The 72,089-nt window shown below is 37.6% G+C and overlaps 3 protein-coding genes across 5 annotated transcripts; 1 reads left to right on the forward strand and 2 right to left on the reverse strand.

The window, feature by feature from the left end:
• Positions 1–31,024: 31,024 nt before the first annotated feature.
• LOC141676896 (4-hydroxy-3-methylbut-2-en-1-yl diphosphate synthase (ferredoxin), chloroplastic-like) lies at positions 31,025–39,210 on the reverse strand. The gene is made up of 20 exons (XM_074482619.1): positions 39,080–39,210; positions 38,438–38,682; positions 37,889–38,046; positions 37,115–37,221; positions 36,933–37,033; positions 36,778–36,854; positions 36,094–36,213; positions 35,765–35,995; positions 35,449–35,565; positions 35,293–35,367; positions 35,129–35,206; positions 34,937–34,996; positions 34,785–34,847; positions 34,487–34,631; positions 34,261–34,399; positions 33,712–33,789; positions 33,483–33,642; positions 33,300–33,398; positions 33,091–33,195; positions 31,025–31,412 (listed from the first exon to the last, which is right to left on the reverse strand). Exons 2-20 carry the CDS (start codon positions 38,646–38,648, stop codon positions 31,311–31,313), a joined length of 2,226 nt encoding a protein of 741 aa, XP_074338720.1. The 5' UTR covers positions 38,649–38,682; positions 39,080–39,210; the 3' UTR covers positions 31,025–31,310.
• A 3,693-nt stretch (positions 39,211–42,903) lies between these two features.
• On the forward strand, positions 42,904–44,163 carry LOC141679474 (uncharacterized). The gene has a single exon (XM_074485969.1). The coding sequence runs from the start codon at positions 42,904–42,906 to the stop codon at positions 44,161–44,163; it is 1,260 nt and encodes a 419-aa protein (XP_074342070.1).
• Positions 44,164–69,627: 25,464 nt separating this feature from the next.
• On the reverse strand, positions 69,628–71,739 carry LOC141678894 (F-box/kelch-repeat protein At5g60570-like). 3 transcript variants are annotated; one of them, XR_012557949.1, is made up of 2 exons: positions 69,963–71,739; positions 69,628–69,839 (listed from the first exon to the last, which is right to left on the reverse strand). XR_012557949.1 is itself a non-coding variant. In XM_074485318.1 (2 exons), the coding sequence occupies exon 2, from the start codon at positions 71,194–71,196 to the stop codon at positions 70,051–70,053; it is 1,146 nt and encodes a 381-aa protein (XP_074341419.1). In that variant the 5' UTR covers positions 71,197–71,356; positions 71,579–71,739; the 3' UTR covers positions 69,629–70,050. The 3 variants fall into 3 exon arrangements, 2 of the variants coding, with proteins under 2 accessions (XP_074341419.1, XP_074341418.1); XM_074485318.1 differs by having other exon boundaries at positions 69,629–71,356; positions 71,579–71,739; XM_074485317.1 differs by having other exon boundaries at positions 69,629–71,461; positions 71,579–71,739.
• Between the last annotated feature and the right edge of the window lie 350 nt (positions 71,740–72,089).

Below are 72,089 nucleotides of genomic sequence, written 5' to 3' on the forward strand. Positions count from 1 at the left end.
TCTAATCTGATTTATTTAGTTTCAGAACTTAATATCAGAACTTAACTAGAAATCAGAACTTACTAAAGACAGGAAGTTATCAAACTTAAGCCATCAGGACTTATATCAGAACTTAAGTGCGGATACACTTCAGGGATGAAAAGCGGCTGATTTATAGGAGAGGATCTGGATTAAACAAGTAAAGATATGCATGAAGAATTGGACAGCTATAGGATTGTAGTAGATAATCTCTGATTGATGTATTCTATGAAACAGAATCATTATCATATCAATTAGTAGTTATCTTGTAACTGTGTATTATAAAAACACAGATTAGGGTTTACACTATATGTGTTATCATTCACGAGAATGTTATTCATTGTAACCCTAGCAGCTCTTAGTGATATCATACATCACTGAGAGAGTAGATTAAACCTACTGTAACAGAGTTTGATATATTGAATAAACTTGTTCTCTGTTACATACTTCTGTTTTTAATTGAATTTATTATAGATATTATATTCAACCCCCTTCTATAGTATCATTGAGGCCTAACACTCAATGTCCACTTGCAAAACATTAAATACCTCGAACTTTTATTAAAACAATTTCCAAATATCGTATTCCCTCAACTACATTTAATTACTCGAATAATGGATATTATTTCATTTATTCATTTAATATAGGAGAATTATTTTCCAACGATTATTTATTTCAAACTCGATTAATTATTAAAGATTACTTTAAATTACTTAAACATAAATTAGTTGAGGAATATTATTTCAAATATTCTTTTAAAGTATAATTATTCGAGGTTTAATTATTTAATGATTATTATTTAATTACTAATTATTTATTAAATGATTAAATATATTTTAAAAATCATAAAACCTGATTTAAAATACTTTCTGAATTTCAGAAAATTATTCGAATAATTTCAGATCGTCAAAGAATATTATCTCGACTTATTTTAAATATTTTGAATATAGTTTCAAAAGAAACTCCGCCTCATCTATTTATCTGTTGACGACGGCCAACTCACATTATTCTAGTACTTCCTCCGAAAATTCTCGGAAGTATATAAATATATATATATATATGCTAGCAATATGAGTTATGCCTATCAATAAGCTAAATGCTTTGGGAACTCAAGGAGTACGAGTTCTTGGGATATGATAGGATTTACTAAAGGACAAAGGCGGGGTAGAGATCCAGTACTCCGTGTATTGGGTAGACTTCCAGTACCGTAGGAGACGGTACTATATGTACCTAAGGACCTGCGAAGTGTGTGTATACCCGAAATGGGACACATAGCCCGTATGCGGAAAGGGTGATAATCAGGATACGAAGGAGTCATCCTTCTACTAGTAGAAAAGGTAACTGATTGTCTGTAGTACGACTGATCATCGTATGCGGTAGCTCCAGTGAATGTCCTATTCTTCCAATTCGAATTGAGATACAATACTGTAACCCAAGCCTAGGTGTTGGGTTTACCATTAAGGTATTTTGTCACACCCCAACTTAAACAACAGATTAAATATAGCTATTACAACATTTTAAAAGAAATAACATAACCAAATCCAAGATCTTACAGTTTAGGGTTTGGAACAACCCAACACTACCAACTATTACATCTGATTTTAAATACCGAGTCCTCACACAAACTACTATCACTTATTCTACCTGAGCTCGAACATAAGCATCAGCATCACAGGTCTTACGGGCAGTCTGCTTGAATCTAACCATAGCTGCTAGCTGTAATATCAGAGTAAAGCAAGGAGTGAGCCAAATGCTCAACAAGTGCTAAACAATATGATACAAAACATAAATCGAGATATACATTAAAGAATGACAATGGAAAGACATAACCACTGATAATGAGGGATAAAACTTTGGGTGATGGCATCATTTTGTTTGTATCAAAACAATTTCAAAATCATACCATTTCATCAAAATCATTTTATGACGCTACGGATTATAGCCGGTGATCAGCCGCAAAATAATCCCGAACCTCGCTGGGTTCTAGAACATTAATGGGATCCCTAGGCAACTTTTAAGCCTACAATATAAGTGTGGAAAGGACTCGCGTCTCAGTCCAGATCCACTATTCAAAGAAAACATTTATCCCCCCTTTGGGACTGAAAATCCACATTTTAATCATTTCAAAAACTGATGCCGATTTATAACAAAATCTCTTTAAACAGTAAACATCTTTATCAAGGGATTATAGATCAACTCGAAACACGGGGAAATGGTACTAACTCTCAGAGCCATGAATCACAAAACTATACTCTATTAGGGTAACTGAATGGTTTTCATATTTCAAAGTTTGGACAAGGGAATTTAGTGAGGCTATTGGATATCATGAAGGGAAATGCCAAATAGGGCTTAAAGCAATGGTTTCTCATCAAGGTTCAAGTGCTGGATCATCAAGGAGGTAAGCTTCATGAATACTAAGGGTGTTAAGGTATGAAGAAATGATTTTTAGCTCAGGATATATCAGAATTGTCAAGCTTTAGGATAAGAAAGAGGGGTATCAATCAATGAGGAATCACTTTGATAAGTATTTGACTTTCAGGGTTCAAGGTAAGGTTCTATAGGGGTTCAAGTATCAGGATGAGATATCAATACTTAGGAATCATCAGCATGTTAATCAAGAGAATCAACCAAGAGTTATAACTGCCCTTTTCTTTTATCATGGCATTCGAATTACTTTAATATACTATCATGATAAGACTAATTTGCAATACGTACTCGAGGGTTCATTGCATCTCTATATAATTCAAAGATAAACATAAGATACGCTTGATTTAATATATCAAATGACACAGGATAGTTGCAGCAATGTATGAACTATTAGCAGTAAATACGAAGGATAAGTTGAATCACTTGCCTTGAGAAAGGCTGGTCTGGTCTGACTGGTAGGAGCAACTGGAGCTTCACTCGACCTTTATGGAAAGTTTTCCCTCATCTCGAGATCCTACATAAATAATAATAATCTTCATTATAATATACTCTCACCAACTAAACCTATTTACAACCCGAAATTAAACACGGATGGCACTTAGGCCTATATGCACTTAATTTTATATTCACCTTTAAATTATAATTGTACACACATAGCCACATAATCACATATCATATATTAATACCAAATAACACCATATACACCATAATGAAACACTAGGCTTGGATGATCTCGACTCACAACTTAAGTCACTTGGTCGCTAAACTAGACAAAGTCTTCAAATTTTGGCTTCCTAACTCGATGTGCCTTTACTAAACTATCCAAAACCTATTGACCCTCACTTGTGCCTTTTGCTCTACTGACCTTATAATATCTTACAACTATGGTGGTAAACCTAAATCTCACTCCTAAGTATTCTAAAACTATGTGATAAGTGAAAGTGCTCACTGGTGCAAATTTCAGAATGACAACTATGGTTTCTTGAGTGCATTAGACACTCTTAAACTACAAGTTTTCCTTCAAAACTTTTACACAAGACTCTCCTGACCTAAGGGCATCTCAAAAACTTGATGTGGCTCAAGGGCCTGGCTTGGGCCTTCTTGGGCCTAAGCTAAAAGTCCAAGGTTCCCCTGTTTTTCTGGGCAGAAAACGCCCTGACTTGAATTAACTTGTGACACATGGTTCTAACTCATATCCTATGAACTATGGTTGGAAAAACTTCTCTGACACTCCCTCTAACTAAGGCCCAACAGGGCCTAATGAGGGCATACCCATGACATAGTCAAATCTCCCTATTTCTAAGTTACAACAAAACTGTCCCCTGCTGGACAGATTTTGTTATTCTACTTGTGCACCTAACCAAATGACATGAAAACCTCCAACCAACATCTAAAACCTTTTATATACTCCCAATACTAACTTCTGGTGGCTTGGGCCTCAAATTGCACATCAATGACATGGTCAAAACTCACTCTAAACCTCAGGGTACTAAACTGATTTTCTGCAGAAACTATAACTCTCCTTTCTCCAAGGTTTTGACTTGACAAACTCAACTACCAAAAACCCAATACCCAAACCAAGACTTAAACATGGTGATCTACTGAACTAACTCCCTTATTCTCAAAATAACTTTGGTGGAGATCATCCTTTACCTATGGTACAATTATGGCAAAACAAAAGAAACTACACTTCCCAACTCACAAATCATCAAGTTTTTGAAACAACAAGATATGCATTTTTATAAAAGATAACCACGAATTATTACCATGCATCAAGGAGCATTAATCAATATTAACACCTTAATCCTACTGAAATTAAAACTTACTAACAAAATCTTTCCAAATGATCAAAATCTTATAACATTCTAAGAGAAATTCACATGCGTGCATGTCCTCAAGTTTTGCAAGCCAAACAACATGTTTTCTAAATATGTTTTACCAAGAAATTTACATGCAAGCCTAGCATGAGCTATATCTAGATGATCACTTAGCATGCAAGGAGTTTCATCAAATTTTCACCATAAAATTTAAGCCATTATCATATAAACATGCAAAAATTGAACAAAGCAACAAGAATAGTCTTAAGGATCATTCATTCGGCTCCCCTATGGTCATGGCCGAATGAAATGGAAGGGAATGGCCATTTAATCATCAAGAGTTTCCTTCTCAAGGCTTGGTACTTCTCCATTCCTTGTAGTCCTCTCAAAAACAACCCTAAACTCACAAGAATCAAGGTTGTACTTTGAGTTTCAACTAAAACCTTTACATGCAACCTTAAAACTTAAACTTTCTACTCAAAACTCTTTGAAATATGAGTGATCATGGTATGGGAAGTAACATTTACTTGTATAGAGGTTGGAAGCTTGGTTGAGGAATGAAGAAAAATGGGGAGGGGGTGGTTTCGGCTAAAAGCCGAGAGTGAAGGAGGGAGTAGCCGAGAGTGAGAGAGAGGAGGGAGAGAAGAATGAGTGTGGTGGTGAGTGATGTGTGAAATGATCATGTCTTTACTTGTTTTATGGTTTTTGTGTTGATAAATGTGAGTGGAAATAGGAATTGACATGATTACCCTTCCACTTGTACTTGGTTCAATTTGCATGCAAGGGTAAAGAAGGTATTTGGCTAGAAAATAAGAGTTAGTGGAGTGGTTATTGACTCTTTAGCCCTTTTGGATTGAATAGAAAGGATTTGCATGCAAGGATAACTATGTAATTTTCTAATTATGACAATTAATACTTATAAAGATTTAATTTTATAAAATAAAACACAAGTTCAAAAATTATAAAATTTATACTATAAAATAGCTTGGATTTTTGGAAATTTTATAAAACAACTTTTAAAATTTGTGAGCAAAATAACTTTTAAAAAGAAATTTATTCAAGGTTTAAAATATTCCTTATAAATCAAAAATGAAAGAAATAAATAAACTTTTGATTTGAAAAATCATATACCACATATCGAAAATTTAAGACGCAGAAATTCTCATTCACACAAGCATACAATAGTTGAATATATTGGCATTCGGCTTTATAATTACACCAAATTTATAATTAATATTACACAGAAATGTCGGGTGTAACATATTTGCAAACTAATAAGTCAATCAAAGAATTATTTTGAAAAGAGTTGTGTATCACCAAGAAAACTACTTTGAATAAATACATATTCTTATACGGATTGATATAAATTTCTTTAACAGTCATTTTATACTGTTGATTATTATGGTTGAGCATTATTATCCACTCTTGTTTCCTTTCAAATATCACAACACAACAGGTTACTAGTATACCAGTGTGGTACTTAGTCAGTTGAAAACGTGGGGAGAATCCCTTACAGCTTTGTCTCAGGTGGACTAGAGTATCCAAATAAGTATAAGATGTTAGTAGTAATTATTGTAACTTCATGTAGAGGTTACGAATAATTGTTTAAGATCCTGTAAATTACATTTGAGTGTAATAAAAGAAGATTACATTTTGTACATCATTTCTAAGGCTATAACTAGTGTGGGGGGGAGATTGGGGTCTGTTGGATTATTGAATCAATACAGGTTACACTTGAGTGAAGGATGGCGTGACGATCCGGATTTGGGGGCGTTACAACTACTTAGGATACACATGGGTAGAATTTATGCTCTCCAAAGATGAGACTCCACACATCATAATTGAGCACATCAAGAAGATTGAGAAGCAGGGTGAAGATCAAAATTGTGTGAAAAGATTGAGGAATGATAATGGAACAGAAATCAGAAATGCAACCTTAACTGAATTCTGCAAAGACAAGGGCATTGTTCAAGAATTTTTAGCTGCTATAACTCCTCAGCAAAATGGGGTAGTTGAGAGAAAGAACAGAACACTAGTAGAGGCTGCTTGAATAATGCTGCAAGATTCAAAGTTTCCAACAAATTTTTGGGAAGAAGCTGTGAACACTGCATGTTACACTCAAAACAGATATCTCATTAACAAGAAATTTGGCAAGTCACCCTACTCAATCATGTCTAAAATATAGCCTATTGTGAAGCATCTTCATGTGTTTGGAAGTAACTGCTATATTTTGAAGGAAAACTCTGAATATTTGGGAAAATTTAACTCTAAAGTTTTTGAGGCAATTTTCTGGGATATTTATTGGAGAAAACTGCATACAAAGTCTATGTGATTGAAAATAAGAAGATTATGGAAAGCACAAATCTTACTTTTGATTATGACAAATGTCCAGGCTTGGAATGCCTTAGTGAAAATGAAGTTGAAGCCCTAAAGTTTGAAAATCTCAACATTGATAGTGATTCTGATGATAAAGCTGAAGCCAACTCAAACCACAGAATTGATGAAGAGTGTACTGATCAAGTGAATCATGAGAATGGAAACTCATCTCAAACACCAGAATTTGATAGCACAAACTCAGGGGGAGAAAGAGAAGAGAACTCTGGAAGTCATACCAATAATGAAGAAGAAGAAAAAGAAGAAGAAGAAGAAAACTCAAGTCAACAAACTCACAGAAGGAAATGTGATAGAAGTCACAATGCAAATACAATTATTGGTGATCTCAATGCTGGAGTGATAACTAGAAGTGCAACTGCAAATGAATGCCTTCATGCATGTTTTCATTCACAAGTTGAGCCAAAGAAAACTGAAGAAGCTCTACTTAATCCTGATTGGATATCTGCTATGCAAGAAGAGCTAAATTAGTTTTAAAGGAACAAAGTTTGGAAATTGGTTCGTGCACCAAAGAACAGAAGTATAATTAGAACAAAGTAGGTGTTCATGAACAAAATGGATGAAAATAGAATTATCACCAGAAACAAAGCAAGTTTGGTTGCAAAAGGCTACTCACAAGAGGAAGGAATTGACTATGATGAGACCTTTTCTCCTGTTGCAAGACTTGAATCAATAAGGATCTTTCTTGCATTTGTTGCATATTCTAATTTTAAGGTATATCAAATGGATGTGAAGAGTGCTTTCCTTGATGGTTAGTTGGAAGAAGAAGTTTGTGTGTAACAGCCACCTGGCTTTGAAGATCCAGAATTTCCAAATTTTGTATACAAGTTACTCAAGGCCCTCTATGGACTAAAACAAGCACCTAGAGCTTGGTATGACACACTGTCATAATTTTTAATCAAACATGGATTTACTAGAGAAACAATAGACAAGACTCTCTTCTACAAGAAGTATGGTGATGATATGATCTTAGTTTAGATTTATATGGATGATATTATCTTTGGTTCTACAAATGAAAAGCCGTGTGAAAGATTTTCCAAGATTATGCAGAGTGAATATGAAATGAGTATTATGGGGGAATTGAGTTAGTTTCTTGGACGTCAAGTCAGTCAAAGAAGTGATGGAATCTTCATTAGCAAACTAAGTATGTCAAATATCTATTAAAAAAGTTTGGCATGATTGATTGTTCACCTGCATCTACACATATGTATACAGCTACAAAGTTGGATGAAGACAAAAAGGGCAAAAATGTAGATATTTTAAGTTCTAGAGGAATGATTGGATCTTTGTTGTTTACTGCAAGTAGACCAGACATCATGTTTATTACTTGTATGTATGCAAGATTTCAAGCAAATCCAAAGGAATCACATTTGATGGTTGTGAAGAAGATTTTTAGATACTTAAAGAGGACTCCAAACTTGGAACTATGGTATCCTAAGGGAACTGGTCTTGAAGCTGTTGGATACACAAATGCAGATTTTGTTGGATGCAGGATTGATAGAAAGAGCACTATTGCAAGCTGTCAGTTTCTTGGGCAAAGATTTATATCCTGGAACAGTAAGAAACAACAATATGTGTCTACTTCCATAACTCAGGCTGAATACATACCTGCTGGAAGTTGTTGTGCTCAAGTGCTTTGGATTAGAAATCAGCTAATGGATTATGACCTCGTATTAAATAAAATTCCAATTATGTGTGATAATACTAATGCTATGTCTATTGTAGCTAATCCAGTTAACCATTCTAGGACAAAGCACATTGATATAAGGTACCACTTTATTAGAGAACATGTTGCAAATGGTACCATTGAGCTATTCTCTATTCCAACAGAAAAACAGTTAGCTGACATTTTTACTAAACCTTTGGATGAAGCAACTTTCACTAGAATTGTTGGTGAAATAGGCATGTTAAATTTTTCATCCAAAGGCAAGAACTCAACTAAATTTTTTGCAGCAGATTAATTTCTAATAAATCAAAATTAATTTGATTTAATTGGAAATTAACTGGAATATGATTATAAATATTTCAGAAATCTCTGCATATTTTTTTTAAAATTCATAATTAGCTTGGAATTTTTCAATTCTAAGAAAACTGTCTAAATGTTAATTTTAATTTTTATTGTGTGAAATTAACATAAGGCAGAATCAAACTCAACAAAAGTATATTGAACTGAGTTCTCGATAAGTCAAATTGACTTCTCGACAAGTCATTTTGATACTTCTCGAGTGAGTTCTCGATAAGTCATTTTCCTGACTTCTCGAAGGACATCTCGACAAGCTTAATTATGACTTATCGATAAGTCATTGTAGAGTTCTCTATAAGTGTTAACTTATAGAGTTCTCTATAAGTACAATTTTAGACTTATAAATAACTCAAAACTGAGATAATTTAATTTAATAAATTATTTTAGTAAAATACTTTTCACAAAATCATTCTGATTTTATTTTGATTTATTCAAATAAAAATTGGAAACAATTCAGTCCATTTTGGACAAACTGGGTATTTATTTGACATCTCGATAAGTCTTTTTCTAATTCTCGATAAGACTCAGAAATATGACATATCGATATGGATTTATTTTCTCTAATATGACTTCTCGATAAACAAATTAAAAGCGTTTATTTTGAGTTCTCGACAAGTCATTTACCTTTTATTATAAATACCCAGACATCTCGACATACACTTCCTTACGCCTTCGAGATCTCTAAGTGACCTAATTTTTAAATCCAACCCGATTTCTCTCTCATTTTGAACTCTTTCTCTCTAATTTCTTTTACCCATTAAACTTCATACTCTTATCAATGGCCTCAAACACTGTTGTACCCTTTATCCCAAAAGAAACCAACTTTCTTACATTTCTAGATGCAAATCAAGCTCCTGAAGCTTTCAAAAGCTTTGTGAAGTTTCTTTCTGAAACTTACTTTGTAGGGTCTCTTACTGTAAATCATGTGCTTTACTTGGATGTTCTAAGGGATTTTTGGAATACAGTTGTGACAAGGATAGTTGTAAATGATATCAACATGGCTTTGGGCATTCCTACTGACAAGCTGGTGGAGGTTCCTACTCAGGAGGAGCTTAATGAATTCATGGAATTCATTAATTATTCTAAAAGGATTAATCTGGCAAGCATGAATAAAAAGAACCTGAGGAGGGAATGGTCCTTTCTATTTGACTCAATAGTGAGGGCATTCACATGCAGGAAGTTTGGATTTGATAACATTTCAAGTGATGTCCAGAAGCTGGTCTACTCAATGCTCACAACAAACAGATCAATGTAGGAAACTACATCTTGGAGGAATTGAGCACCAGGCTAACAATGCCATTGACATCTAGAGGTAAAGAAATTTTTCTTCCCAAATTTCTTATGTCTGCTTTAAACTATAAAGTAAATGACATACATATGCTAGATGGTGTAGATAAGTCACTAATAGGCAACCTTAAACAAGTATCCAAAATTCTATTTAGATCATTTATTACTAAGAATAAGGTCCCGGTAGGCCTTAAATTAACTCCATTCATGTTGGAGAGATTTAAGACCTATCCTTACCCCATGCCTGACATGAGGACAAATATTCAACAACCTAGTACAGCAATAGTCCTTGAACCTGTGGAAGTACAAATAAAGGAACACCAACAGGGACCTTTCAATGCTGAGACCACTTCTTCTATACATGTAGCTGTTAGGAAGCCAACACTTCATCCTCTCAAAAGGATGAAGTGAGTAAAAAGAAGAGAAAGCATGCACCTCTTCCAAGTAAAAATGAGAATGGTGAGGATGATACGCCAAAAGAGTCACCCTTGGTCAGAACGCCAAAGAAGGTAAAGCAAACTGAGTTGACCACTCTAGCCACCTCTACATCCTCTCAAAAGGATGTAGTTGTAAATAAGGGACAAAAACAGATTCTAGAGGCACCCTCTCAACAGGATGTCTCTATTGAAAAGAGCATTAGGCCAAATGCACCTTGTACAGAGTCTGCACCTATAATTGAACATATTCAAGTGCATGAAAGGAGAAATAAGGATGGCACACATAAAGAGAGCACATCATTTGAAGCTCCCTCACTTATTCAGGGGGAGCTGCCAACACTCACTTCTGATCAACAAATTCTTATCTCTAAAATTTCTTCTTCCTACACAGCACTTGACATTAATTTTCAAGTGCAATCTCACTTAAGTGACTTGGTTCAAGAAACTTTACTCACCACCCAGACACCAAATTTAGATGGTGAGAGGCTACTAGCTCGGGTAGATCTTGATGACACCATCACAAACATGGGGGATTCATCATTTTTCAGTGAAGAACCCATGGTGGTTACTAATGCCCCTTCATGTGCAAATCAGCCTTCACAGGCTGCTAGGTTTAAGGGTAGTATTTCTGAGGGGGAGCTATCTAAATCCCCTCCAATTACATTGGAGGTTCCTGTTACAGGAACAACTCCCCTCAAAAGCCTAGTTGAAATTGCACTAATAATTGATGCAAGGAGTTCAATTTCCAATGACCCTGCTATTGGAGAGGCAAGAACATCACATTTATGTGTCAGTGCTCTGCAAGAAGCACAAGGATTTGAGGCTGGTGAACATGACTGTAACCCAGCCAAATCCTCTCCAATTCAACTGGAGGTTCCCACCACAAGTGGAGAATAGCACCCTGTCATAACCACAGTATAAACTGTGAGTCAAACTGTGACTCCTATCACAGGTGGTTTTGTTACCCTATCACTTTCACACCCAACCAATCAGCGTTCCACCTCTCAACCACAAGAACCTCATCTCATTTCCCAATGGTTACAATAAATAGTAGCTCAACCCTTCACTATTAATGATCTAGTGGTTGATCAACTTGATGGCTTTGCACAAATATCACAGCAGCTTCTCACATCCAACATGTCAAACCACGACTACCAGGCCATCATGCTTTCCTACCAGACAGATGTTGAAGCTCAACAAGCCAAGATTGTTAATGAAGCTGGTCAAGATGCAAATTGTGATGCATGTATGGACAAGGAATTTTTAATTGAAATGGATGTTGTATTAGCTCAGTTCAGAGAGGAATACCTAACTATCTTGGGGAGCAATGCCAGATCCTTATCTCCTCAAGAAGTTTATGATGCAGTCAATGAAGTATATAAATCTCAAATCAAAGATCTCCACAACTTTGGAAAAGCACTTCAAATTCTCATCAAGATGGTTAGAGAAAAAATGGACCAAATCATCCCTTCACAAACAGAGATCAAAAATAAATTCAAAACCTTTGTTGATCAAATGGCAAGATATGATCTAAGAGGAGTGGACTCAAGTGTCAAGAATCTTAGAACCTCATTTGTAGCTCTGCACAACCAAGTCCATGACCATATCACTCACTTCAATGACACAAGACTGAAGCTGGATCATATGCACTCTAGCAGATACACTCCTTCAGCCTTGCTCATGGAAGAAATTAAAAAGGCCGTACAGGATACTTTTGGGGTCTCTAGTTCCGCCACATCTCAATTCTCATCTAACCTGCAAATTCAAGAACTTCAACAATAGGTGTCTTCTCTCCAAACTTCCAATGACTCACTTAGTGCACAAGTACATGCTCTCACATCCTTGGTGCAAAGTTAACAAACAGATATCAAAACCCTGGTGGACTCTCAAAAGAATCTCCAAATGCACAATACTGTGGCTTTGGGAGCCATCATGGGGAAGCTCAATATACCATTGCCCTCATTGCTTGAAGATGTAAGGCCATAAAATACCAACTCCCCTAATCATGTCTGTCAACAAGCCTAAGGGGGAGATAGAATCTAGGAATCAACAATCCAAGGATGCTGGTAAATCTAAGGAGCCTTTCACATCAACTCAGCATGGCCAAAGTTCTTTACAAGCTCAACCATTCATAGATATGGGAAAAGACAGTCTCAACAAGGCTGCAGAAGGACCAAATCAAGATCAAGAATTCAGTGAACTTCTTGCAGTCCTGAGGATGTCTCTTCAAAACCACAACATCACCTACAAAAGAGCATTGGCCAAGAACATCAACTTCATTAGGGCAGTGGTTGTGAAAGTCGATAATTATTTGGAGAAAAGGATTGTTGTAAATATCAATGATGGTGGTGTGGACAGATTTCTCCAGGTGTCTCTTTTAAATCTCAAAACCTTAAGAGCATCTAAGCTGGATATAATGATTGACAAAGTAAATACAGTTATTTCAGAGGACATCCAGTTGCTGAAAGAGCTCAAAAATGCACAGATAGCAGCTTTTCCTGAAGCCTATCTATATCCAAACAAAGAGATGGCCTACATCTGTCCAAAAACCAAATAATACAAACAGCTCATTGTTCCCAGAAACTGTGTCAAATAAAACATGAGGTTGATCATGACTCTTCAGTCTGATCTAAATTACAAAAGGAACAAGAAGGTAGAGGAGATGATAAGGATTCTGGAAAGGTATCTACAGAATGCTGATATCATGTTGCCAAATCTAAAAATCAACAACTCAAAAGATGACAAGGATGATGATGAGCAGAAGCATGAGGAAGAAAAACCTTGGCTCAAATCCAAGTCAATCTTCAAGAGCAACTGGCAGCAATGACAGGAAGCAAGATGAGAAGAAAGGTGATGACAAGAAAATAGGAGAAGAAAGGAGAAGAAAGAAAAGGCAAGATGGCTCAGAATTACAGAAACAACCCCTACAAATCCAAATCAGTCAGACTCAACCCACTAAACCTTTTAGCTCAAACACTCAACCATCTTTCACTTAAAAGCCAAAAAAATTATACAAGCCAACTGCAAACTCTCTTCTCAAAATCCCAATCACTACCAACCAAACTAGCCTAAAGAAAACTCAAACCTACCTTTATTTAAACCACCAACCAAGATTCGCTTCAAATTTGTTGGGAGAAAAATAAAGAAACTGCAAATTACTGAGAGATCTATCTGGAATTGTTACGATCAATCTGACTTTCTGCCACTAAATTGGTGCCTAACAGATGAAAAGTACTTTCAACAGCTAGCTGAAGAAATATTAGTTTGGGTTTGTTGTGGATATGTTGTGAACTTGATGATTTCATTAACAGAACACCTTGGTAGATTTTACTTAGTGAAAAATGTAGCATTTGACGGATAAGGATTATAGTCCCGACGAATGACTCAATATAGTCCTGACGGATGATGATTTATTATCCATCGAGTGAGTAGCTTGTGTAACAATAAGTCTGTAGCACATTTCTGCATACACATTATTTAGATTCTGTAGTAGTACTCAAGTCATGTTAACTTTAATTAGATATGTAGAATAGGTTGATTAATTGTACATAGATGATGTCTTGTAATTCTGTGTAAATGAAATGAAGTCAAGTGCCAGATTGCTACCCGATGGATAAACAACAATGCCACTCGACGGATGATCAACTAGGCAACCCGGCGGATGATCATGAACCCGACGGATAAAGAATTCAAACATCTGTTGACAGTGACAACACAGTCAGTCACATGCGTCGAGTGTATGCAAATGGAATGTGGAAGCCTATTCAACTGGGTTTTAGAGAACAAAGAATCATTGCCATTTCCATGCTATTATGAAGATATTCAAAGATGCTAGAATAGAGTAATGAAGCAGCATAGTATTAGACTTGATAGGTTTTGTTTTATTATCGTGTCTTATTACTTTGTAATCTTGGTCATATATAAACCAAGAAGTAGCAAATATAGCAACTAGAACACTAAGCAAGAATTTCTCAGAGAAACATCTGTAAGCTGTATTCTTATCATTTCTCTACAAACTTAGTTGTTCATATTTGTAAGCAGTTGTGAGCAAATCTTGCTATACAGAGTTCTCTTGATATAATATATATCTCTGGTGGATACTTTCAAATCCACCAGAAAGTTTTTAAAGACTTGTGTTTTTAATTACTTGTGTTTTGATTCATTCTAAGTTATTATTCCGTACTTTGCAAATCAATTCACTCAGATATATATATTTTAAGTTAGAACACTTTTTAAACCAAGAAAAAGTTTTAAGAATTCCATTCAACCCCCCTTCTGTAATTCTTGTTGCATTATTAGGGACTAACAATTGGTATCAGAGCAAGTTCTTGATATATAAAGAGTTTAAAGATCACAACAAAACAGCAAGATGAACAAGAAGGATGTTGGAATCAAGATTCCTTTTCTGGATAAAGATAATTATCATCATTGAAAGGTAAAAATGCATCTCCATTTACTTTCTCAAGATGAGGCCTATATAGATTGCATAGAGAGAGGCCCTCATGTACTAATGAGAGCTGCAACTGGAAATGAGCCATCAGTCCCCAAGCCAAGGAATGAATGGTCTGATCCTGATATTGAACAAGTCAGGAAAGATAAGAAGGCCATGAATATCATGTTCAATGGAGTTGATGGTGACATGTTTGACGACATCATCAATTGCAAAACTGCCAAGGAAGTTTGGGATACTATACAGATTATCTGTGATGGCACTGAGCAAGTAAGGGAAAATAAGATGCAGCTACTCATTCAGCAATATAAGCATTTTTATAGTGAAGAAAATGAGTCTCTCACTAACATCTTTAGTAGGTTTCAAAAACTACTAAATGCTCTAAAGTTGTATGGAAGGGTCTATCAGACAAAAGACTCAAATCTTAAGTTCCTTAGATCTCTTCCAAAGGAATGGAAACCTATGACAGTCTCATTGAGAAACTCTTAAGATTACAAATAGTTTACTTTGGAGAGACTATATGGCATCCTGAAAACTTATGAGCTTGAAATAGAGCAAGATGAGAGGATGGAGAGAGGAAAGAAGAAAGGAGGATCCATTGCGCTAGTTGCTGAGTTGGAGAAAGAGAAGGAGATGAAGATGGAAGCTGTTGAATCAACTTCAAAGGTCTGTGAAAACAAGGGCAAGGGGCTGGTAGCAAAAAATGAAGATTCTTTGAGCCAAGATGACATGGAAGATATTGACGAACATATAGCATTTCTTTCCAGAAGATTTGCCAAGCTCAAGTTCAAGAAGAACTTTAGAGCAACCAAGTCAAATAGAAACATGGTAGATAAATCTAAATTCAAATGTTTCAAATATGGCTTGGCAGGGCACTTTGCCAGTGAGTGTAGAAAGTCAGATTCCAACAAAAAGAAGTTTGAGCCTGTGGATTATAAACAGAAATACTTTGAGTTGCTCAAACAAAAGGAAAGGCTTTCATTACACAAGAGAATGACTGGGCAGTAGATGGTCTGGATGAGGATGAGGATGTCAGCTATGTCAATCTAGCCTTAATGGCCAAGTTTGATGAAACAGAGACAAGTTCTTCAAGCAATCAGGTAATCACCACTAACCTTGCATATTTATCTAAAGCTGAGTGTAATGATGCAATAAATGACATGTCTACAGAACTATATCATTTGTGTGTTACACTTAAGTCTCTTACTAAGGAAAATGCTAAAATCAAAGAAAACAATTTGTTTTTAAGTGAGAGGAATAATGTGCTAGAGTCTCAGTTCATTGAATATGAAAAATTAAGAATTGAGTGTAAAATTGCTAAGGATGAATTAACTGAGTCCTTGAAGAAAGAAGAGATCTTGAAGAAGCAGCTTGAACGAGAACAGGAGGTGATTAAGGTATGGAAAACATCTAGAGATGTTCATGCTCAAATCACCAAAGTTCAAGGTATTGAGTCCTTCTGTAATGCAGCCTGGAAGAAGAATAAGGAGAAGCTGGAATCCAATTTGGTTGAAGGATTGCTAACAGATGTAGACTCGACGGATGATGAGGGTCATCCGTCGGATAACAAAAAGGGTTATCCGTCGAGTGATATAAATCCTCATCCATCGACTGTGAGCAAGCCTGTGAGTAAAGCCAAACTTGTCAAGTTAAATGAGAAATATGGGTCAGTTTCTAAGAATTTTGTTCCAGGAGAATCCAGTCAAGTGAAGAAGGAGAAAAAGGCTAATGTTGGTCATATTACTGTCAAGCAATTGAGTGACAGAATGAAAAAGATTGAGGTTAAAACAGAGGCTAAAAAGAAAAACAATAGAAATGGTAAAGTAGGAATTAACAAGCACAACAACTACACACCTGATAAATATGCTCCTAGAAAAATCTGTGTAAAGTGTGGTAGTGTAAATCATTTGTCTGTTAATTGCAAAACTGTCATGCCTACTTCCACATATGTGCCACCTTTTTTCCCAACATGAATGTCATGCCTTCTATGCCTATGAATGCTATGTCTACACAGAATATGAATGCACGGATTGCTAATTTTCCATTTGCACCTAATCCTTATTATGCTGTATTTAGTATGCCACAAATGCCATTTAGCATGCCTTACTGGAATAACATGTTTACTAATAGCATGCCATTCCCTGTTAATCAAAATATGCATCATAATTCTGCTGTAATGAATGGTTTCAAAGGTCCAACTCAAGTGACTAAGGATGAATCTGATATCCCCAAGTCAGATGAGATCAAACCTAAGAAACAGAAAAAGAAAGCTAACAAGGCAGGACCCAAGGAAACTTGGGTACCAAAAACAACTTGATGTGATTTTGATGTGTGCGGGGAAATAGAAAGAATCTATGGTACTTGGATAGTGCTTGTTCAAGACACATGACTGGTGATTCTACCCTGCTCACAGAGTTCAAGGAGAGAGCTGGCCCAAGTATTACTTTTGGAGATGACAGCAAGGGTTATACTGTGGGATATGGCTTGATTTCAAAAGACAATGTCATCATTGAGGAGGTTGCCTTAATGGATGGTCTCAAGCATAATATGTTGAGTATCAGCCAGTTTTGTGATAAAGGCAATTCAGTAACCTTCAACTCAGAAGCCTGTGTTGTGACTAACAAGAGGAGCAATAAAGTGGTTCTCACTGGTGTGAGAAAAGGAAATGTGTACCTAGCTGACTTCAACTCATCAAATATAGAATCCGTTACTTGTCTTCTCAGCAAAGCAAGTCAGGTTGAAAGTTGGTTATGGCACAAGAAGCTATCCCATCTAAACTTCAAGACCATGAATGAACTAGTAAAGAAAGAACTGGTTATAGGCATTCCTCAAGTGGAGTTTACTAAGGATGGATTGTGTGATGCCTACCAAAAAGAAAAGCAGATCAAAGCATCATTCAGGAAGAAGCTTGATTCAATAATTGAAGAACCTTTATAACTGGTACACATGGATCTGTTTGGACCAGTCAATGGGTTGTCCATCTCAAGGAAAAGATTTTTCCTAGTAATTGTAGATGATTTCTCAAAGTTCTCTTAGACATATTTCCTAAAATCTAAAGATGAGGCTAGTGAAATCATCATCAATCACATAAGGCAAGTCAATAATCATCCTGATTTCAAAGTTAGAAGAATCAAGAGTGACAATGGAACTGAGTTTAAGAAATCTGTCATGAGAGCATTTTGTGAAAAAAATGGGATTTTGCATGAGTTTTCAGCAGCAAGAACTCCACAACAAAATGGAGTAGTAGAAAGGAAGAACAGATCACTTATTAAAGCTGCAAGGACAATGCTTGAAGAGTCTAAGTTACCAACATATTTCTGGGCTGAAGTTGTAAATACTGCATGCTACACTCAGAATATTTCTCTGATTAATTAAGCAAAATGCATGACTCCCTATCAATTGTTCAAGAACAAGAAGCCAACTCTAAATTTTCTTCATGTTTTTGGCTGCAAATGTTATATCTTGAGAAATCAAACTGATCAGAATGGGAAGTTTCATGCTAAAGAAGATGAAGGAATTTTTGTTAGATATGCTGTTGGTAAAGCATATAGAGTCTATAATCTAAGAACCAACATTGTTTGGAATCAATACATGTTGTGTTTAATGATAAAAAGATTGAAGGACTGCAAGATGGAGATTGCCATGAGAGGCTCAAATTTGACAATGTGGAGATGGTTAGTGATGACAGTTATGATGAAAGTGATTAAGAAATAGTATCAAAGGATAATGCAGAAAAATTTACTACCAATGAAGCACAAAATTCAACATCTATCGAGTTGCATAATGCTTCATCCGTCGGGAGACAATCTGCCTTATCCGTCGGGAGACAACCAGGTTCATCCGTCGGTGCTCAAAACTTACCATCCGTCGGGTCATCAAAAGAAGCTGGAAGTCAGGATAGATCACTCACAGAAAGTTCCCCTTTCTCAAATCAAAGATCCATTAACTCAGGGGGAGTTTCTAATAATCAAAACTCAATCACACATCAAGACAACAATGAGGCCTCTTCATCTAGAGTTAATCTACCTCAACAAAGGAAATGGACAAAAGATCACCCATTTGAGCTCATCATTGGTGATGTATCTTCTAGAGTTCAAACAAGGAGAGCAACTCAAGAAGAATGTCTATACAGCAACTTTCTTTCTAAGGAAGAACCAAAGAAGGTAGAAGAAGCTTTGTTGGATCATGATTGGATTTTAGCCATGCAGGAGGAGCTAAACCAATTTGAGAAGAATAAGGTATGAAAGCTGGTACCCAAGCCTAAAGAAAAGAATCCAATAGACACCAAATGGGTATTCAGAAACAAGATGGATAAAAATGGCATAGTAGTCAGGAACAAAGCTAGATGGGTTGCTAAGGGCTATTGTCAACAAGAAGGAATAGATTTTGATGAAATATTTGCTCCTGTTGCAAGACTTGAAGTCATCAGAATCTTCTTAGCTTATGCAGCCCATGCCAATTTCAAAGTCTATCAAATGGATGTCAAAAGTGTCTTTCGGGATGGAGATTTGGAGGAGGAAGTCTATGTTAGTCAGCCTCCTGGTTTTGAAGATCCAAACTTTCCATAATATGTTTACTATCTTTTGAAAGCACTTTATGGACTGAAGCAAGCACCTAGAGCCTGGTATGACACTTTGTCAAAGTTCCTTTTAGAGAATCATTTCACTAGAGGTACTGTAGACAAAACTCTTTTCTTTAGAAATGTTAATGGCTCTAGTATACTTGTTCAAATTTATGTAGATGACATTATTTTTGGCTCTACAGATGAAAAACTTTGCAAAAAGTATGCCAAATTGATGTAAAGTAAGTATGAAATGAGTATGATGGGAGAACTAACTTACTTTCTTGGTTTGCAAGTTAAACAAGTTAGTGATGGAATATTCATTAGTCAGACTAAATACATTTATGATCTTTTAAAGAAGTTTGATCTAATGGATTGCACATCTGCAAAAACTCACATGGCCACTACAACTAAGCTTGAATTAAACACTATTGAAAAGTCTGTGGATATTTCAAGTTATAGGGGCATGGTTGGCTCACTTCTGTACTTAACAGCTAGTAGGCCAGATATAATGTTTTCTACATGTTTGTGTGCTAGATTTCAGGCTGATCCTAGAGAGAATCTCACTTAGTAGTTATTAAGAGAATTTTCAGATATCTCAAGGGAACACCAAAACTTGGCATTTGGTACCCTAGAGATTCTGGTTTTGATCTAACTGGTTATTCAGATGCAGATTATGCAGGTAGTAGAATTGATATAAAAAGTACAACAGGAACCTGTCAATTTCTAGGAAACAAGCTTGTGTCCTGGTTCAGTAAAAAGCAAAATTCAGTTTCTACTTCTACAGCTGAAGCTGAATATATTGTTGCTGGCAGTTGCTGTGCACAGATTTTATGGATGAAGAACCAATTGCTAGACTATGATCTGCAAGTGGAAAGAATTCCCATTTTCTGTGATAACACAAGTGCAATTGCCATCACTGAAAATCCAGTACAGTGGAACTACATTTTGTTCCAAGTGAAAAGCAGCTTGCAGATATATTTACCAAGCCACTGGATGAATCCACCTTTTCAAGGTTGGTAAGTGAGTTAGGTATGCTAAATTACTCTTAAAACTTTTCAGATAATTTGCAAGTTGTAATGAAGCCATAAATTTAATTGGTTTTACAGTCTTGGATAAAATTTTGGTTAAGTTAAAATTTACATCTCGACGGATAATCACTATCGATCGAGTTTTATCATCCGTCGGTATACATTTTATTAATAAAATCAATTACTTTTCTGGAATATTTTATGACTCGACGGATAACTGATTTATCCTCATTCGTTGAATTGTCTGAATCTTGGCCGTTAATTCTCTGAACATTATCCATCGAGTATACTTACAGTTTATAAGTATAACACGACGGATAATTTAAGGAATTTTTACAGTTTATTTTTAAACGGCTATTTTGGGTAATTTTTATTGGTTACTTTATTTTACTTTATTATTTTTGACAGTTATATTTGAGATAGTATAAAAGCTTAATTTATTTCCATTACTTTTCTTTTATCATTCTCAAATCATCTGCTCTAAATTCTCTCTTTCTCAAAAGCAACTATCATCTCAATCTCTGCAATTTCCACTCTCTAACAATGGCACCAGTAGTCAAGATCATGTCACAAACTGGATACATCTATGAGAAGAACAACTTCACGGCTCTGGTAAACAAGGGGATTCAACATTCAAGTGACTACCACAAAATGATGGATTTCGTAAAGAGCTGCAAACTCAGCTATGCAATGCTAGAATCACCCACCATCTTCTGTGAGGTTGTTGAAGAGATGTGGACTATTGCTTCATACAACTCGACAGATAAGACCATCACACTCACCATTAAAGGTAAGGAATTATGTATTAATAGTGATGTTATCAAAGCATGTTTCAAGATTCCCGAAAATACTGTGACTTCACCACACACTGACACTGATATAGTTAATATACTTAATTTCATGAACTATGCACTCTCTACTTCTAAGTTAAGTGACATTAGGAGACTGGGTCTGAGGAAGGAATGGAGTTTCATGTGTGATGTAGTGATCAAGGTCTTTTCTGGTAAAATCAGTAATTTTGATTCCGTCAATATTTCCATGCTTTACATGCTTTACATGCTAGTCACAGATTAGTTCTTTAATTTTAGTGATCTTGTTTTGTTTGAGTTGGGGTTTAAATTAGGGGAGTTAAATAAGAGGGGTAAAAATATTTATTATGCTAGATTTTTCATGATGTTAGCTAACCACCTCTCTGAGGAAATTGTGCTTGAGAACCCAAACAACAAATTAGCTTGTTGGGTTCAAGAGAGAAGAATTATTGTAGATTTGAACATGGCAAATCATCACAAGGAGAGGCCACTCTTCTATTTCCCTGTAATGGAAGCACCTCAGGTAAGTGAGGTAAGTTCATCTATCCCTACTCTTCCAACCTCACAGATTTCTTTGAATTCTAGTGTAGTTATGGAAACTATGTCAATGACCCAACAGTTGCCTACCCAAGCTACTAAACCATCAAAAGTTTTAAAATCCAAATCAAAGAAAGCCCCCTCTGGTATCTCTCAAAAGATGCCAGTTGTAAAATCCACCAAAACCAAATAGGGGAGTGTGAAGGTGGGAAAGGTAGGTGAGGGACAGGGTGAACATAAAAGAAACCCTACGGATAAGGATGGAGAGTTGAGTGGTTCCCAGCCTAGCCACACTGCAGTTTCCCAACAAACTGCAGTGATTAATAAGGATAAAAGCTCATTTCTAGTTGCATCCTCCCAAAAGGATGTGGCTATTGAACAAAGCTCTCATCCAAGAGCACAGGCCAAAAGGGTAAGGGACACTAGCTCACCCCAAACTTATGTCAGAAAGAAGAAATCAAAAACCCTTGGGGATGCACAGGGTTCACACACTGTGCAAACTGGTGCTAAAGACACAGTCTTTGCACCTTCACAAATTCAGCTTGATGTGGCTCCAATAAATGTGGAGTCACAGCCAAAATCATTAGTTATAGAAGCACCTCAAACACCAAATTCTCCCACAAATTCTCTGAATGTGGATATGATAACACATCAATTCCTGATTCCCCTTCTTTAACTTTGTTGGGGAAGCCAAAATCTAGTGCAAGTGAGCATCATCTTTTGGATGATTTGTTGGCTCACTTTCCAATTCTTTCAGGAACTGTTGAAACATCTGTGCCCAAATCTCATCAATCAGCATAGAGTCCACAATAGTTTCAATTCCAAGTTCATTCATTTCTACTCTCTCGATGGATATTGCTCATCTGTCGAGTAGTGATTGTATCCCGACGGATAAGCTTAACAGCGTTTATCCGTCGGATAGTCAAACTGCTAACCCGATGGATATTCCTCATTCATCGGGTGTCTCTGCACAATTTCAAATTTCATCTATTATCTCTAGAGTAGAAGACTTAGTGGTTGTACAGTCACTCTTAGGATTGAGGGAAGAGAGTGTTATGAGTGAGAGTCTGGGTTGCTCCCAGGAAAAAGGAGAGGAAAAGAGTGAAAATATGCAATCCATTTCTTCAGGATTGAAAAAAGAAAGTGAGAGGAGTCCCATCTTAGATGGTGAAGGTGAGGGTGTGAGGGTGGGGAGCCAGGGTGAGACCCTGATGTAACAAAAGAGAGAACATGATAGATATGCAGGTACAGGAGCTATAAGGATGGATGTCATTGCTAATGAGTTAATGAATATCCAGGATGCAGACAGGGAGGGACTATCTCAGTAACCACAAGTTGTTATAGATTCCACCTCCCTTGATGCTGAGGCATTTACTCACCTTGTTCCAGCTTATCAACTTCTAGCTGAACAGGGCAATGACAATGTAGAAAGGATGCTCAATTTGATGCATACCACTCAGTTAATGCTAAGAGCTAAGGATGCCATCACAGCTTTGCCTTCTACAGCTGGTGATGTTGATTATGAGACTGGTGGTTCAGCAGATTTCTTTGGAGATGAAGGTGGAGATAGTGAAGAAGAGCCATTGGACATAGGGGGAGAAGTAGGTTCCAGTTCAAGATCAGGCATACCATCATGGGCATTTTCAAAACATTATGATGAACACTACTTCAAGAAAACCCTAATCCAACTCATAAATCAGACAAATTCTGCTCTTCAAACCACTACAAATGCCAATACCAAGAAGCTCCTTCAAGCACATCTTGCTTCTCTGCAACTACAACAGATTCAAGGATTTCAACATGCTAGAGATGTCAACCCCATCAAGGGTGATATTGATGAGATGAAAAAGGCTATTTCTGACAAGATGGACTCTAAGCTTCCAGAAGCTACAATGCTTGACATCAAGAGACAACTCGGGAAAAATTCTGATCTTGCCACAAAGATAGATGCCTTAGATACAAGAATGTCAGTTATGGAAGCATCTCTAACAGCTATTCATCTGCATCAAGCTCAACAGACAGACTTGCTTCAGACACTGGTGGCTGCACAAACCTCCTCTTTTACTCAACTTGATGATAATAAAAAGGGGGGAAAGGAGCAAGTGAGGGGGAGAAGCTTCATATTCAAATTGGTAAAGTAATTGTGCCTACAATTGCTTTCACCAAGCCCAAGTAACAGATAGTATTGATCTGGTCAATAAAGCGGCAGCCAACATAAGAGCACCTGAAAAGAAGAAGTTGAGTCCAATCAACTGGGAGAAAATTGATGAGGACATACAAAAGAAGTTTGGGCTAATAAAGGAGCCAGAAAAGTCAGCCATTCATCACTCTCAAGTCAAGCAGATCTCTGTGAATGAAATGAGCATGAACTATCTGGAAAGAGGACAGCCATCCTGCATCAAATCTTCAAAGGCTGAAATAATTCTGAAGCCAAGGGAGAACTATCCAAAATCATCATTAAAGAAACCTTTGGATACAGTGTATGAGACACCTAAGCCTGATGAGAAGAAGCTTCTATCAAGATCAATTGCCTTCTACAACGATCCAGCTGATTCAACTTTAAAAAGGAGAATTGCTAAAGTTTTCAGAAATGGTAAAGAAATTTGTGTGGTGGCTAGACATCCTCAATTTGCTCAAGCAAAGAGAGAAGAAAAGGCAAAACTAAAGCAAGAAAAGAAGCAAGCTGCTCTAGATGCCAAAAAGGCTAAGCAAAAGAAAGAGCAAGCTGCTATCTTGGCCAAGCTACAAGTTGTGAAACCAACACAACATATTCCTGCTCAGCCATCTGAAATCACTGAATCTCAAGATCAAAAGAAGCAAGTTGAACCATAAAAAGAAGAAACCTCAAAGATACAAGAAATTGGCCAAAAGAACCAAAAGGAAATTGGACTTTGTTGATAAGGAATTGGAGGATCAGTTTTCCAAGAAATCCACTCCAACTACAACTCAAGCATCAAAACCCTCTGTGGTATTTGAAGACATTAAAGTGGTGGATCCTTACGGGAACATTCATGGTGAACCTATTGTGCCTAAGGATGAACCAATAGACTGGGAGAATCTACCAATTTCTGACTTCAATTTGCCAATCCTTAACAAGCCAAAGAGAACAAAGTCAAGAGCAGTCAAGAAAGTGAAGTTGTCACCTCTCAAATCCAAATCTCTAGTCAAAGCTCAATCCAAAGTCAACAAGGGAGATTACATGTACTTGTGTGACATCAAGAAATTCTCTGATCTAAATCTCTATCTAGATGAACTAGAAGAAGTGAGAGGGATTGATGCCTACGGGAATCTACCTGAAAGGTTAGTTTTCAAGTACAAGGAGGAAAGGAGATTCAATGGCCACTTCACAGGATCCTTCAAGAAAGCCAAGTTGTACTGATAAAAGTTTATTCATCTTTCAAGAAGAACTTTGGTTTCAATGTAACTGCAAGGAGACTGGTTCTAAAGAAGATTGAAGAACTGAGGAGTGTTAGAGCTAAAGATGCACTCCCAAAGACTCTAACTATTCCTTACACGGGAAGTAGAGTGCATCTAAGGCCCTACTGGCTGATGGAGTTCATGGATGACAAAGGAGTTGGAAGATTTTTCAGATTAAAAGACCAATTGAGCATCTCTAGCAATGAGACTCTTTTGGAGATGCAAGAAAAGCTAAATCTCTCAGAATCTGATGAACTGGAATTCCACAGACAGCTCCAAAATCAGATAGAAGAAAACAACAGAAGGCTTGGAAAGATATCCAGACCTTCAAGGAATTAGTTTAATCTGCTCAGGCTAAAGGAGCACCTTGAAAATGACTGTGAGAAAATCTTTGTACATTTTGTTAATTGAAGCACTTTATAGTTTTATCTACTTACTTTCAAAGTTGTATTTTTAGGGTGTTTTGTTATCATCAAGCTTCTCTTAATTTATGGCTACAATTCCAGTAGACATAAATTGGGGGAGATTGTTGTGGATATGTTGTGAACTTGATGATTTCATTAACAAAACACCTTGGTAGATTTTACATAGTGAAAAATGTAGCATTCGACGGATAAGGATTATAGTCCCGACGGATGACTCAATATAGTCCCGACGGATGATGATTTATTATCCATTGAGTGAGTAGCTTGTGTAATAATAAGTCTGTAGCACATTTCTGCATACACATTGTTTAGATTCTGTAGTAGTACTCAAGTCATGTTGACTTTAATTAGATATGCAGAATAGGTTGATTAATTGTACATAGATGATGTCCTGTAATTCTGTGTAAATGAAATGAAGTCAAGTGTCAGATTGCTACCCGACGGATAAACAACAATGCCACCCGACGGATGATCAACTATGAAACCCGACGGATGATCATGAACCCGACGGATAAAGAATTCAAACATCTGTTGACAGTGACAACACAGTCACATGTGTCGAGTGTATGCAAATGGAATGTGGAAGCCTATTCAACTGGGTTTTAGAGAACAAAGAAGCATTGCCATTTCCATGCTATTATGAAGATATTCAAAGATGCTGGAATAGAGTAATGAAGCAGCATAGTATTAGACTTGATAGGTTTTGTTTTATTATCTTGTCTTATTACTTTGTAATCTTTATAATATGAACAACTAGAACACTAAGCAAGAATTTCTTAGAGAAACATCTATAAGCTGTATTCTTATCATTTCTCTGCAAACTTAGTTGTTCATATTTGTAAGCAGCTGTGAGCAAATCTTGCTACATAGAGTTCTCTTGATATAATATATATCTCTGGTGGATACTTTCAAATCCACCAGAAAGTTTTTAAATACTTGTGGTTTTAATTACTTGTATTTTGATTCATTCCAAGTTATTATTCCGCACTTTACAAATCAATTCACTCAGATATATATTTTAAGTTAGAACACTTTTTAAACCAAGAAAAAGTTTCAAGAATTCCATTCAACCCCCCTTCTGCAATTCTTGTTGCATTGTTAGGGACTAACAGGGTTGTATCCTATACAGAAATCAGAATATAATATGATGATGGTTTTTTCACTTTACTTGGCAGTAACCTAATGGACAGAGCCTTTTCAGGCATTAACTCTCCTTTTTACAAACCCAACAGCTCCATCATTAGCAGTGGCATTATCAACAGTCACCGTGAACACCTTTTCCACTCCCCAATCAAGCAAACAAGCTTCAATAACCTTTCCAATTGTCTCAGCCTTATGATTTGTAACTTGACAGAAATTTATTATTCGCTTTTACAACTTCCAATCAGAATTGATGTAATGTGTAGTGAGTCACATGTATGATATCTGAGTACCGGCCGTCCAACAATCAGTAGTTAAACAGATCTGTTGGCCTAGTTTAGTCAACTCTTTCTTTAACTTGGTCCTCTCATTGCAAAATAAATGATATGTGTCTCTTGTAAGAGTATTTCTTCCTGGAACAACAAACTTTGGGTGCAACTCTTGCATTAATTCCCTAAACTCAACTCCTTCTACAACATTGAAAGCCTGCTCATCCTTCACCACAAACCTCGCCAAAGCATTCCTACATCTGACCTTGTTGAACGTAACAGCAAGTAGATTCCTTGTTTTGTCTCCACCAGGTTAAAAACTAAGCACTTTCTGTTTTTTATCAGTTACTCTATTCGAATTCTTCTTACACTTGTCCAAATGCGCCCACAAACTGCTTGTGCCTACTCGTCTACTGTGACAAGCGTAATCTACCCCGCAATAATTGCACGTGCACCTCGGCTGTAGAGGATTTCCTTTCGAGATCTTGGTAAAATGATCCCAAACATCAGAAGTCTTGTAGGTTTTCTATTTTCTGTGTTTAGCTCATCATCCCCTTCTTGTTTAGGTGATTTGAGTTCAATAGGTGTAGTGTTTGGGTCAGGATTTGTGGCGATAATTGGAACTGGCTCAGGGGTGTTGTTTGGATTAGGAATCGGGGTGATAATCGGAACTGAATTAGGGGTGGTGTTTGGGGTTAAGCTCTCCATTAATACTGAAAAATATAATAGAAACATAAAGATTACTTAACATCTTAACTCTTAACCAGTTTACCAAACATTATTCACTAAACCATTTTACCAAACAGTTTGGAAGCATATTTTACAGTATACATATCATTAACAACAAAGTTAAACATAGCTAAACCATATTATTCACTAAAAAAATTTACCGAACAGTTTAGAAGCATATTATACATATCTTTTACAACAAAGTTAAATGTAGCTAAGAGATGAACAAATTAATTATAATCATCCTAATAGATAAACAAATAGGTAAAACTAAGAGATAAACAAAAACTTGGAACGAAAGTTATATGTAGTTAACAGATGAACAAATTAAGTATAATCCTAATTCCTAATTGACACAAATTAAGTGATGAACAAGCATAATTAAAAGAATAATTAGGAACGAGCAGAATTTTTTTACCTAAACTATGAGACGTACAAGTGATGCGCCGATGTGTGCTCTCGAACTCGTGTGAGTTGCCTTTTTGCTAGGGTTTTAGAAAATGGTCCCAGATCACATTCCGTGAATCGAAAGGAGAAGCCTACTCATCCAAGTAGAAAAAAATAAGATTCAATCAATAATAAGTAACTAGAATAAAAAAGGGGAGTATTCCTCGGTTATTACTTATTAGTATAGTTTAAACGAAAACAAACCGATTGAAGGAACTCCCATAATATTTCTAGGATCAAGCAATACCTCTATCTAAACTTTTTTCAGCTATGTAGTGCCAATGCAACACAAGCCCTTTTTTTAATAGTATTTATTGAAAAAAAAATGTAATTTTTTTCCATTGTATTATTTTCTCAACATTTATATTGACAACAGTGTATCGAACAAATATAATTCATCGTGATAAGTAGATAAATTTTTTTCTGTCCGAGAGGTTTAATTTTTACCTTATATTATTCAAATGATGGGATTCCCTATGTAATGAAAAAGGGGGTGGAGGGGATCGACACTACTTCCAACACTAAGATTTGGCTTAGACTAAAGCTACAATCAACATTCGAAACTAGAAAACTACTATGACTCGCACGCGTACTACTACTGCTCATGTCTTACCTCCTCCTCCGGTCTAAGAACAAGAGAGCTAACACGTACTACCAATAAGATAATTCGACTTTCGCTAGGGCGCCGTCCTCCTCTACCAGCTGCAGACTCTGTCTTAGTGCTTCCCTTCGGCTAAGGAAAAGGAAGAAGGGTGATTTACTCTACTGACAAGATGGGTGGATTCCCAACATTAGCCAGCCGCCCGTGTTCCTCGGCTAAGGACTTCTGCAAAACCTCTTCGGATTGCGTGAAGTGATCCTTGTAATGCCAGGATAGGGACTCTCTCTTTTCTGAATCTCTCCTCTTCTCCGGACTCTGGTAAGGTAGGACGCTATTCGATGAAGAAAACATACTTTAGTCAAGTGGTAAGGTAGTTCAGCTGGTTAGAGCAAAGGACTGAAAATATCCTTGAAGAAAACAGACTTTAGGAAGGTGGTTCAGGTAGCTCAGCCGGTTAGAGCAAAGGACTGAAAATCCATGCGCCACGAGCCTTCTTCGGCACCAAGACCCTTTAGAGAGAGGGGCGAGGCACAAGAGGATGTACTGGGCCAACCATGACCCTTTTCGAGCAGCTCTTTGCCGCCGAATCTCCTCATTGGCCAATGTCGACGTCCTGTAACACCGTTGTTGGGTAAGACTGCTCCCTGTGTGAGTTCAATCGAGTGTGCTCCAAGCTGATACAGGCTTTAAATAAAAAAAGAAGCTACAGCTAAATGAAACCAAAGCTTGAAAGCTCAATTCCTAGCTGCTAGAGCTAAATCAAAGGCTACTACCTTAGCTGTTCTAGTAGCTCCTTTGATTTAGCGTAGGGAGGGTGGAAGCTCTATAGGACAACAGCTTTGGGCTATTTGGAAGCTATGCTATATAGGAAGAGATAGCAGCGGCTGGCTACTAGCTTTGCTTTTGCTATTAGCTCGTGCTAGTACTTTAGGAGAGGAGCAACTATCTTGCTTAGGGAGGTATTTAATGGGTAGACCTGGAAATGTTTTGTGTCGTGTATAAACGTTCCGTGTACTTTCGTATTTTCGTGTACCAAACCTTAAACTCGAACCCGACCTGGATTTGTATTCGTGTACCAATTTGGTGACACTAACCCGGAACTAATATATTCGTGTTTACCCGCTTTAGTACATTAAAATACACGGATTATATACAAAAAAATGTTAATTGTTAAAAATGCAATAGATAATTAAATGGTGAAGTGCTCACTCACGTAGTTAAGGAATAATAAAATATATTTTAGTATTTACAATTATATATATGTTATTTAGCATAGGTAAAATTCACAATTGGTATTTAATATATATATATATATGAATATATTATATTTTTAAAATTTTATTTATTTATTTATTTATTTCGTGTACTTTCGTTCTGTGTCATGTATCTATATTGAAAACCCAAACTCAACACTAATTATATTCATGTTTTTCGTGTTCGTGTACTTTCGTGTTCGTGTACCAAATTTTCGAATCCAAATACTAATTATTTGTGTCATTTTGTACCGTGCTCACATGTCGTGTACCAGTATTGTCAGGTCTAATTTCGTGTTGGTCTAATTTCGTGTTGGGTTGAGTTAGAAATCAAATTTACAAAACCTAACCCCAGCCCATTAACTTCGGCTTTTTTAATTTATAACCCATTTATAGTTCGGTTTTATTTTAACGGTTTGGATTTGCCGGAAATAGGATCGGATAGGGTCGGGTTGGTCGGGCTAACCCTACCCATAGGCAACCCTAGCTGGCTGTAATCATTTTTTTTCTTTTTAATTAATTACCCCACACACGTCGAACTCTTTTTGACTTGCCGAAAGGGAATAACGTCTCAATCACCCGCGGTTTACAAAAGTTTTGATGCTTTAAGACGAGTTCGTCTTGCCAACCAAACGCATCAGTCCCCAGGATGAATGACACGCAATTCCATATTTTAACGAACCAAAACACTGTAAATAATGCACCTTTGAGTAACCTGGTGATTTCGATCCTGATTCAGGGGCCTAAAGGCTAAAGGATGAACTCAGGCTGCATGCTTATTGGTCAAATATAATACAAGGGCGAGCCTTTTGCACAAGAAAAGCATATATTCATCATAATCTGAGATCAACTGTTTTTACACAAAACTACCTGTACATTTTCTGTTGCTTACGATTAAAGACTCGGCTTAGACATTCAACTTCTAGTACATATATAATTTTAGAAGAAAGGGAAGTAGAAGCATAAAAGAAACCATTCTAGGATATTATGATACATTGTTTTACACACTGTAAACACTACATTTTGGTTGAGTTATTCATTTTTTTTTCTTATGAGAGATTCAAATAACCAAGAGCCTCTTTGCCTGCTAGTGTACACAGAAACTAAGAAGCTCCATCAATGATGACACTGCATTAATTTATATATTTGTTCAAGCATACTGACGGTACCCTGTTAATGTACACTATCATCTCCAGCTGGAAGCAGTTTTATAGTTGATGTGTCGAGTCAAACTGCATGTCTTACTCTTCTGCAGGGGGGTCAACCCAGCGGCCATGATCTTTTATGAGCTGGATTAAGGCATCTGTTGCTTGTTCCATGGCAATAGCTCGTTTTACTACAGTCTGAAATTTAAATCAAGACAATCAACCTTACACAATCTTCTTATATAAAAGACATCATAAACATAAAAAATTCATTTAATGATGAATCAGAATAAGATTGAACTACTCAACAGTTCGAAGTAGTACACTAAGTTTAGACCATTTAATATATCAAGAACAATAATGTGCAATATGTTCATATTATGTTTTAAATGTAACCAGCACTTCCAAACCATAAAGGTTTCAGTTTTCTGCCAAATCGTATTACTAATGGCAATAAACAAGGTATAATTACATCACCATGCTTTTGCTTAAGTTTATATACAGGACTATCGAAAAGAGTTTATTGGTTCAGGCATGTATTAGTTGAAGAAATACATTTGGCAGATCAGCAGATTCACTGGGGAATAAATAGTCTATGAAGTTGATCTTCCTGATCTATTTTTTCCCCAATTGGACGAAATGTTGGTGCTGGGAGCCTGGAACTTCTTTCATGCATCTATGTTTGTTTTAGTTTTATTGTTGGGTTTATGGCCAATATATAACTGACAGGGACTGAGACGCTTACAAGCCTTCTATTGCATGGAACATTCAACAGAACCCTTGAATCTAGAACTTTTAAGCTAAAAGTGCTCTTGTGGTTTATGTTCAAACTCAGACATAAGATATGGATACAATCATAAAACAGAAATCTTCCCCATAAATCCCAGAAGTCAAAAACAAATGTTAATTCTAGGATCAGGACAACAAAATTTAAGGATAGTGCAATAAATTTCTAAAACCATGCATGATTTACAATGTGAACATTGTGATTTTTTCCAACACCATTTTTGTCCAAAATATAAATGACTGGATAAATATTTCGTAACGAGTTTTTTTACCATTAATATTCATAGCCTGTTCCGTTTCCTATTTATTTTGCTTTCCATGTTTTAAAACAATTGAAGATATTTTCTAAGTTCTGGTAGTTATTTTTGCAGATAGGGGCCTATACATATCATTATATCGTGTAAGTTATCTAAGCTCTGTAGTACTTTAGGTCTTTACTGGGAAGCTTTACTCAGTCAGAAGTCAAAAGATACCAGGGAAGACTTTCTACATTTAGGAATGTATGCATTTCCTTGTTCTTTAATAAGATGCAGTTGAGAAGTAATTATGATGACATGTATATGGTGTTACAGAGTGGAACAAGAACTACAAGATATTAAATAAATCCATCAGTAAGACCTATCAATTTCAGGACTTTTTTATGTATAAAATTTTTTCATAAATTTGCTATGGTTTAGTTCAACTTTATGTGTTTGTGAAATCTTGTTTTTCCGTAGGACTTTTTTCAGTATTATTTTTTTAGATGGCCAGTGATATCGAAAATAATCTTATCAATATTAGGTGACGTATTTAATTCTTTAGCTCAACAAGCTAATGGCATAACCAGGTGAAGTTACAATTACAACAACCTAGAACCTAATTCAATAAAGGGAGCCCATCTGAAGTCTAGATATGTTTAGTGCATGTAAACCTGATCTAACATTATACAAGTGCATCTTGAGGGTGATTTTATTTTTAATCAAGCAAAAACTCAAGCTATATAAAATGTGGGTGTGCATGTAGCAAACTCACAGTAAGAAATTGTAACATTGACGAGAGACCCAGCACTAAACCACATCTCGAGTCAAATTAGAGAAGCAAAAAAACGTACCTTTCCAACATAGAGATCAATTTTTCCTGGAGCACCACCAACATAACCAAAATCTGCGTCAGCCATTTCCCCTGGTCCATTTACGATGCAACCCATAATCGCGATCTGACACATCAAAGATGAAGAAAGAAATGACAAAATTTAATCAAAGTAGAACTTGTGTTGATTTAAGTTGTATTTAACTAAGGACAGTGAGTTTTGATTGTTACCGAAACACCAGGCAGGTGTGATGTCTTCTCTCTTATTTCTGCACTTATTTCTTGAAGGTCAAATAGAGTCCTTCCGCAAGAAGGGCAAGAGACATATTCCTGCATTGAGAGTGAGTAATTCACAACTTAGTCAAAAATCCTTTCTGGTCAGTTCAAATAATTATATCCCAAATTAATACCTACCGTCTTTGTATTCCTCATTCTGCAACCCTGAAGCAAATTAAAAGATGTATTTCTAAGAAAATCAAAGTCCTGATCTGGGGCTTCCAAGAGGATTCCATCTCCAAGGCCGTCAACTAAAAGGGCCCCGGCATTGGTACCAGCACCAATGACTAGATCATCCCTGAAAGTAATCAATGGTGATGTAAAATATCTCCACAGGTCCCAAAAGAAGTTTACTGTTTATGGTTACCTGTGAATTCCTTTGGGGAAATGTATGTGATGAATCACAGGGAAATCTAGGCTATGTTCAGAAAGATATTCAAATAATCTGCCACAGTTAACATTAAAAAATGTAAGGACCTGCTCCAACTGTTACAATACGAAAGTAATATGCAAATTTGATAGAAAGTAAATAAATTGAACCAAAGACACAAGCCATAATATTAAAAAAATAACAAATTTTCCGTGCCATCAAGCATAAGCAACTGAAAGCTCTTCCAGTGTAATCCCAGATTCCCAGGTGTTTCAGCACCAAGGCTAAGGACAAGGGTTATTGACATGCTCAACTACTTGCGTGTGTCACATATATACATCCCTGTGACCATCAATAGTGTTTGCACATAAATGTTGCTATCTATTTGTGCCTGCAATTCTTGATGCAGATGTTCGTATAATATACATATAACACAGACATAAATAGCTTCATGTGTACCCCCTCCTTTCAAAAATAATTATGATATACATATACCCAAACTTCTTTGATAAGGACAAATTATGCATGTCACATTCATGCTTATACCTCCTGGCAGCCTGCACTCTTCCAACTTTCTCTTCATTATATGGTAAGTCATGGAAAATCATGGTGGCATCACTGCTCTTTAGGTATTGCAGCTGTTCTTGTGGTTCATCACCACGTACTGACACAACCAAACGCGTGCCTGCAAACAATTTTATGGTGCATTACCAGAAATGCTACGTGCATTGTAGTCTCTATAGAGCACACACGATCGTTGTAAAAGGCACACCTTCAGGCAAAAGCTTGTCAGCACCAGTGGATAACTCTTGAAGAGTCGTCAGAACAATTGCATTTGGAAAAGGCTTAGTTAGTTGCTCTGAAAGCGGAGTTATCACTCCCATACTTACATCTACCAACCTTTTAAGAGCTAGTCGCTGATAATGAGAGAAATAAATTATAACAAGTCATTCCACAGCTCAATCAAATTATAGATAGATAGTACAGAATGGAATGGAATGACTGAGAAAACTGAAAAGGAATAAAACGCTTAACAGAATAGAGAATCTTGCAATAGATGAAGTCCTTACTGCATTTTTGTCATCTAGTGATGGAAGCTCTCTCAGTAAGATCGAGTCCACAGTTGCCAAGTCCTGATTTAATAGGAAATAATTAAAATGGTTGTGCATACACAATAAGTTTCTTAACTAAGTTCTTATGTACAACAAAAAGCAAGAGAAACCTTAAATGGCATGCCAACAATAAGTTTAGCTGCTAGTGATCTGTAGAGGAGCTCAGGTTTCTGGATAAAAGGAAAAGGGAAGTTTAAGATTCAAGCTCTGACAGCAAATTGTAGAACAATTGCATTGTAGAACAACTGCATTGTAAAGAAGATAATTAAGAAGTGTAAGAAAACAATAATGAGAAGTAGAACCTTCAATTGATCCAAGGAAACTGACATGAAAACAGATCCATCTCTGTGGAGGGCACCTCTGTAATCCACTTCCTCACCCTGCCAATAAACATAGGAAATTTTAATTGCCATACGCGAACTGCGGCACTTAGCTGTGAAAGAAATACTATCCCCTTGCTCTGTACCTCCTTCTGCACTGGAAGTTGACCAGTTCTCCTTTGAAAATCAAAGTAATGTCTGTGCTTTTCTTCAAATGGTTCCTGAATGACAATAACCCGACTACTAGATGAAGCTGTACTCAGAAGAATAGAAGGATTGTTAACAAAGGCCGGAAAGCTTACCACCCCTTGCTGCAAACTAGCTGCTCTCATACCAAGATTGGCAAGCCTTCTGCACGGGTCTATTTCTTCAACTGGGGGTTCTGTAAGGGATACCCTGATTGTATCACCCAAACCGTCCTGTTGACAGAAACATTAATATCAGACGATAATTCTACATCTATTTAAACATAATAAGGTTAAAAAGAATATATATTAAGTAACAAAATTTAGATATATACCACAAAAATTGATCTGAAATCTATTAGACTGATAGAACAAATGTAACATCTTGAAGATCTATGTAATCAATATTATCTTTAGTTAGATAGAACAAGACCTGAAGCAGTGTTCCAATGCCAATAGCAGATTTCATCCGCCCATCTTCTCCCTCACCAGCTTCAGTAACTCCCAAGTGCAATGGATAATCCCAACCCTGGACATACATTTCAGCTACAAGTAGACGGTATGCTTGGACCATGACAACTGGGTTGCTTGCTTTCATTGAAAACATAAAATTATGGTAGTCATGCTTCCTACATATTCTTGCAAACTCGAAGGCGGATTCAACCTGTTTCACAGTAAGACGACTACAATGTTATAAATTTAATAGAACGTTAGAAAATACATAAAAGTAAGCTTACAGACAATGAACAGAATTCTTCTTACCATTCCCCTAGGAGAATCTCCATAGTAACTCATGATACGATCAGAAAGGCTGCCATGGTTTGTCCCAATACGCATTGCCCTTCCATATTTCTTACATTTCTCAACTAATGGAGTAAAAACCTGTTATACAAAGATATTACTATCATATATAGATTAAGCTACATGATTATACCCTAGCAGACCTAATATTTATATCATGTTACATTACATATATTATTTGTTAAAATGAGGAAATGCAGAAATAAGTGGTCACGACGATTTAAATAATTAAATCTACTGATAAATTGTGAAGTAATGTAGTTTACTTAAAAAAAATTGCAGACCAAAAGTATAAACTAGATTATAATAAGATAAGTTGTTGGGGAATAACACGGGACCTGATTAAATGCGTAGATGGTTTATCAGCTTTTAATGTTTTTGTTTTATATAGTGTGTGATTTCATGGTCCAGTCGCCCTTCCTTTAATAGTAGAAAGTTTATAAAATTTAAGGTTAACAACTTTTCTATAACACCAAAATTCAGACTAGGTCTGTACCAGAACATATAATCAGGTGACAACAAAGACCCAATAAGTTATATTCTAATCTATTTGGAAATGTTTATAGCCATATCCTTCAATTTTTACTGGATATTTGGCTCTGAATTATTTTCATGTGTGGCTACATCATAACAACTTTATCTGACCTCTTCAATATGTTCAAGTTCTTTCTGATAGTCATCTTCTGTGTACTCCAGTGTCTCAAACTGAGCCCGTCTATCAGCTGCAATGAATACTTGTATTAGAGCCATAATAGTTGACAATGAAATCTATGGATAGGATAAATTAGTGGAGATATTACCATAATTTCCTGGGTTGACACGGATTTTGTCAAAGCATTCAGCAACTCGCATTGCAATAGGAGGAGCAAAATGAATGTCTGCCACCAATGGTATGTTATAGCTGCATAAGTTATGAGCAATTGAGGTTATATATTTATTAACTAATTATAATTAGCCAAAGCTTGATAAACTAAGTACCTACTTTTTTTGAACAAGGGAGTTTTTAATCTCGAAGCATGCATCTGCCTCCTTTTTCCCTTGCACAGTTAAGCGAACAATATCAGCTCCTTTGTCAGCTATTTGCATCACCTACGCAGACAAAATTACCAGATAATCAGTCAACTACAGAAATATCATAGAATTTCATCCCCGTTTAGACATGTGCACAAGTGGAAAAGATGATGTGGTCATAACACTGGAACTATTATGCATATGTGTTTGTGTAGATAAATAATCTTCCCTTTAAATTTTAGAACCTATGAAGAGCATATTAGTGAAGTTGGTATATAAAGAAAGACAAAGAGTAGTAGTAAAAAGGAAGAGGAGATTTATAGCTGTACAGAGACTGCAAACTGCATGTTGTCAGTGTCCTGGTTGCATGAAGAGACAAAATTGTGTGTGCAGGGTCAGGTTTAGGTAAGATCTACTACTAAAATTTATCAAAATTCAACATTCAGCATGTCGAGACTCGAGACTCAGATTTAACAGTATGCAAGAAGTAGAATCTTTGAATAGATGAGATGAATTGTACCTTAGGTTGGTAAGAGTAAACTCTGAGGAGAAATGTAACATCAAGGAAGTAAAAATGACTTTCAAAGAAGGATTATACTGAAATTAAGTGGAAAAGAAAATTTATATAATCTAGATATTCCGAGAGATGGCACCTTACTAAAGTATGTTGCGTTGGAGGAAACTCTTATCACCATACAGATATATTAGATAGTTTATTACAAAAAAATAAAAAATATATAGGAACCTGCTCTACTGTTCCTGCAATATCCTTGGTATCAGTTGTCGTCATTGTTTGAATTCTTATAGGATGTTCGCTGCCGATAGCCACATTGCCTACCATCACTGTGTTGGTTTTTCTCCTTATGGTCTTGTGTGTGGATTCACAATATTTTTGCCTTGGAACTACATTAAAAAGATAATCGATCATCTTCATACATATATTTGTGCTTTCTAACTCGAACAGATAGTGGATTACAAACAAAATTATTATGATAAAACTGCAACTTAGATCTCATCAATTTAGTTTTAACTATGAGAAGCCACTGGAATGATAAAGATCGTTCACGAGTAAATACATTCAAACTAAAAACCTACATATAGTTCAGTTTAGTCAGACTTGGATTATTTTTTAAGAGATAAATATCTAATAACGAGCTAGTATATTGTATCAGAACTCAAAGTTTTGGCCTGAATAAACTCCTCAAGTTTAATAGCAAAAGGTCAAAGTTAACTTCAAAAAGTATAACAAGACACAAAAATACATAGCTTAGCTTCAATAGAAATAAACTTGTACCTAAGAGAGGACTCCCTTCTGATGCAGGCTGCAGTTGAACAGTTTCTGACCCAGAGCTAGAATTCCTAATCACAGAAACCTTGGTCCGACGAAACTTAACTCTATCCAATTCCGAAACCTTTATAAATTCCATATTTCTGGTAAATCCTAGGCCATGGTCCTTGCTTTTTAGACTAGTAAAAGCAGTTGGAACAGCTCCAGTCGCGGCCATCTAAACAACCTTATAAATTCAATATTTCACAATCCTGTAACGCAAAATACAATTAATCAAAAATGTTCAACTAAAAATCAATATCTTATCAAACAGTGCATATTCTTTGCCATTACACTCATAAACTCATCTGATAACAACATATAACTATATTTAAAGACAGCCCAACAATTAATACAGTTTCAACTTATTAGTTTGATCTTTTGTTATTCACATACAACATTGTTATTACTTCTACAAAGCCAAGAAGTTATTGTGATACACATATATATATGATATAAAGAAACAAAGAGATTCTTGATAAGTTTTTACAGAGTAATGGAAAGAATAGCAAGTAATTGATCATTGAGCAGATTAAAGAGGTATGTACATAGATATAAATACATAGATACATAAATTGTATGTAAAGTACATGAAATGAAGCTACTTACAGTTTGGATGTTCCGCCAGTTTGGACGAGAGGAGATTCCTGTCCTGGGAGATAATATTTGTGGTGCAAGAAGATTAAATTTTTTGCCAGCATAATGGATTATATTACACATATATTGATAAACGTATTCTGAAAATACCCGATTTAATTCATTAATCCCCTTTAAAGTATCCAAACAATTCAATTTTTGAAATCTCATTAATTGTTAAGAATATTCCTTTATTTGAAGTATATATGGTTATTTATTAAAACTAAAATAATATATAATTTTAAATATAAATAATTATAGAAATTATGTTATAATAAATATATATTTATTAATAAATAACTAATATAATCATAATAATATATTAAATATAATTTAATATTATAATACATCCGATTTTTACTTCAATTAATCCTTGAGATTAGTACTCGATTTTCAATTAATCCCAAATCGGTAACTCGACCGATCTTTCCCGATTTCCGATTTTTACAACATTGATATATATATTAATTTTGTTTTGTTTTGTTTAAATTACATGTACACCTCGATAAATTATTACATTCGGGACCAAAAAATTTATTAATTAATTAAAATATTAATCGATAAATAATAATTTATTAATTTATCAATATATTAATTATATATTATATATTTACAAATAAATATGTCAAAAAAGTTATTGATTATCGTAATGTAATAAATGTCAAAAATGTTATTGATAATACTTACGAAAATGAAGCATTGACTGAATTGTGAGGTGATGCCCAAATATTTAGCAGTTTATAATTTTAGTGGAAACGAGAAATAAGATGAACCGGAAGATAAAAATAAAGATTTTAAAGGGTTTTTTGGATTCATGAAATAAAAAAGTATTGAATTTGGATTTTAAAAAATTCTTTAAAATCGGATCATATTCAATAAAGTTTAGAAAAGGTCTTTTAAAATCTGAATGTATTCAATTCAGATTTTAAAAAGTATTCCGAAACCGAACGATATTCAATTTAAAATTTTGAAAATTCATCAAAATCTGATGGTATTTAAAAGTCGGTGAATTTTTTTTATTTGAAAAAGTGGTGAATTTTGATGAATTTGCTAGTTCATTTTTAATTTTTTAAAATACATGAGATTTTGAATAATTTCCGGAAAATTTCACGAAATCAGCAAAACTCTCCAAGATTTTTCTATAATTCCGTCGAAATTCACGAACAATTAAAATTAACAAAAATCTTTTAAAATTCATGAATTACTATCAATAATTTAAAATCTAAGATAATAACACCCCTGTTTAAGCAAATACTAAGTTTCAGCGGATCTCAATAAATAATTTCTTTAAAAAAACAATGATAATGCGTAATTTTCTATTAAAGTATATAAATAATACACTAGATCCATGATGCACTCAGAAAAATATAAATGAAATATATGGACAAATTACTTTCAAAAGGTGTCAGTTACATTAATGCCTTATTTTGAAATAAATTTAAATATAAATATATAACGTTTGATATAAGATGTAACTATTAATTTATACTCCATCTGTCCCTCCCATTTGTTTACACTTTCCTTTTTGGGATGTCCCATCCAATTGTTTACATTTCAAAACTTTCCAAAAATAGTAAAGTTTTTATAATTTTTAAATTAACTACATCCACTATTTTCCTCCACTATAACCACTTTATACATATAATATTAATCGGTCCCACTACTTTACTCATTTTTTCAATTTTTCTCCACTACTTTATCATTTTTCTGACGGAGGGAGTATATTATAGGGAAACTACATATTTTAATAAAAAATTATTGTCTTAAAAATTTAGCTAATTATTAATTTATATTAAAGGGTCCAAGTCGGGACTGCAAAAAAATTTTAATTAATCAAGATTATTATTTTATCGAGTATTAGATTGGAAGAGATATCTCTTATGAAATATTCAACCGCCGCGAAAATGTTAAAATTGATCATTTTTGTTCAGAATGGTTATTCTTGTTAATTGTTTCTAAAAATAATTATTTTTTCTCAAATTTGCCTTAATTTTCTTTGTTTTTTTATTATTTTTCATAAAAAAATACATAAAATGTTTTCTATTTTATTATTTGAGGCATTTGGTGGAGTAATCTAGAATAAGCTAGGAATATTCCAAGAGGGATACGGAAGACGAAAAGAAGACATGTATTTGAATTGTTGAAAGCTAATTTTTGTTTTTCTTGTCTTTCATATACACGATGTTACCGCTGGGAATATTCTTGCAGTCTAGTCCCGTGGTCCTCCGTTGACTAAATTCTTTACATATTTTTTCCTCATATTTGGCGCGCATTTTAAGATTATTATAAAATATAGTTTTATAATTTATTTTTAGAATTTTCTTTTTCTGTATAAAAATTTAAACATTATATTTTTATTTAGAAGAAAAAAATATTTAAAATTATTTAGGGAAACATGTTTTACGGGAGCCTTAAAATGTGTACGATCCCCCGTCCCCCACCCAATGTAAAAAACTCAGTGGGACGGAGGGAGTACAAAGGAAAGGTTCCATTTCCCAACATTTCTATATAAGATTCATTTAGCGACTTTCCGTGTTACCTAAAGATTTAGCTTCGTCCATCGGTATCTTTTGTCACCACCAGTGGTTTCTGATAGGGTATAAGCAACATGTTTAGGGCCCAACCTGAATTTAAGGGATAACAGGCTCAATTGATGGACCAAGACCAACCTCACCCAGTACAATCAAGTGCAGAGACCCAGGCTCGGGACCACCTGGGACCTGGATCATCTCCCAGCCAGGATCCAACCCAGGACCTGGATCATCTCCCTGCCAGGATCTAACCCATGATCTGAATCACCTACCAATCATGATCCAACCCGGATCCAGGACCACCCAGATAGGGCAGACCTGAGGGGGTTCCTAACAAGCACATGCACACTCCATAACCCGCCAAGGAAGGGTACGTGGGCACGTGACGATGACAGCTATCAACAACTAACATATCACACACCTTCATCATTTGGCGCTAAAAGGAGGGGGCTCCATCATTGGGTCTCGGTGCCCCTGGATTCACCTTCCAGTGGCAGAGGAGCATATGGCCAACTTAACAAACCATGAACTGGCTAAATCAATCAGACTCTACAAAGATGAACAAGCCTGGTCTCAGATAGAATATGAGCAAGAGGATGATCAAGAAGAGTCCGAGGACTCTCAACAATCTAGGAGATCTGTCTTCGACCGAATCGGAGTAAGGCAAAAAAGAATCAAAAAGAGCATAGCAAGAAGGAGACAGAAGCAACCAGGAAGAAAAAGTTGGAAGAGATGAGGGAACAAATAAGAGGAGAAGAAGAAGTAAAGCTTGACCTAAAGATTCAGAAAAGAATGCAGCAAGAAGAGGAGAGACTCCTAGCTAAGACCAAAGGCAAAAGGGCCCGGAGGGACCCCAACCTCGAGGTCATTTCTGACGATGATGAGGAGGGCCAGAAGGATCGGAAAGATATGATTTATGAGCTCCAACGAAAGATGGAAAAAGATTCTGGATTGGAAGTTGGGGAGACTCTGACGCCCTTCAGTCACTCCCTAGAAGTCATCCCTCGACAGAAAAATCTCAAACATTACAACTTTGATTCTTTTGATGGGCTGGGGGATCCGGAAGAACACCTAAATTACTTCGAACAAATCGCCCAAATATATTACTAAAACGACTTAACAAAGTCCAGGTTCTTCGCCTCGACCCTCAAAGGGGGGGCTTAAAGATGGTTCATTAGGATCCCATCACGAAGCATCCACTCCTGGAAAGAGTTCAGGGGAGCCTTCCTTAGAAGATTCAGAGCCAATGAGACACACGAAATACACATGTGTCACCTGGAAACAATCCGCCAATACGACAACAAAGCACTCTCGACCTATATGCGGAGATTCCAGGAAGCAATCAACAAAGTCTCGAATCTTGATGAAAGGGATGCTCTAAGCATATTTCGAAGGAATCTGGATCCGGAACACAATGAAAGGTACATTGTAGAGCTGATAAACAAAGAGCCACAAAGCCTAGTTGTTGCATACTCTATGGCAGCCAGGTTCATAAAGGAAATGGACGTCCTCCAAGCAATGAGGATGACTCGGAATGGAGGATCCAGGAACAAAACCCCTGATGACCGACCGAAAGGGGGTTACCATCATGAAAAGAAGTTCAAGCAAAGCCAACAAGCCCAGCTGACCAATGTGGTGCAAAACACTCCAATATTTCAAAGACTGGGTCAAAAGACAGAATCTAAAAGCGACCCTGGGCCACCTAGGAAAGCGAGAGAGCCTAGGCAAGAGCCAGACTGGACATCACTGAACAGGACCCGAGAAGAGATACTAAAGGAGATCAAGGGAAAGCCATTATATTACCCACTGAAGCCCATGCAGACTCCCCCGGAGAGCAGGCCTTACAACAGACAATGTGACTATCATGAAACCCATGGGCACAAAACTGAAAATTATCTCTCTCTCAAATACTTCATTGAAGACCAAGTCAAGAAGGGTAACCTGAATCAGTACATCTCTCGGGATGCAAATCAGAAGGAAGACAGACCAAGGAGAGGAAAAAATATAGTGAATGTGGTCTTAGTGGGGTCCCACTCTCCCCCTAGGAGCCCAGGCTCAGGAGATGAAGTATTCTCCATCCAATCCTACCCGGAGATGGTAATCTCATTCAGCGGTAAGGATTATGAAGGGGTCAACCCGAATCACAATGAAGCTTTGGTGGTAACACTTGATATTTTTGATAATGAGGTAAGGAGAATGCTGATAGACAACGGCTCTTCAGTAAACATACTCTTCAAGCATACTGTGGACCGGATGAAGCTAGGGAGCGTGCGTTCAAATGAATGTCGAGAGGACCCTCTCTATGGGTTCAGGAATAACTTGGTCCCGATCCAGGGAACCTTATACTTGCCAGTGATATTTGGATCGGCCCCAAATCAAGTCACCCATGCCATAAAATTTTACGTGATTAACACTCCCTCATCCTACAACGGAATAATTGGACGCTCAGCTCTGACCAAGATACAAGCAATCACGTCCATATCACACTTGAAAATCAAATTCCCAACTCCAACGGGGATAGGATAAGTTAAGGGAGACTATGAGGTCGCTGAAAGATGTTATAGCCAGGCCCTGGTCATGGTTGAAACTCACCAAGACAACAAGAGGAAGGTCGTAGTCCTTCGCAAATAGCAAAGCATTAAGAAACATCGCCTCCACTCAAGGGATGATGCGAGAAAAGAAGTCCAGATTATAGAATCCATCCCGGATCCAAAAACAACCAAGCTAAGCTCGAAAGAGCAAAAAAGCAACCAAGTCACAGCAAAGATTGAATTGAGCCCAGGCCTCAGCAAGGGCAATCCTACTGTGTAAGCAACCAACCCTGAAACAAGTAAAGTAGGGGAAAGCAACCAAAAAGAAATGACATCCCAGGGTCAGATCTATATAAAGAAGAATACAGACACCCGGATCCAACAATTGGTATCAAACATGGATCAAACCAAGATTGAGCCTGCAGTGGAAACAGAAACAATTATGATTGATGAAAGCAATCCTTCCAGGAAGGTAAAAATTGGATCCGGACTCGGAACTGCTTTCAGAGAAGACCTGGTGTCATTGCTCCAAGGGTACTTTGACATATTTTCCTGGAGCCCAAGAGACATGCCCGGATTGGACGAATCCATAGCTTGGATGTCAACCCAGAGAGGAAACCAGTTAAGCAGAAAAGAAGAAATTTTACCCCAGAGAGGCAGAAAATAATAGATGAAGAGGTTGAGAAACTACTGAAAGCTAAGATTATATGCGAGGTTAAGTACCCGGAATGGTTGGCAAATGTTGTGATGGTGAAAAAGGCAAACGGGAAATGGAGAATGTGTGTCAACTACACCGACTTGAATAGTGCATGCCCCAAAGATCCTTATCCCTTGCCAAATATTGATCAATTGATTGACGCCACATCCGGGCACGTCATGCTGAGTTTCATAGACGCCTACTTGAGGTACAACCAGATCAAAATGAATCCGAGAGATGTCCTGAAGACAGCCTTCATCACCCACAGGGCGGTCTATGTCTATGTAATGTTGCCTTTTGGATTGACTAATGCAGGAACAACCTACCAGAGAGCAATGAATAAAATCTTCAAAGACCAGCTTGGAAGGAACCTGGAATCCTACGTTGATGACATGATTACAAAGTGCACAAGCATCCACGGTCACATAGGAGACCTAAGAGAACGCTTTGACAACTTGAGGAAATACTCACTCAAGCTCAATCCAGAAAAGTGCATATTCGGAGTAGGGGCAGGAAAATTATTTGGGTTCATGATCAGCAACCGGGGAATTGAAGCCAACCCATAAAAGATAAAGGTGATCCAGGAGATGAAACCTCCTAGGACCCAAAAGGATGTGCAGAAGCTAACAGGGTCACTGGCAGCACTTAGAAGATTCATCTCAAAGCTAGCTGAGAGATGTCTACCCTTCTTTGATCTATTTAAAGGGGCAACCAACAAGAGAGAAGTTAATTGGAGCCAGGAATGCCTAAGCACATTTGAAGATATTAAAAGGTACCTCTCCCAGCCTCCTGTATTAACCAAAGCCCAACCCGGGGAGCCCCTATTCCTCTACCTATCAGCAGGGGCCCTGGAAGTTGGAGCAGCGCTGATCAGGGAAGAGAATGGAAAACAACAACCAGTTTACTATGTGAGCCAAGTGCTAAAAGATGCAGAGACCCGATACCCAAGGCTAGAAAAGTTTGCTTTTACCTACAGCATCCAGGAAGCTCAGACACTACTTCCAGGGAAGGGAGATCCGGGTTGTAACTAACCAGCTCTTAAAGAAGATAATATACAAGCCAGATATCTCAGGAAGATTGTTAAATTAGACAGTTGAGCTAAGCCAATTCAGCTTGAGTTTCATCCCAAGAACAACAATCAAAGCCCAGGCGTTGGCCGACTTTATAATAGAGTGCAACTTCCCGGAAGATGAGCCTAGGCCCATGAGCATTAATCCTGAGAACAACAATGATGATAACCCGGGGGCCTGGGCTCTCAAAGTTGATGAATCCTCAACGAATAAAAGGTCAGGAGCAAGGCTCATTCTAAAGAGCCCAGAAGGCTTCACAATTCAAACTGCCATTTCATTTGGCTTTGCAGCAACCAACAACCAGGCAGAGTATGAAGCACTGATAGCAGGATTGAAGCTAGCAAAAACCCTCAGGATCCCGGACCTTAAAATCTACAGCGACTCCCAAATCATAGTAAAGCAAACAAATGGCGAGTACATAGCCAAGGATCTAGTTCTAGCCAAGTATCAGGCCCTGGTCCAAAGCTACCTTGCCTTAATACCAAGAAGCCAAGTTCTACAGATCTCCCGAGAAGAAAACTCAGAAGCCGATACACTATCCAAACCGGTTCAAAATTCATCAGACGTGGATTGTTTTGTTTACTTCGAAGAACTACAAAAGCCAAGTACAGAATTCGAGGAGGTCATGGAGATTGACAACAGCCCAAATTGGATGACTCCGTGTATCAACTACTTGGAGAAGAGAGAACTCCCTGAAGATAAAGGGAAGGCTCAAAGGTTAAAAGCCAAAGCAAATGGTCGGAAGAATTGCCAAATGTACTATGGGCCTACAGAACAAGCACAGGAGAAACCCCCTTAAAACTGGTTTATAAAACTAAAGTAATGTTGCCCATCGAGGTAGGATCCCCCTCTCACCGGGCAATCAACTTCGATGAGGTAGCCAACGAGGAGGGGCTCAGGACAAACATCGAGCTAATTGATGAGGTCCGAGACCAGGCTGTTGAAAGAATGGAAAAATACAAAGAGAAAACCAAGAAACACTTCAGCAAGAAGTCCAGGGTCAAAAACTTTCAAGTTGGAGACCTGGTACTTCGTGACACAGAGGCCTCGGGTCCCACAAACACTAGAAAGCTAATGCCCAAGTGGGAAGGACTAACAAAATCAAAGAGGTACTAAGACCAGGTACCTACAAGCTGATGAGTATGGATGACTCTGAGATCCTGAACACCTGGCGTGGACTCGGGCTCGGAAAATTCTACCAATAGAAGAAGCAAACAAAAGCAACCAAAAAATTGTAGCCTATGGCAAGCAACCAATCTATGATCCAATATTTTGTATGAAGAAAATTAAGTCAATGAAAAGAATTTTCATTTTTCAGCCAGTTATTATTTTTTTTATCTTACAAGAAAAGCAAACACAAAACAATCCGGTCATGGTGCCATACCCGGATTGAAAGCCAAAACTAAAAGCAAACAACCCGGACAAATATCCAAATCCGGGTTAACAGCAACCACTATATACTTAGAAATTTCCTAAGTACCTAGAGCAAATAAAGCGATCATCAATCCGGATATGGTGTCATACCCGGATTGAAAGTCAATATTAAAAGCAAAAATTAACCCGGATATGGTGTCATACCCGGATTGAAAGCCAATATTAAAAGCAAAAATTAACCCGGATAAGCACCCAAATCTGGGTGGAAAACACCTATTATGTACCTAGATTATTCTCTAAGTACATAAAGAAGCAAAGAAAAACATCAATCCGGATATGGTGTCATACCTGGATTGAAAGAAAATATTAAAAGCAAAAATCAACCCGGATAAGCACCCAAATCCGGGTGGAAAACACCTATTATGTACCTAGATTATTCTCTAAGTACATAAAGAAGCACAAGCAAATATCAATCCGGATATGGTGTCATACCCGGATTGAAAGCCAACATCAAAAGCAAACAACAACCCGGATAAGCATCCAAATCCGGGTTGAAAACAACCATAACGTACTTAAATTATTCTTTAAGTACATAAAAAAACAAAAGGCAACATCAATACGGATATGGTGTCATACCCGGATTGAAAACAAATATTAAAAGCAAACATCAACCCAGATAGGGAACCTAATCCGGATTAAAAGCAATTAATATTCACTTAAACTATTCTCTAAGTAAATAAAAGAGCAAAATCCAACATCAATCCGGATATGGTGACATGCCCGGATTGAAAGCCAACATCAAAAGCAAACAACAATCCGGGTAGGCACATGAAACCGGATCCAAAGCAACCACTTTTTATTAAGGAAAATTTTGCCAACCTGGAAAGGCTTCATACCCGGAACACCTCCGGAGATAAACCCAATCCAGATTGAGGGGGCAACAGCCATGATCCGGAACAGCTCATAACCCGGATTAAAATCACTTTTTGTACTGAATATTTTACAAGTGCTAGCCACAACTCCGGTTAGAATCCTCCCAATGATCTGGATCGAGCCACAAAGCAAACGTACCCGGGTGGGCCCTCTTACCTAGATCAAGAGCTTAAACAAGTACAATATTTTCTAAATAAGGAAGTCTTCCAAGTAACAATCAAATGAAAAATATCCATCCAGATTACCAATAATCTGGGTAAATCCTAACATTACAAATTGTTCAGAATCAAAGTATGATAAGCAGCGATGTTAAAAAGCAGAACATTACAAGGGCAAGGCCCGGAACACTCAGCACATCTAAGAGGGATCTAGAGGAAACTGAGACTAGGGCCATCATAAGGTTCCGGTTCGCCTTGGCCCTGCTCGATAACTGATTTGGCCGCTAGGAATTCCTGAATGAAGCTGTCCCAGTTGGCCAAGGGATCAGATTTGATGTGCCTCTCCGCCACGACCCAGGCTCTACGAACCTCGGGGACCCCGGCTTGAGAAATATCAAAGTCATATTCATCGCTTACTTTGAACTCAGTGATGATGGCCTCTTTGTCCAAACTTTCCTTGGCAGCCAGGTCAGCCTTGAGCTTCTCCACTTCTTTGGCAAGACTATCAGCCTGGACCTTCTCATCATTCAGCTGCCCATTCAATCCGGATTCAACAGTCTTGAAGCTCTCTCGGGCCTCATCCAATTCATCCTTCAAGTTATCAGCTCGCATCTTCTCAGCCCTGGTTCGTTTGTTGGCCTCCTGGACCTTTGTGAAGGCGATATCCGAGCAAATGGATATGGCGCTCCCAACCAGGAATAAGTCAGAGAAGAGACTAAGTACAGAAATACAAGGAAGAAACTTAGGGAAATGCAATCCGGATGGAAAACCAGGAAATAATTGAAGTTTACCTGCCCCATTGGCCAGTTACCCTCTTAAAAGCAGCAGCCATACCGGAGCCCTCTACCTCATTCCAGTCATCCTCAGAGGGGATGCTCGATATGAATCCGGCTAAGTCAACCAGAGAATTGGTCCCGATCTTCACGGGATCCCCTAGGAGGTTTGGCCGGGACGGTCTTCCTCTTCTTCCTCGGAGGGTCCGCATTATCAGGAATCTCCTGTACCATCAAAAACTTGTTAGGCACAAAACATGCGCTAATAATTCACGCAAGTATACGCGTTCGCAAGTCATATAGAATAAATTCTAGTTCGTTCCCACATAGACTCAGACTAATTATATTTAATTAACACTTACTCACCAATGTATAATTACTTCTCAATGTCAAGACAATAACACTTAAGGTTGATTAACTAATTATTAACTACAACTAACTACGAGAATAAAAAATTTAAATTATTACTTGAATTAACTATATTAGACACACATGAGATCATAACTTCATTACTACTTCATTCAATAGTCATTGTTATTAACCTTAGCATGTAACGGTGATGATATTAATCGAATAACACGAAACTAATAAAAGCCAACTTTCGTTGTACTAGTACCATTCTACCAAACATCCACAATTAAGATAGAAGTTGCATAGGCATCAATTATGTTGAGACCCTATATGTCTACAGAATTTGACAAAATAATGATTTAAGCGCAAGTTATTCATTATGATTACACAGGGCAAGTAAAATGGTTAGAGTTACCCACTAATCATGCATACAATACATGAACCTATGCTAGCATGGCAAGTTCTAAATCTCAAGATTCACTATCGCTTCACAAGAGATTAACAAGCTATCTTATATGTTCGCGACGCACATAAGACGAATAAGCACAGCCTATACTAGATATCATACAATCATCACACACCAAGATATTAAACAATTAACTAACGAAATCCATAGTAAATCCGCTACGACCCCATGATCATGATTAGCCCATGACAGAACTCATCGTCACCATGGGTTCATATGAAAACATGATAATAACACGACAATATAAACTAACTAACTATTTATTAAAACCAGAGTACGTCAGAAGAGTAAATAGGTTCAAAGTAAAGAAAATTAGCATCCACTATTACAACGAATAAAAGAATCACAAATTATCGTATGCTTCCTCTTTTTCGTTGCAGTGTGCTAAAACGGTCTTCAATCCTTCTCTCTTTGCTCCTTGCTTGATGAATACTTCGTGTTGTAAAACGTCTCTGAAGATTACTTATATAGAAGTCCACAAGAATCATCCATCTCAGAAGTCCAGTAGAACACGACTTATAAAAATCAGAATAAAAATTCCCGACTCCGGGCGGCCGCCCCAGCTTCCCAGGCGGGCGCCACAGATCTCAGGCGGCCGCCCCAGAACCTGGGCGGGCGCCTGACAGGCTTCTGGAAAAAATGTTTTTCTGCTCCTAATTTTGCTGAATTCTTCACACATTCCCCCGAGACTGATCCCAAGTACTTCCCTAGGCTTATTTTGATGAAATCTCCCCGAGTACGCAAGTTACACCCTGAAATGCAAAAACACTCGAAAGCGCATCAAATACACAAAATACTTGATTCCAAAACATCAATTCAAGCCATTATAAGACGTTCTAAGTGGTATAAAATGCCACTTATCACACCCCCAAACTTAAATCGATGCTTGTCCTCAAGCGTCACAGACTCAAAAACAAAATAAAAACATGCATGAATGTAGACTACATGAAATGCAGCGATCCCCCTTTGCGATGACTGAACCAACCAACACATGACATCTTAACAAATGCAATTAGGCGACTAAAGGTCAATCAAATCACGCAAGCTAATATACAACTAGAAACGTGGTGTGTGCGGATGCTTAACAGATATGCTTCGAAACTAGATCAATTATCATAACTCAATTATCCTCAAGGCAATTACATGATTATACGAAGAATAAATTCTAGACACAAAATGACTTATAACACTTCAAGATCACTGGAGCTTATTACGGAATCATGCCCTTATTCAACACAATAAACAAATGCTTATTTGATCATACAATGAGTGAGGTCCACAAAAGACTTATGCAATGGCATCCATTTAACGAGCGTTAGGTTAGCGGATCCCAGACTATAACAGCCTTAGGTCACTAGGCACAAAGTCCCCTAAGAACTTAATAACTCGAATACCAAAGAGCTCACTCGTGATCAATTATGCATTAAACCATATTTTTTTCTTTTTTTCTTTTTTCTTTTTTTTTTCTTTTTTTTCTGAATTTTTTTCAAATTTCTGTGCAAGTGTGTTTCGCTCCATCTTGCTCAACCCTAGACTACTCGCATAAAATACGAGCCGGCTACTAGACAATTGACGCCTAGCCACGACTAGCAATGAATTCCAATTTTTACTCCAATTTTTATCTTTTCATGCCTTTTATCATTAAGAGCCTATCATAAATTCTAAACATAATCAATAGATTAACCTAAAAACCCATCAAACCATGACAACAATCTAGTCCTTAAGCATACTCTAAGACTTAGTGAAATTACAAGTGTTTCTAGCATGCATGTCAACCTACAAGATTCAACATCACTCTAACGCTATCACTACACTCACATCAATATCACATATCAATCGGTAAAGCAACACAAAAAGGATCATGGTATATGCATGAGCTAAATGACATGATACACAAAGCTATATAAAAAAATAATAAAAAAACTATATGGAAAAAAATATGCAACTATATGAACTAAATTATCATGAATATGCAACTACATGACACACACACAAATATTCTCCTTAACTACCACCCCCAAACTTAAAATCTTCACTGTCCCCAGTGAAGGTAGTAGAAAGGAACACAGGATATACCTACTCAGAGAAATCATCATCATCACCCTCAGAGGGTGGAGTGTCAGGAGGCGGATAAGCAGAGTCCTCACCAAAAACGGGCCACTGGATGTCAGCTCCAAGGCCTCTGAAAGCAGTCCCAAGTGCTAGGGTGAGCTCCTGAGCAAACCTACTCTGCGACTTGTACATCGCATCCGTCCTCCTTGATAGCCTCTTATACTGGGCATCAGCCATCCCTGAACCAGCACCTCCCTGGGCTCTAGAAGAACCTACCTCGTCATGAGCCTGACTGGGCCTAGCCATCGTAGCACCAGCTGCTGGACGTCCTCCTGGAAGATGATATCCCAAACCGTGCTCCTCGGGCTCTCCACCCGTCCATTCCTGCATTGTATTCAGTGTCGATGAATCAATAGGAGCGGCCGGCATCTGCAGCTGCTCATAAGAAGGCCAGTGGACTCCAACTGCCCTGTATAGCTTCGTGACAATAGAGGCATAAGGGATGTTGCTTTGCATCCTCCCACTCAAAAACTTCAAAATCCTTTGGTAGATGAACTCACCAAGGTCCACATAATACTTCTCATTCAAGATCCCCCATAACAACCTGGCTCTCTCAACTGTAACCTCATGTGCATGCGAAGAAGGCAAAATATTAGCACAAATAAAGACATTCCATGCACGGGCATACCTGTTCATCGCAACAGCCGAAAAAGAACGATACTCGTTAGATCCCGTCTTAAATTCCACACCGTGCCCGACTGACTGAGAGAAGCAACAATCAAATCCAAATCAAAATCCTCGGGGGTTTTCTCATTCCAATTCTCCTCCTCGGGCTTCCTTTGTCGCTGCCCAATAACACGGCGAATCGCCTCGGGCTGGTAATTAACCGTAAGCCCCCTAACAACAGTATACCCATTCTTGTCAGCCTTGGCTTTCACATAAAACTCACGAACCACACTCATAGGAACCGCCTCCGGTGACTCACAAAACGAAATCTACCCTTTCTCTGCAATCATAGGCAATAACTCACCATCCCTTCCCGATGGCAAAAATTCCCTCTTCTTCAAAATCGGCTTAGTCAGAAGCCTAGTATACTCCTCCTCAGCAGCCCTATCCACCAATCGGGGCCTCGCAGCAGTACCCCTCAAAGAATCCGCAATAGGAATGGTGCTACTGCTATCAATAGATCGAGATCTCTTTGGGGCCATTAAATCTGAGAATTAGTGTTTGAGAGTTGTGTTTTGTGTGTAAGAAAGAGTTTATAAGTTGAAGGTATGTGGGAGATGTATACGGGAGGATGTGTGTATATATAGGGTAGGATATAGGCTTTGAATTAGAACAGGAGTGGGGTTGTGGCTTGTTTGTGGGGGAAAATTCGCAGGTAATGGGGTTATGGTCGTGGGTTTATATTTTTGTGTGTTTTTCTGTTTTTTTTTCTTTTTATAAGGCCTAAAAAATTTTCCAGCAGAAGGGCTCCAGGCGGCCGCCCGGGCTTTCCAGGCGGGCGCCCCAGCTTCCAGGCGGCCGCCCAGGATTTCCAGGCAGGCGCCGGGGGGTCTCTAGAAAAAAAAAATTCTGCCCATTTTTTCTGCTTTTTTTTGGGTTTTTTTGATAGAGTACCAACTTCTAAGGGTTCCTATAGTCTCAAATCTTGGGTTGCCTCCCAAGAAGCGCTTCTTTTACGTCATTAGCTTGACGTAGTAGAGTAGCTCGATCAAGTTGACAATAAAATGGCACTAACCACTTCTCGGTTTGCCGTGTCCCCATAATAATGCTTCAATCTCTGACCATTAACCTTGAATGCTTGGCCCGGATCGTTCTCAAAAATCTCCACCGCTCCATGTGGAAACACAGTTTTGACGATAAATGCTCCAGACCACCTTGATTTCAACTTTCCAGGAAAAAGTCGGAGACGAGAGTTGAATAAAAGAACTTGTTGCCCCGGCACAAATGACTTAGGAGATAATATCCTGTCATGCCACCTTTTCACTTTTTCCTTGTACATTTTGTTGTTCTCGTATGCTTGTAGTCGAAATTCATCAAGTTCATTTAACTGAAGCATTCGCTTCATCCCAGCTGCATCTAGATCAAGGTTTAACTTCTTTAAGGCCTAATACGCCTTATGCTCAAGCTCCGCAGGTAAATGACATCCCTTACCATAGACAAGTTGAAACGGGGACATCCCAAGTGGAGTCTTGTATGCTGTTCTATAAGCCCAAACAACTTCATCGAGCTTCAAAGACCAATCTTTCCTTGACGGACAAATGACTTTCTCTAGAATGCGCTTGATCTCTCTATTAGACACTTCAGCTTGACCATTAGTTTGTGGATGATAGGAAGTAGCAATACAATGATTCACATTGTAGCGCTGCATCATAGAAGTGAACTTACGGTTGCAGAAATGCGACCCCTCATCACTTATGATAACTCGTGGTGCTCCAAACCTTGTGAATATCTTCTTATGAAGAAAATTCAACACTACTTTTACATCATTCGTCGGCAAAGCCTTGACTTCTACCCATTTCGAGATATAATCAACTACCAGCAAGATGTACTGATTATTGCAGGACGAGATAAATGGTCCCATGAAATCGATTCCCCAAACATCAAAGACCTCAACTTCAAGCATCACATTTAAAGGTATCGCATCCTTTCTAATAAGATTCCCAACTCTTTGGCAACGATCACACCTTAAAATGAACTGATGTGCATCCTTAAACAACGTAGGCCAGAAAAAACCTGCTTGCAGAATACGAGCTGCTGTCTTTTCACCACCATAGTGTCCACCATAAACTGTGGAATGGCAGTCTCGTAATATCCCCTCCGTCTCATAGAATGGGATACATCTCCTGATGATCAGGTCAGCTCCTTGTCTAAACAAATATGGTTCATCCCATATGTACCACTTCACCTCATGCAGAAACTTCTTCTTTTGAGCTGTATTCATATTAGGAGGCATTATATTGCTGACAAGATAGTTCACAATGTCTGCGAACCATGGTTCTTCCTCCTAAACTACGAAAACCTGCTCATTCGGAAAAGATTCGTTGATCAATGTTTTATCATGTGAAGTAGAATCGGGATTCTCCAATCTAGAGAGATGGTCAGCTACTTGATTCTCGGTACCTTTTCGATCCTTAATCTCTAACTCAAATTCTTGTAGCAAGAGCACCCAACGAATAAGTCTAGGCTTCGAATCCTTCTTTGAGACCAGATAGCGAATGGCAGCGTGATCAGTGAATACTCTCACCTTTGTCCCAAGTAGATAAGATCGAAATTTTTTGAAACCAAAAACTATAGCCAAGAGCTCATTCTCAGTAGTGGTGTAGTTCAATTGAGCTCCATTAAGCGTCTTACTAGTATAGTAGACCACATGAAAGATATTATTTTTGCGCTGCCCAAGACCTGCTTCCACTGCTGATAAGTGGCATTTTATACCACTTAGAACGTCTTATAATGGCTTGAATTGATGTCTTGAAATCAAGTATTTTATGTATTTGATGCATTTTTCTTGTGTTTGTGCATTTCAGGATATTACTTGCATTTGTGGAGAGATTTCATCAGGAATAGGCCTAAGTATGTGCTTGGCATTGCAAGTGGGAAGTTAGGAGCAGAATGCAGCAGAAAACAGCAGAAAAATAATAAATTTTCCAGTGAGGTGCTGGGCGCCCGCTCAACCTGGCTGGGCGGCCGCTCAGGAAGCTGGGCGCCCGTTCAGGATTGCTGGGCGGCCGCTCAGGGTCGTGAATTAAAATCCTGATTTTTAGAGTTTTATTCCTGTTGAACTTCTGACTTCTGGGATAGCTGGGACTTGTGGGGCTCCTATATAAGTAGTTTTCAGAGACGTTTCACGTGTGTTGAATCGTGGTATCAATCGAGGAGCAAGGAGATAAGGAAGAAGACCGTTTTAGCACATCACAACGAAGAAGAGGAAGCATAGTTTTCTTGTGATTCTTTTATTCGTTGTACCAGTGGATGCTAGTTTTCTTTACTCTGAACCTTATTACTCTTGTGACATACTCTGGTTTTAATAAGTATTTTTATTAGTTATTCCCGTGTGTTATTATCATGTTTTCATATGAACCCATGGTGATGATGAGTTCAATCATGGGCTAATCGTGATCATGGGGTCGTAACGGATTTACTATGGAATTCTTTAGTTAGTTGTTTAATACCTTAGTGTGTGATGATTGTATGATATCTAGTATTGGTTGTGCTTATTCGTCTTATGTGCGTCGCGAACATATAAGATAGGGTGTTAATCTTTTGTGAAGCGACGGTGTATCTTGAGATTTAGAACTTGCCATGCTAGCATAGGTTCATGTATGTGTATGCATGATTAGTGGGTAACTCTAACCGTTTTACTTGCCCTGTGTAATCATAAGGAATAACTTGTGCTTAATCGTTATGTTGTCAAATTCTGTAGACATATAGGGTCTCAACATAATTGATGACTATTCAACTTCTATCTTAATTGTGGATGTTTGGTAGAATGGTATTAGTACAATGAAAGTTGGCTTTTATCAGTTTCGTGTTGTTTGATTAATATCATCACCATTACATGCTAAGGGTAATAACAATAACTATTGAAGGAAGTAGTAATGAAGTTACGATCTCATGTGTGTTTAATATTGTTAATTCAAGTGTCAATTAAGTGTTTAATTCTCGTAGTTAATTATAGTTAATACTTAGTTAATCAAATCTACGTGTTATTGTCTTGACGTTGAGAAGTAATCATACATTGGTGAGTAAGTGTTAATTGAACATAATTAGTCTGAGTCTCTGTGGAAACGAACTAGAAACTATTCTATATTACTTGCGAACGCGTATACTTGTGTGTATTATTAGCACGTGTTTTCCGCCCTAACAACTGCATAATCACTTGCATCGCACATCATCTCAAAAGGTTCTGTCCAATCAGGTGTCGTTATAATTGGTGCAGTTATTAATCTCTTCTTGAGAGTCTCGAATGCTGCCAAGCATTCATCATCAAATTTGAAAGGCACATCTTTCTCGAGCATGTTGCACAACGGCTTAGATATCTTAGAGAAGTCCTTAATGAAACACCGATAAAAACCCGCATGACCAAGGAAACTACGGATTCCATTACAGAAATAGGTGGCGGAAGATTTTCAATAACCCCCACCTTGGCCTTATCAACCTCAAGGCCTTTGCTAGAGACCTTATGCCCAAGAATGATGCCTTGCTACACCATGAAGTGACATTTTTCCCAATTGAGCACCAAATTAGTTTCCACACACCTTTTGAGCACCGAACGAAGATTATTCAAACATTTATCAGATGAATGTCCAAAGACGGAGAAGTCATCCATGAACACTGCGACATTATTTCCAGTCATATCAGAGAATATAGCCATCATGCATCTCTGAAAAGTGGTAGGTGCACCACATAAGCCAAACGAAACTCTGCGAAAAGCAAACGTGCCAAATGGACAAGTGAAAGTAATCTTTTCTTGATCTTCTGGTGCAATGCAAATCTGATTGTAACCCAAATAGCCATCCAGAAGATAATAATACGCTTGACCAGCCAACCTGTCAAACATCTGATCAATAAATGGAAGAGGGACGTGATCTTTTCTTGTGGCTTTGTTCAATTTTCTGTAATCCATGCATACCCTCCATCCTGTGACTGTTCGAGTGGGGATGAGCTCATTCTTCTCATTTGCTACCACAGTAATACCTTCTTTCTTAGGTACACATTGCACGGGGCTCACCCAAGAACTGTCAGAAATAGGATATATAATTCCTGCATCCAGCCACTTTAGAATTTCTTTCTTCACCACTTATTTCATGATAGAATTAAGTCTTCGTTGTTGCTCAACAGTCGGCTTACTACCTTCTTCTAGCAGAATTTTATGCATACAGTACAATGGGCTGATCCCTTTTATATATGCTATAGTCCATCCGATGGGCGATTTGAATTCTCTCAAGATCCTCAAGAGCTTGTCCTCCTCACTACCTGAAAGGTCAGATGCAATAATAACAGGAAAAGTAAATGCATCACCTAAAAAAGCATACCTCAAGTGTTCAGGCAATGGTTTAAGCTCCAAAGTAGGTGCTTCCTTAATTGATGGTTTGAGCTTTCCCTCAGTATTCTTGAGATCAGTATTACCCAGAGTTTCAAATGGCATGTCTAACTTTCTACTCCAAGGAGAAGCATTTAGATATTGTAATTGCTCATTGCCTTCCTCATCTTCACTGTCAAATTCCCCCACTAAGGCTTTCTCTAAGGCATCAGACATTAGCACATGATCAAGTTCTGAAGTTACCGCAGAATCAATCAAATTCACCTTTAAGCACTCCTCGTCTTCTATAGGGAATTTCATCTCCTTGAATACATTAAATGTCACATCCTGATCCTGCACCCTCATAGTAAGTTCACCTTTCTACACATCTATCAAGGCACGACCTGTAGCCAAGAAAGGTCTTCCCAAGATTATGGGAATCTTCTTATCTTCCTCGAAATCCAGAATGACAAAGTCTACAGGGAAGAAAAGCTTATCCACCTTTACTAACACGTCTTCCACGATGCCCCATGGGTATGTAATATAACGATCAGCAAATTGTAGAGACATGTAGGTGGGCTTTGGATCAGGAAAATTCTGCTTTTTGAAGATAGACAACGGCATCAGATTGATGCTTGCTCCCAAATCGCAAAGGCACTTGTCAAAAGACAACTTGCCAATGGTGCAAGGAATGGTGAAGTTACCTGGATCTTTAAGTTTTGGAGGTAATTTTTGTTGCAGCACAACACTGCACTCTTCCGTTAGAGCAATGTTATCAAGGTCATTAAGCTTCACCTTCCTTGAAAGAATACTCTTCATGAATTTCGCATAACTAGGCATTTGCTCCAGAGCCTCAGCGAAAGGTATGTTAATGTGAAGTTTCTTGAACACCTCCAGAAACTTACCAAATTGCTTATCCAGCTTTTGGTTTTGTAATCTCTTAGGAAAATGTGGTGGAGGATATAGCTGTTTCTCCCCTGTATTACTCTCAGGCAGAGTGTGTTCAACAGTAGTCTTCCTTGGTTCCGCCTCTTTTTCCTTTTGCTTCTCTTGTTCATCTATAACTTCAACTTTTTCATCTTTTGCTTTTTCAGCATCAGCAACTTTTCCAGACCTTAAGGTAATAGCTTTGACTTGCTCTTTAGCTTCCTTCCTGCCTGGCACTTCATTATCACTGGGAAGTGTGCCAGGTTAATGATTGAGCACGACATTGGCTATTTGACCGATTTGATTTTCCAAGGTCTTGATAGAAACAGCCTGACTTTTACACAACAACTTTAGCTCCTTGAAATCAGCGCTAGAAGGTGGAGTAGCACCTCCTTGTTGAGGATATGATTGCCTTTGAGCATATTGCTGAGGTTGCGTGAATCCAGGTGGATTAAACTGTTTACTTACACCTTGCTTATATGGTTGCTGAACAGTATTCTGAATATTGCTCTAGCTGAAATTGGGATGATTTCTGTTATTAGGATGATAACTAGCTGGCACAGGCTGCTGCGGTCGCTGATAATTATTCACATACTGAACAGATTCATTAATGAGAGAACACTAATCCGTAGCATGAGATCCTGTACAAAGCTCACAGACCATTGTTATCTGATTGACTCCATAGTTTGCTAAAGAATCGACCTTCATAGACAGCGCTTGGAGCTGCACTGCAATAGCTGTGGCTGCATCAACTTCCAAAATTCCTGCTACCTTCCCAGGCATCATCCTTTGAGTTGGGTTTTAATGCTCGTTTGCAGCCATAGTTTTAATAAGATTATAGGCTTCAGTATAGCTTTTGGCCCACAAGGCGCCTCCAGCTGCTGTATCGAGCATAGGCCGAGATTGGCCCCCCAAACCATTGTAGAACCCAGTGATCACCATCCAGTCAGGCATACCATGATGTGGACACTTTATCAACATCTCTTTATAGCGCTCCCAAGCTTCGTACATAGATTCTGTTGGTTGCTGCGCAAACTGAGTAAGAGCACTCCTCATAGCTGCAGTTTTGGCCATTGGATAAAACTTCACCAGAAAATTTTGTGCAAGATCTTGCCAAGTAGTGATGGACCCAGCTGGTTTAGAATGTAACCAATCCTTATCTTTATCCCTCAGAGAGAATGGGAAAAGCCTCAGCTTGATAGCCTCATCATTAAAACCATTATATTTGAAAGTACTACAGATCTCGACAAAATTCCTGATATGCATGTTGGGGTCTTCTGTAGCAGCACCTCCGAAAGAAACAGAATTCTGCACCATCTGAATAGTGCCCGGCTTGATTTCAAAAGTATTAGCCTGTATAGCCGGATGAAGGATGCTTGATTGAATGTCATCAATTTTAGGCCGAGAAAAGTCCATAGGAGCTGGATCTGCTGCTGGAACTATACGATCACCCATGATTATCGGTTCTTTCTGCTCACTCTCTTTATCTGAATCTTCAAAATCTATCTTCTCCGGAATATCAAGAAGGGAGTCTGTCTCCCCAGCCGTATCTAAAGTCCTGTTGTGAGTGTGAGAACGTGTTTGCATAGACGCTCGCTAGAGTACCTGAAACACAACCGAAAACAATAAGTAACAAGTCTTAATCAATGAGTCCTAATGACCACTGATGGCAAGTACATAAACTAAACAAATTAACACCGAGTCCCCGGCAGCGGCGCCAAAAACTTGTTAGGCACAAAACACGCGCTAATAATTCAAGCAAGTATACGCGTTCGAAAGTCATATAGAATGAATTCTAGTTCGTTCCCACAGAGACTCAGACTAATTATATTTAATTAACACTTACTCACCAATGTATAATTACTTCTCAATGTCAAGACAATAACACTTACGGTTGATTAACTAATTATTAACTACAACTAACTACGAGAATAAAACACTTAAATTATTACTTGAATTAACAATATTAAACACACATGAGATCATAACTTCATTACTACTTCATTCAATAGTCATTGTTATTACCCTTAGCATGTAACGATGATGATATTAATCGAACAACACGAAACAGATAAAAGCCAACTTTTGTTGTACTAGTACCATTCTACCAAACATCCACAATTAAGATAGAAGTTGCATAGGCATCAATTATGTTGAGACCCTATATGTCTACAGAATTTGACAACATAACGATTTCAGCGCAAGTTATTCATTATGATTACACAGGGAAAGTAAAACGGTTAGAGTTACCCACTAATAATGCATACAATACATGAACCTATGCTAGCATGGCAAGTTCTAAATCTCAAGATTCACTGTCGCTTCACAAGAGATTAACAAGCTATCTTATATGTTCGTGACGCACATAAGACGAATAAGCACAACCTATACTAGATATCATATAATCATCATACACCAAGGTATTAAATAATTAACTAACAAAATCCATAGTAAATCCGCTACGACCCCAAGATCACGATTAGCCCATGATAGAACTCATCGTCACCATGGGTTCATATGAAAACATGATAATAACACGACAATATAAACTAACTAACTATTTATTAAAACCAGAGTATGTCACAAGAGTAAATAGGTTCAAAGTAAAGAAAACTAGCTTCCACTATTACAACGAATAAAAGAATCACAAATTATCGTATGCTTCCTCTTTTTCGTTGCGGTGTGCTAAAACGGTCTTCTTTCCTTCTCTCCTTGCTCCTTGCTTGATGAATACTTCGTGTTGTGAAACGTCTCTGAAGATTACTTATATAGAAGTCCACAAGAATCAACCGTCTCAGAAGTCCAGTAGAACACGACTTATAAAAATCAGAATTAAAATTCCCGACTCCGGGCGGCCGCCCAAGCTTCCCAGGCGGGCGCCCCAGATCCCAGGCGGCCGCCCCAGATCCTGGGCGGGCGCCTGGAAGGCTTTTGGAAAAAATTATTTTATGCTCCTGATTTTGCTGAATTCTTCACACATTCCCCCGAGAATGATCCCAAGTACTTCCCTAGGCTTATTTTGATGAAATCTCCCCGAATACGCAAGTTACACCCTGAAATGCAAAAACACTCGAAAGCGCATCAAATACACAAAATACTTGATTCCAAAACATCAATTCAAGCCATTATAAGACGTTCTAAGTGGTATAAAATGCCATTTATAAAGGTGTTGACGAAGATATGGCAGCGAGGGCTCCACCCGGACCTAAGGTGCTCCATCTAGACCGGGACGAATTCATCTTCCGAGCGGTAGTAAATCCTCTCATGTGGTTCCGGTCACCTCCTCTTAATATCAGGAGTCAACTAGAACGCAGCCCGGACAGCCTTGTCCATCTCAGCCGGGTCTGCCTCAGCATATAAGTCCTTCAGTTGATAATAATCCCGGCTAATAGGGAACTCGGCGAACTCCCTCTCAAGAGCTTCATGGTTATACACCCCGGGGTGACCATTATGTCGCGTATCATATCTAACCCTCCCATAATAGACTTCGTTTTCAATATCTGTGGACTTCACAACAAAGTGGTACTTCACATCGGTCCAGTAGCCCTCGGGTGTGAAGGGGACCGAATTCTCTGGAAGCTTTTTATACCGGAACTTCGAGATTATCTCAGTGAAAAGAGAGGCCTTCTTACCCATCTCTACCCGGATCTGCGTCCCTTCAGATGAATCCGGGTCACTTCCCTCACTTGAAAGACCAGGGTTACAATTAAAAGCTCTTCTAGGAAGCTTCTTGATCCGGACCATATACCTATTAAAATTCAAGGTGAGTTAGTCTGGATTCCTACAATTTTAATTCATTTTCTAAGCGGTCCGGATCAAGGACGTTATGTTAATATTTCCATAACCTAATGACCCGGACCGCTAATTCTAATTCAACCCGGAAAAACATCAACGATCCGAATCACATATACTGAAAATAAAGCAACCCCGCCAGAACCAACCAGGGTAGCAGGAAGCATAATAGGACCCGGACCAAGAACCTTAGCACAGATCCGGATCTAAACAACCAGTACAAAGCTCACAATACCCTAAGCCATACAATTCTACCCAAAAAAAACCACTCTAGATCCGGGTTGTTCATCCCCTACCCGGATCAAAATCAAACCATCACCCACAAACAAACAGTTCAAGAATCAAAAAGAAAAACATGGAACTTTTTCATATGCATACATACATCCCCTCCAAGAACACGAAGAACATACCTAAAAAAACCAGAAAAATCGAACACTAAAACCCATTTTTTGTGCAAAAAACATAGCGAAAACAAGCAAAAAATACACATATTTAAACACAAACAATCATATCCACCACAAAACACACTGAAAACACTAATTTGTACCATCAATTCGCGGATAGAGACACGAAATCAAAGCATGCAAAATTCGGCAAATTTGAAATAACTCGAAGATAAAGCACAAGAAATCGAAGAAGGGAATAAGAGAACTCACAAATCGCAAGCAAACGGAGAAGCACGGTGACACAGCGGCGGAGAAATACAATCGAAAATGCAGCCCTTCGAAAAGTTTTGAGAAGAAGAAAGGAATTGGGGGGTGTAACTGCACTGCCACGTGGCAGCACACTAATAGCCACCCCTTCAGTTACAAGTGTACACACAGATATATACACATACGTACATATGTGCACAATTTAAAGCACATTAAACCCCATCATCATTATGGGGCGATTTTCTAAGGAATAACTGCCGAAATTTCAAAATCGTAGGAGGGAAAAAAGCTTTAAAACGTTACAAATTCCTCGTTCTTCAGAATCCATAGCCCTCAACCCGGATCAGTGACCCCTACCCAGTTCCTAATGAACCTGGATCAGTGGTCCTAAAGGAGCAGAATTTCTTATAAGACAGCAGAATGCATATACCTTAATCAGGATCTGCCTCTACTATACTAGACCCGGATTGGGGGGCAACACAGAAGCAGAATTTTTCCTGAAGCAAACGATTTCATATACCTTAATCTGGATCTGCCTCTACTACACCAGATCCGGCATGGGGGCAACCACGGAGCATAATTTTTTCTAAGTCAGAAAAACTCTTCTACCCTAATCCGGATTGGCATCTACTACAACAGATCTGGACTGGGGGGGTAACCAGGGAGCAAAAATTCTTCAAAAGCATCAAAACTCTTCTACCCTAATCCGGATTGGCATCTACTACACCAGATCCGGATTGGGGGGCAACCAGGAAGCATATTTTTTTCCTAAGGCAACAAATTTCCACTACCTTAATCCGGATATGTCCCTCCCACACCAGATCCGGATTGGGGGGCAACCAGGAAGCAGAATATTTTCCCAAGGCAACAAATTTCCACTACCTTAATCCGGATCTGTCCCTTCAACACCAGACCCGGATTGGGGGGCAACAAAGAAGCAGAATTTTTTCTCCTAAAACAACAGCTACGTGATACTACTCTACTCCCTCATCCAGAAAATTTGCATAAGGGATTGGGGGCAAATGATAGGGTATAAGCAACCTGGCTAGGGCCCAACCTGGATCTAAGGGGTAACAGGCTCAATTGATGGACCAAGACCCCCCTCACCTAGTGCAATCAAGTGGAGAGACCCAGGCTCAGGGCCAACCTAGGACCTGGATCATCTCCCAGCCAGGATCCAACCTAGGACCTGGATCATCTCCCAGCCAGGATCCAACCCATGATCTGGATCATCTCCCTGCCAAGATCCAACCCATGACCTGGATCACCTACCAATCAGGATCCAACCCGGATCCAGGACCACCCAGATAGGGCAGACCCGAGGGGGGTCCCAGCAAGCACATGCACACTCCACAACCCGCTAGGGAAGGGTACGTGGGCGCGTGACGATGACAGCTATCAACGACTAACATATCAAACAAACATGGCGCGTGTCAAAGTACTGTTAGGACACCCTGAAGGTGGTCCTCACCTGGACACGTGTATGCAATCCACCCAAGTCAGGCGTCCTCCGGCTCCAGCAACCAACGGTCTTGATCTAGAGGTACCAACTCTTAAACTCTACCTTTGGGCTATATATATCCCCAAAGATGAAGGATTTAGGGGTTAGACACATTTTTCATTACACACACTCTCATATACACAGCTCATACACACACAGCCACCCTTATCCTCTCTATCTTCATTTTCCCCAACCAGACTCTTATTTTTACACCGGAGACGCCGCGGGGACAAAACCCCCTCCGGTGTTGTTTTGCAGATACCCAACAGCAGTTACACCCCGCTCCCAGAAGGAAGATCCAGGCACATCGTCGGAGGGAGCCGCCCCGCTCACCGGAGTTATCAGTTGCCGTAAAAACAGCATGAGCTTACCAGCAAATAAAGAGTCGCAATGAGAAAACTATATACCTCAAACAATTAATTCATCCATGTTCGTACGAAATCTAATCAAAGGCAGCTAGACGAGAAGACGACTCTTAATAAAACTAAATTAACACGGCATGCCAACTCATATGAGCCCTGCATGTCAACATTTGAACCTGTATTGATAATAAACTGCCAAAACTAAAATTAAAAATGACATTAATAGCAAAGCTATGTTGTAAACCACTTTGATATCGAACCTCTTAGTTCTGCTGGTGAGCATTAATGCAAGTTCTTGCCAACGTTAACAGCACAATCTATGCTATCAAGTTCACTTATTGGAAAGCCTTGTTTTTTATAAAGTAGTTTGATTCTTTGATTATATCCGGTGTGGCGGTACTTTAAATCAACTTTGAGTATGAATTCCACAAATTAATGAAGTTTACTCATTCTTTACTTCCCGTATCAAATGGTGAACATTCAGGATAGGCAGCAACAAATGTCAATCATGATTTGAGTGCTTATATATATACCATTTTTTAGCTCAGCAAGGTCCTCTCTTGTCCGAAATTTTTTGTCTTTGAATTTGATCAAGCTCTAGCTCCAAATTCCAAATCAACAACACACTTGTTCTCTAATTTATCTAAGTATGCTGACCAGGGGCATCTTTGAGCACCTCACGCCTACCATTAAGGGTAGTAGCTTCATCTCACTTGGTCACTATTCCCACTCTTCGGATAAAATATACTCCCTCCGTCCCTCCCAAATGTTTACATTTTGGGTGGGGCGCGGAGTTTAAGAAAAATGATAAAATAGTGAAGAAAAGTTGAAAAAGTGAGTAAAGTAGTGGGACCGATTAATATTATATGTATAAAGTGGGTATAGTGGAGGAAAGTAGTGGATGTAGTTAATTTAAAAATTATAAAAACTTTACTATTTTTGGAAAATTTTGAAATGTAAACAATTGGAAGGGACGTCCCAAAAAGGAAAGTGTAAACAAATGGGAGGGACAGAGGGAGTATATTTTTTGTTTAATTTTTCTTTCTGCGATATTTTAACATCAACTTCTGACTTTGGAGTCAAGGTTCCAGTGCCTTCTAGTAGTTCTTTTACGTCGTGATGCACTATGCAGATGCGTCAATCCCCCTGTGATAGCTTCTTCTTTTATTAAGGTACAGTCCAGGATTTGCTGCTGGAGGTTTTTACTTCAAGACAAACAGCTCGTGTTCTAACTCACTTAAAAATAAATAGTTAAGTTCAAACAGATTTTACTAATTTAACTATATGAATTGTTTTATAACTTATAAGTTATATTTTTTTAATATATGAATATAAATAAAAAAGAAAAAATTAAAAATTTAGGATAATAATCTCGGAATAAAACCATTTAAAACACTATTGATATCGACAAGAATAAAATTATAATATTGATTCGAGCTAAAAAACAAAACTAAATATATTATAATTAGATTGATTTAGTTTGTTCGGTATAATGGTTTCAGATTAAAACAAAATTATACGATTAAAATGAGCTAAAATATAATTAAAATAAAAAATAACTAACTATCATTTGTAAATATTAAATAAACAAATTTCCTAATTTAAAAACTTCATCAAATTAAATTTAGAAAAATTAAATGATATTAAAAATATTTGTTTAGGGACGATCTCGAACCGTTGATATTCCGACTCAAAAAATATTCAACTTGAGTGGTGCTCGATCTGTAAATAAGTCCAACATGATCCAGTTTTGAGATTCTTTTGTAAATAAGTTAACGTTGAGTATAATATGATTTTATTCAAAATTTGCAAATAAATTCGAATATATAATTCATTAACAAGTTTGCTAATATAGTTCATAAATACACAGTCAGGAAGCCGGAGAGAGCATCACAATGTATAACACACATTTCATCTCACCCCTTGTGTGCCACATTTATCATTTTAAGCACGCCCTTTTAATTGATTTTATAATACATTTAGTCAATAGTTATAACATATATATGATAAAATACACGTGTAATATATATGAATTTTTGTAGTGTGTGTAAACTCTCAAAACTAAATTATATATACTCTCGAAGAGTTGCTCATTTTTATTTATAAAATTTTTTATAATAAATATCAATTAAAAATATTACATAAAAGTTTATTGTGTGTTAATATATAATAGACCCATAAAAGGAGTATTTAGGTAGGCGCAGGAAGGGGCTCGGGCCGCTTCCCGGTACGGCCCAGTGTTGTCTCGTCAGCTCCCATGCAAAATCGAGTAAAATGAACTCCAAGTATAATTGGGTTAGGCCGAGGATCGAAGATGGTTAATAAATTTAATAATGATATTTCACAAAAACAAAAGTTTTAAAAGCATAAAGTCTAGACTCTTTAATTTAAGCCACTGCCAAAGTCCAAAATCAGACCGGAGAGGACTGATCCGAGCCAGATCAAAAACCAGATTTTTTAAATTTATGAATCAAAAAGTGAATTTATTATGTTTGGTATTGGGAGCAAACCGAACCAGATAATTCGTACTTGACCGATACCAGACCGGTATTCACCGTTTGATTAATATCAACATAAAAATATTAATTCTGTAAATAAAATTTTGTTTTTATTCAATATTAAATACGTAAAAATTTAATTGCTTTGTAAGGTAATAAAAATTTAAAAAGTACATTTTTTATTATTTATAAAATAAATAGTAATTTGTAATAAGAATACTTTTTATTAAATGTAGTACAGAATTTAATCATTTCGATCATAGTATTGATCTATAGTATTTCATCAAATTAATATCTATTAATTTGGATTATTACAATATTAAATGTTTCAATTTTTTATTTTTATATGTAATAATTTAAGAGCCAAAGTGAAGTTACAATATTTATATAAATGAAAATTGGTTCGGTTTCGATGTTTTCAGGATTTGGACCGGAACAGATCTAATATCGGATGTTTTTTTTTATTTTATGGACCGGGAACCCGACATGTTATATATATGTTATATACAATTCGGTCCAGGTGTTGGTACGATAGATCCGTTCCGATCTAGTTTACGAGTTGGATCAGTTGGTACGATAGATCCGGTCTGATCTACTTTACGAGTCGGACCAGAAAATAGTGCCACGCCCTAGTTTAGGTTATCTCTTTTGTTTAAATAAAAGGTTTAAAAGTTTCTTACAATTAAAATTTTTAAAAAGCGTACTCCAATGGCTCATGAGCTATTCCTGAATACGAGTATTCTCTGTCTTTTACGGATTAATATTACCAATCCGCTGGAGTATGATGGAACAAATCCTTGCACACTTTTAAATTTATTATCTAGTAGCTCAACTTTGTTATCAGTTCACCTCGCACATTTCTGACTTGATTGATAGATCTGTATATAACTTCTAATTTTTGGTATTTAAAAGGAAAAGAAAAAGTTTTCCAAAGACAAAGTAAAGAAATGAGTCGAGGGAAGAAAGGAAATGCAACATCATAGATGACTTTACAAAAGGAAACAATATTTCCTAAATTTGTTTGAGTTGATATAGACACTACTGTAACGACTTGCCAAGAAACAAGAAGATTGTTGAAAATGGTGGGGCTTGAGTTATCCCCATTCACATGTTGTTCTGCAATCTTTAACTCTATCATTGCCCCCAACCAGCCATCATTCAACCCTACCCACAACCAATAAATACTCTCCACTCTTCCCCCCTGATTCAACTGTTGCTTCCCTCCCTGCCCCATTTGCTTTCATGTTTTCAGCTTTTTCCTACAACAAACTCCCTGTACTTCATCATTCTTTTCAGTTTCCTGCACTTAAATGATCATCTTCAACACTACCCACCCCCACCCCCACCCCACACATTGTTTTCTCTTTTTGAAATACTACTAATTTTTATTCTCTGGAGTTCAATTTTCACCGTAGTAATAGTTTTTTGAGAATGCCAATGACAGAATCATTACGGAAACAACCTCTTTACTCTTGACTCTTATCGGTGGAGACGGAAAAACAATCTTCACCAAAACAACCTCCATACTCCTATTAGCAGACATGCAAGATTTACACACATATAGCCCTCCATAAGTCCTCATAAATTGTCAGTTGCTTGTTTTAATTTATGTATTGATAAAAAGCTCATTGCCTAAGGGCTCATTCGGCAATGCTTAACATTTACTTGTAAGTACATTATAAGCTATAACCAAAGGACACTATCTTGCCGGAATATGTTAATATTAAGAATCCTAGCCTGCAACAGAATATGTTAGACTAATAATACTAGCCTGCAAATTGCAATCGATATACAAGTATTATGTATGGGGGATTATTAGCCAATTTACATAATGTGTACGCCGGCATGTAAAATAATATATCATAAAACTTTGTCACCACTGATGATAATATAAAAGATGAAAGGGAATGAAAGCAAAATCAATCAAACTTATAGACCAATGCAGTAAACTCAAACTATGAAACTATACAAAACAAGTGACTGATATAAGGCAGTTGGCTAGGAACCGGTGATATACCTGGTCATTAAATTACAACCACCTGAAACTCAAAAAAAAAAAAAAACTCTTGAATGACATTGGAGTGACAAACATTCAGTATCGGAATGTTAGAAAGAAAATTGTAAGTTCACATGGAGAAAACTTATGCCAAGGAAAAAAATACCTAACCAATCAAATAATTGTGCTTTGAAGGACGTCAATGCCATTTAAAATTCCAAATTGTTGCTTGAGCCAATCTACCAAAAAAAACTTCAACAACCCATGATAGCACAGTTGTAAACAAACACCCCGACCTTTTCCTTAACGCCAAGCACTTTCCAATCCAAACTCCCATCCTTGACCCCTGATTTTGGGCACCAAGAATTTAACACAATAGCTTCACCTTCTTGGGTCCTTTGGCCTCCCACCACTAGAAGTTGCTTTCCATAGGCTTTGAAAGCCAGCCCCCAACCATTCGAATAATCAGCTCTGACTGGAAGTCTCCCCAACACATCCCACTTGTTCTTCTCCTTGTCATACTTTATTACATTGTTGGTCAAGTACTCAACTGCATATAGTTGATTATCAACAACTGCCACAAGAGGAGGTGCCTGGGCAGCCTTATTTACATTTGGATACATCCCCTCAATTCTCCTCCATTTCATTGTCTTAAGGTCTAGCTCCTCCCCACAAGTTAATGAATCAGTGTTACTCGTCATCCCTCCTATCACATAAAACTTCTCATCCATAAAAAAACCAGAGGATAATTTACGCGGTGAGTGCATATTCGGTAACATTTCCCATCCGCCAGTTGATGAATCATAAAGCTCAGCAGATTTAAGAATATTCCCAAACTTGTCACAACCTCCAGCAACTACAGCAATCGATCCAAGACTACCCGAAGCAAACAAACACCGAGGATGATTTATTCCTTCACTTTTAAACCAATTATGGTGAATCAAGCTATACTTCCACGTCACAAACCCAAATAACTCGCGCCCAAAAACAAGCAACTCACTGCCTACAGTTAGTGACTCCTTGTCCGCGTGATTAAAACACTCATCACATGGAATTTTAGGCAACTTCACCCACTTATTCCTCGTCGGATCAAACGCCTCCCACCCCCTCGGATCACAAACCATATACACCCAATGCTCCACAATCCCTAAATTCTTACGCAACTCGTACAAATACCCACTTTTCATTAGCTCACTAAACCTCACATTAAGACAAGATAACGCAGAATAATCCGATCTACAAGCCGAAGCAAGACAATTTAAAGCTACATCATCGTAAAGACCTGGAATAAGCGAATCACTCGACCCAAACTTAAAACCACCATCATAATCTCCTCTATCTTCCCCTTCACTTAACTTCTTCATTTTCAAACACATTTTCTTCTTAGAATCAAAATCCATCACTAACAAACTCTTTTACAATCAATCACATACCCACAAAAGTTTCGATTTTTCGCATTCTACCATACTCAATATTCATCAACCAAACCTCTACACCCTAACCTAAAAAGTTTCCAACTTTTCACATACCCACAAAAAATCTCATCTTTAATTTCAATACCTAACAAAAACCAACCAAAATCACAACCAAAGATTCAACATTTCACTTAAACAAAACAAACACAAATATCTACATACAAAACCCATCGAACTGCTGTAAAAACATCTGCATATGGACACACATCCGAACAGATTTAATATCTACACAAAGAATATATAAAGAGAACTATAGAGACAATATATGTATGTATAGACAAAAGGGTATAGAGTTTGAGATGAATACCAAAAAGGGTGTTGATCAAAATGATGAATATTACATCATCGGAAAAGTTTTACCGGCTAGGTGTCAACACTTTCCGGTGAAGTGTTTATATAGGTGTGGGTATGTAAGTATTGTTGGTTTCTTAAACTCTTTTCTTGAGAATAAGAGAAACTGAAACAGAATGTCTTGAAGAAAAAACAATATCGCAATTAGGTGCATCATGTTTGTTTCTTTTAGTATGGGTCCCCCCATATTGTCTTCATATTGCAAAAGGTTATAATATTGAAATATTATTTAAATTACTAATATTTTTAATGAAAATAAAAATAAAGAATACTCTTAAAATAAATTTTAAAAATATTTTTGAATTTCAAATTTTCGAATGAGTGATAGCCCTTATATTACAATTTCGGAGAAAATGAACAAAAACTTACTTATACTGAAATATGACCTTTTTTATAATTCAAAAACGTAAAAGAAAATATATGTTTCCCATCAGAACAAAAAACACAAGTTAACAATAATCTCCTGT

This window comes from Apium graveolens, chromosome 8 (assembly GCF_009905375.1).
Source record: "Apium graveolens cultivar Ventura chromosome 8, ASM990537v1, whole genome shotgun sequence".
NCBI lineage: Eukaryota > Viridiplantae > Streptophyta > Magnoliopsida > Apiales > Apiaceae > Apium > Apium graveolens.

Coding starts and splice junctions, on each gene's coding strand:
- LOC141676896 (XM_074482619.1), bottom strand. CDS start 38,648: ATGGCCGCGACTGGAGCTGTTCCAACTGCTTTTACTAGTCTAAAAAGC. Junction 36,855..36,932: donor TGTCAACCCAGGAAATTATG/GTAATATCTCCA, acceptor TATTCATTGCAG/CTGATAGACGGGCTCAGTTT. Junction 35,566..35,764: donor GCATTGGAACACTGCTTCAG/GTCTTGTTCTAT, acceptor TTCTGTCAACAG/GACGGTTTGGGTGATACAAT.
- LOC141679474 (XM_074485969.1), top strand. CDS start 42,904: ATGTGTCACCTGGAAACAATCCGCCAATACGACAACAAAGCACTCTCG.
- LOC141678894 (XM_074485318.1), bottom strand. CDS start 71,196: ATGGATTTTGATTCTAAGAAGAAAATGTGTTTGAAAATGAAGAAGTTA.